Source organism: Myodes glareolus, chromosome 3, assembly GCF_982192425.1.
Source record: "Myodes glareolus chromosome 3, mMyoGla1.1, whole genome shotgun sequence".
Classification (NCBI taxonomy): Eukaryota; Metazoa; Chordata; class Mammalia; order Rodentia; family Cricetidae; genus Myodes; species Myodes glareolus.
Genome location: NC_142028.1, coordinates 9,357,541 through 9,429,629, shown reverse-complemented (window position 1 = coordinate 9,429,629; position 72,089 = coordinate 9,357,541). Strand labels below are relative to the sequence as shown.

Genomic DNA, 72,089 nt, shown 5'->3' with positions numbered 1-72,089 from the left:
ATCGCCATTTTGGACTGAGGTAGAGGTAAGAGCTGTTTTGCTTTCTGGACCATCAGGTTAAACCCCAATTTCTCTCTCTGAGTTTTTATTAATCATGCTTCGATTTTGCCCAGTGATTCAAGTAACCACAATCCAGGGGGAGTTGTTGCCATACCCCTCATCTTTTTTGGAGATGTTGGGGTCACTGCTAGGAGCTGGGAGTGTTGGACTAGAAGTCCAAACATCAGGGAGGAGTTGCTCCAGACACCACTCACATAACCACAATTGATGCAAAAGCAAGAGGATTTTTATTCTGTCATGACAGGGCCCTTCAGGTTCGGGATATGAAGGACCTCCGATAGCTGTTACAGCCCATCTTTTAAAGTAAAAAGCCACAGACATAAGGAGGGGGGACCTGAAGGTGGTTTTCCAACTCATTGGATTGGCTTATTCAAAGGTTCACTAGCAGTGATTGGTCTATTCCAGGGCAGGAGATTAGTTGTGTGGTCAGGTGAGATAAGGGAAGCATCTGTGGGCCATCCTGACCTTGTTCTAGTGATTAAATCAATATATCAGGAACTGAGTCAACATCTGTGGGTTGCCTTTGCCTCAATTCCCAGAATGAAGTTATGTTTGAAGATTATTCACAAGGACACAGGAGGATGAGCAGTCCAGCATGTGTGTGTGTGGTGGGGGGGTGACTGTCCCGTTTCCAAATACTAAGAGGTTCCAGAAAATGTCTTTAGAGCTGAGAGGTCTCAGAAATGCATTTAGAGTCTTTCAGGACTTTCTGTCATAGTTTGCTTTTCCCACTAAACATTTTAAATGCCATATTCAGCATATCTCTGGCAAGTTTGAGGACCATTAGTTTTTAAGTATGTCTGAACTAAACAAACTGTGCTTGTTTTTAGTTACTTGTTTTAGGCTTAACCCTGAAAACATATGCAGGGACTAAATAAAGCTTTTTTCTGTAACTAATTACATTTGTACCTAGCATGACTACAAGTATCGTTCTGAACATATTAAATAATTTGATAACATATGAGGTGACTGATCATTGACTTACATGTCTTAACTATTTTTGATGGCTTACAATGAAAAGTTTTTATAAGATTGGGATTTTATAGCTTTATTTCTATTAAGTTTGGGCCCTAAAAAATAACAATTTCTGAATTGAAGTTTCTTTTAGTATTAAAATAAAACTCTTAATCATGACTATAGGCCATGGGAGATTGGCAGCTTTACTTTCCTGATCTCACAAGTACAGCGTTATACAATGTCACAGTTTCTTATGTGACACAGTTTAACAAAACAGCTAAAACTTAACAGAGTTAGCAAAGACAAAGGAGGCTAGTCATACATTTTTTTATAAAATGTTTTATATTATTAGTACGCTATCTTAAATAAATAAAGAAAAGGCTAGAAACTTAGCACTACAGCTATGAGCACTAAATACTAAATACCAGACACTGAGATGTTCCTATCTTATGATATAAAATGACCTAAGCAGTTTGGCAAAGAGTTTGGAGCAGTGGTTCTCAACCTATGAGTCTAGACTCTTTGGGGGGTCAATCACTTCACAGGTGTAGCCTGGAATCATTTGAATATCAGATGTTCACATTGCAAACTCAGCAAAAGGCAAAATTGCAGCAGCAGGCAGAAAAGAGAATAATTTTATGGTTGGGGATCACCACAACATGGGGAACTGTGTGGAAAGGTCACAGTATTAGCGAGGTTAAGAATAACTGGCTTAGAGGATGTCTCTCCTTACCTAAGGTCTATTCAGGCTTAAGAATGTATGTCTAGCCTGGTGGTGGTGACATAAACATTTAATCCCAGCACTCTGGTGGCAGAGACCGTGGATCCCTGTGAGTTCAAGGCCAGTCCGGTCTACAGCGTGAATTCCAGGATAGTCTCTAAAGCTAAACAGAGAAACCCTGTCTCAGAACAACAGCAGCAACAAAATCTGTAAAATTCCACAACTTATCTCCTCTTTAAAAAAGCTTAAAGACTCTCAACTCTGTGTTCCTGCAATATCAAAAGTAAAGCGCCTTCTTTACTTCAAAGGGGACAGTAGAGGGCACAGCCACACTCTGCACAAGGCAAAGCCAGGCTCCAGTAGTGCAAACAATTCAACGCTCAATATCCGGAATTCACTCACAATCCTGCAGGGCTTGGGTCACCTCTGTCCCCATCCTCAGCAGCATATACAGTACAGTCTGCCTTCTAGGTCCCAGCAGGCTCCATTTAGTTGCAGCTGATATTTCTGATAATTGTAACATGACACCAGCATCTCCAAAACTGCCAGGGTCTCTCAATGCAATGCCAGTCCTGCCACACATGTGCAAACCTCATTACCCATAATACCACCTGGGTGACAAAGTTTGCTGGCCAGCACAAGGAATATTGAGTATGAATGCATGGAGGTACAGCTTCAATATCTTATTAAGCAAACATTGTTTATAATTCCTATCTTTCATAAACCTTGTTTTCAGGGCAGAAATTATAATATAATAATTTGGGCTGGAGAGATAGCTCAGAGGTTAAGAGCACTGGCTGCTCTTCCAGAGGACCTGAGTTCAATTCCCAGCACCCACATGGTGACTCGAAACCATTTATAGTGGGAAATGAGGCCCTCTTATGGCAGAAGTTTGTAATACAGATAGAGCACTCACATACATAACATAAATAAATAAATCTTTTTTTAAAAAAAAATCCATCATAATCCAAGGTATCTTGGAGACCTGGTATTACCTCCTTAGTTGGGTCACATCAAGGTTGGGTCACCTTTAATCAAGATATGACATCCATCTTCTCCAAGTCTAACAAAGATGGCTGCCAGTTACGTGCTTGCCTAAAGAAGGTAGCAAGCCACATGTCTCTTATATCCCAAAATAGAATCATGCCACATGGTTGGTTTAAGGTTACCTATGGATAGACTTTAAATTATCAACCCTATGTTACAAGTTTTAAGCTAACTTTTTCACAGTTCTTATAGATTTTTTTTAACCATACCCAATAAAATAAAGCATACATCTTGAGGTACAGAATGTTTATATAAATCACACCTTTTTTTTGTAGTTCTGTTTTGTTTTCTTTTCTTTGTGACTCTTCTGATACAGGGCATAGGGGAAACTTAAAATATACTTGTGTCTAGAGACGGACGAGCCATAACCTAACTCTGGAGCCAACTTTCCAATAAAGCATCTGAACTCTCACTGATCTGAATCCAGGAATCAGAGAGCTCAGAGATAAATTCTGAGGCCTGGTATGGTGATTTGAAAGAAAATGGCCCCCAAATGGAGTGACACTATTAGGAGATGTAGCCTTGTTAGAGGAAGTGTGTCACTGCAGGGATGGGCTTTCAGATGTCTTTGGCTCGCTTCCCTCAGTGTGACTTTCAATCCACTTTCTGTTGCCTACAAGATATAGGATTCTTAGCTACCTCGCCATCATGTCTGTCCACATGCCACAATGCTCCTCATCATGATGATAATGGACTTAACTTCTGAAACTGTAAACTGCCACCTCAATTGAATAGTTTTTGTTGTTGTTGTTGTTGTTTTTTTTAAAATAAGAGTTGCTGTGGTCATGGTGCCTCTTCACAATAATAGAAAACTTAAGATAGAAGTTGGTACCAGGGACTGGGGTATTGTTGTGATAGGTCTGACACATGTTTGTTTTGGAGTAATAATGGACTTGGAACAGTAGGTTAGAAAAGCAATTGGAGATTATAAATGCTGCTTAATGGGTCATCCTAGTAGGAGCATGGAAGACAGCATGGCTGACTGTGATTTGATGAACTGTGGGGGACTCACTCAGGAATCTGCTTTTGGCCAATGGCTTAACAAAGTATAGCCAGGCTGAAAAGGATATATACAGAGAGAAGGCCGAGTCAAAGAGAAGGTAGGTGTCGTCAGGAGACAGACGAACTGGAACTTTGCCAGTAAACCACAGCAATACACAGATTAGCAGAAATGGGTTAGTTTAGGATATAAGAGCTAGCTAGCAATACACTTAAGATATTGGCCAAACAGTATGGCAACTAATATAGTTTCTGTGGGATTATATCGGGGCTGAGCAGCAGGGAATGAATTAACAACCTCCTCCAACACACACACACACACACACACACACACACACACACACACAAAAGATAAAATTTTCCAACCAATCAGAACCAGGTTGGCAGGCCACATCTCACAATTTGCCCCAGATGGGAAAATATTGGGATACTATTGAACTTCCTTCCAATCCCAGATGGGGATCCTGCGAACAGACTATGACTTACCAGGAGTCTTCCATAGAGTCCAAGAACTGAAGGCAGCCTTGGCGCCTTGGACCATCCCAAAGTACGTGCCTCCTAAAGTGACCCCACAGCCCCAGAGTTCCAACTGAAGTTAAGGTTTTAGAATTTGGGTGGTCTGAATCTCGCTGGGACTCTCAGAAAGTATTAATCCCACCGGTTGAGAATAAGACCACTACAAGCAAGCTTTAATTAAAAACTGGTCAGGTTGATGAACTCTGGCCAGGTCCATCTCTAGGTTTCCAGAAATTGGCCACAAGTCATACCTTGCAAGGGCTTAAAAAACAAAACCCATAATTCACCACATTTCTCACCAGGTTTAATCAGGGGCAAGCATGCATCCTGATGTATTTTCTGCCTGTAAACCTCCTGTCCACATGTGATCAAGTGCATCGTGTCAAATAAACTTGTTTATGGGAATAAAAACATGTGGCGTGTTATCTCCCATAAACAATAGCATCTAGCATTTCAGAAAGTTTCTGTCCTTAGGCAAGGGGCTTACAGGGTAGAGGTATTTTTTTTCATGAAACTTTTGGGAAGAAAAATTAAAACATAAAATGTATCTTTGGCTCTCCTAGATCTTGCTAAGCTGCCCAGGAAGATTCCCTTTGTGTATCCTCACACACATCTCTTTGAAGACTTTTTAGCTTATTACTATTGTGGGTATATGTGATGTGTGTGAGTGTGGCACATGAGTGCCATGAGCGGAGGTCAGATGACAGCTTCTGGAGTTGGTTCCCTCCTTCTATGGTGGGTTCCAGGAGTCGAACTCACATCAGCTGCTGAGCCTGCCTTTGCAGATTTTTTTATGGAAATTTCATTGTGTGGGAATGGTCACAGCCATGGGTGAATAACTCAGTCTCCAACCCTTGTCTCCTAGAAGGCCGAGGATGGCACTGCACATTTCAAATTTCTGATTAAAGCCTGAGGTTTCCGACAACCATGCCCGTCCTGAGACTCTAGGTGCCGGGCCAGGAGGGATCTCATTAAGCACAAGAGACACTCTGAGACTCCCAAATGCTTATAGTTTTATTTTTCTGCCAGGAGCCAGGGACAGAGACAAAACGTCTCATCGGAGATGGAGAAGGGAATGTTCTGTTTTACTGTAGAACTTCAGTAAACAAGTGTAGAGGGGAGCCAAGCATGAGAGGCATGTCCTGGAAACCCCACTCAGGAGGCTGAGGTAGAAACAGTGACGAGTTTTAGGTCAAGCCTGAGCTATATAGTAAGTTTTAGGTCAAGCCTGAGCTATATAGTAAGTTTTAGGTCAAGCCTGAGCTATATAGTAAGTTTTAGGTCAAGTCTGAGCTATATAGTAAGCTTTAAGTCAGGCAAGGTTATCCAGCAAGACCTTGCGTCAAAAGTAAATAACCAAATGCATAAAACAAATGAATTGGTTTAATTAAAAATTGTGAACTCAATTAATTTTAATGGGATTTTTAATTTTAAAAAGTGGTTTTCAGAATACTACATATAACATAATATTTGTCTAACACGTATAGAATTGCAGAAGAGTATTGAACAGTGCTACAGTGTGTATCAAAAATAGGTAAACATTTATGAAAAGTACATACATGCCAAGTTTAGGGGCATGGTGTTCCTTGAGGAAGGGAGGGGTGACAAAGGAATGGGGAAGGATCACTCCCAGTGCTTCATTTCGTACGAGAGATGACCGAAGACGATTGTTTGTCTCTGAAAGAACTGGCTAACACACGTCTGCTGACTTGTATGTGGTTCTTGGTAAGCTTCCATGTGCCTTGGTTGCTCCATGCTTAAAATGTCATAGACTGGGCTGGAGAGATGTCTCGGTGGTGAAGAGTGCTGACTGCGCTAGCGAGGACCTGAGTTTGATTCCCAGCAACCACATGGGGAGGCTCACAACTCCCTGTAACTCCAACTTCAGGGGGATCTGGCACCTCTGGCCTCCGTAAGCACCTGGACAGACAGATAAACAGACAGACAGACACATAAACACAGACATATAATTTAAGATAAAATCAGAAACATCTAGAGATGTTTGCCTCGTGTGACTGAAGCTGCTGGTGACTCTTGACAACACCTCGAAGCCTTGGTTACTCACAAAGTCCCGGCTGATGTTGACCTGTGACTATAGAGATCATTAGTGTACCTAAGGGCCCCTGATATCAACATGATTGCGGTTCACTGACGTATCAAAGGGCGTCTCTGCAGAGGTTGCTTTCTCCTGGTTGCCAAGTAGAACAGTAACCGCCCAAGATTCATGGTCAATTGTCCGTGACTATTGCTAAGCTAAGAAGAGCCAAAGAAAACCAAAGGGTGCATGTGTGTGTCCTAACTGAATGTTCAGTCTAATGTTCAACCCACTGTAAATCACGGTGTTAACCCCTTCCAATGGTCTAGACAGAATGGAAATGTGCTCTGTGCTCTCAGATAAGTCCTGTTTTCATTGTGCGTACTTTAAATGTAATAACAGAGTGAAGTATGGAAACAGGGGTCTGCTAATAGGGGCACTCAGAGGCAGAGACACATCCCTGTGCAGTAAGATTTCAAGAGCAAGACAGACCAACAGAGAGACACATGCGCACACAGACACACACAGTCACAGACAGGCACACAGAGACTCACAGCCATAGACAGACATACAAGCACCTACCCCCATACAACACCCCCCAAACATCTCCCTACACACACACCCCACCCCCACACCCCACCCACACACCTCCCCCCCACACACCCCCACAGCTTACACACCCACCCACCCCACCCACATCCACACACTGACCCCCACACCCCCCCCACATACACCCACACACCCCACCCACATCCACACACCCACACACACCCCGCACACCCACACAACCCACACCACACACACCCCAACCACACACACACCTCACTCACACACACACACACACACACACACACACACACACACACACACGTGCATGTGCACTCTTGCTTTGAGTTGAGAGTACAATAGTGAGAGCTAGTGAGACAAAGGAAGTGAGTGAAGGAAGCAAAATCAAGGTTTTTGCTGTGCAGCTCTGAGGCTGCAGGGCAGACCCCACGTTGTGGGACTGTTAACTGCTTTGTCCATTTCAGCCCATTCACTTTGAAGTGAATATAACCAGACCAGCAAATTCAATGTGGGAGAAAAGTTTTTGTCTTGTTAAGGAGGACCCAAAGTGGGCCAGGGTGGGACCGTGGGTAGGGCCAGGATGTTAGGTATCAAACCCTGGGACAAATAGTTGAGGTGCCTATTTAATGTATCAAACTGGACCTGGCTGCCAGGTTCTCCCAGCATCCTCAGTTACAGTGAATGGCTGGCATAACCACCCCAACCCTAAACTTCTCCAACTTAGAAGTTGGGCTGCCCTTCCCCTCTTGCTTGGCAGTTCCTCCCTCCTCTCCCCTCCCCATCTTCTCACGGGGTCATGGCCACTTTGGACTCTCTCAGACGTCTCTGCCTCTGGCTGTGCTCTCCCGTTTTATTTAAAATAAACCTTCTTCTCCGCCATACCTAGCAACAGTCATGCCCGTTTCTTTCATTCAACGACGAAGAACAAAGTATGTCTGAAAATGTCATCATGAGGCCTACTACTTTGTATGCTGACTTAAAAGATTAATTTTAAAAAGAAGAACCAATTTAATAATTTTCCGCTCGCTATAAAAATTTTCATCGGATATTCACAGAAGTAGAGGCACTGGTATAATGGATCGCTCAGACTGTAAAAATTATTTCATCATTCTGGTCTTGTGTTATTAGCATTTTTTGGCTAAAGAGTCTAAATCTAAGACCTCTTGAGACTTCGTTTTGCATATTTATAATTGTGAGCTTTAACTGAGCTGGTGAATAACCGGTTAAGAAAGCGCAGGATGTCTCAGGAAATGCCCTGTGAGGTGCAAAGCGCAGCCATTAATATGTTTTCCTTTCTAATCAAAGAGAGCAGCGGGGTTCAAGTTGTGTCAGTTAGGCTTTGAAATGGAAAAGTTGTTGTTGTTTTTTTTTTTTAAATCAAAAAACCGTGGAGGCAATTTTGAGCCCTTCAATCCCTGACTTCTGTCGTCCTTCCTCTTGGACACCCCGTGAACAACAGGCTGCGCCTCAGTGTCCTTTGCCCTGGGTGTGACCCAGCAGAAAGCAGCTCACGTTTGCTAACTTCCCAGAGAGCTGGCAGGGCTCTGGATCTTAATTAGGAGAACTTTTCTCGTTTGCAGCAGGCTCCCATCCTGTTTCTGTCAGGAACCTCCGGCCCTTCACATGTGACCACGACCACGTCTGTTAATATGCTAGGACCGCATCTCTCAGTTTTTAAAGATAAATTTGGAGCCCAGCACGGTGGCTCAGGCCTCGAAACACAACTTCTTGAGAAGATGGGACAAGAGGATACCCTGAATGTAAGAATTCAAGGCTCTGATCCGGGTCCTCAGGAGGCCCCACAGCAATCTTCTTTGTAGCAAGAGATCTCTAAGGCACACATGCTGATCGGTGACGATCACACCCGTGATGGATGTGTACGCACTCCTGCCCCAGCTTGATCTGGTCTCTCAAAAGAAAAGAGCATCATTGGTCGGGCATGGCCGAACATGACTTTAGTTCCACACTAGGCGGGCAGAGGCAGGTGAATCTCTGTAAATTCAAGTCCAGCCTGGGCAACATAGTGAGTTTTAAAAAGTCACAGGAGTTTTGTTGCTATCATTTGTTATGTTTCTTTGAGACAGGGTCTTACTCACATAGCCCAGGCTGGCTCACAATGTAGGCAGGGGCTCACTCACGTAGCCCAGGCTGGCTCACGGTGTAGACAGGGGCTCACTCACATTTCCCAGGCTGACTCACAGTGTAGTGTAGACAGGAGCTCACTCACATAGCCCAGGCTGGCTCACAGTGTAGTGTAGACAGGGGCTCACTCACGTGGCCCAGGCTGGCTCACAGTAAAGAGGAGACAGGTTGACCATGAGACTCTGTTTCATATAAATAAATAAACACATACCTAAAAACAAAAAACTTTATCAGCTGATTCACAGCCAGAAGCCTTGAACTTGCGAAACATCTTTAAAAAGTGATTCTGTGATTGGAATTCCATTCCTGTGAAACTGTTTCTAGTTATCCATAAACACGTACATTCTCTGAAAACATCTGTTTAATGACGGTCCTGTGGCTGATGCACTGTTCTCCTAGAACTGGATTTATATTATCTCTGACTTTCTCATGTAAGACTCTATGATGAATTTATAAATATAGAATTAAAATGTTAAATTTTTAGACATCTTATACTGTCAAAGATTGTGACTTTAATGTATGGATTTATATACAACTCCCACAAGAAATCTATAAGAGACTCTTTATCTATACTTTAATCAACTGTGATCCTGGACAATCTCAGCTCTCAGGAGGATTAAGAGTTGGAGGCAAGCCTGGTCAACCTGGCAAATCCAGAGCAACCTTGATTATCTGGCCTAACCCTGTTTTAAAACAAACAAACAAAACAAAACAAGACAAAAACCAAGATGAAACAAAGCACTGACCAGGTGATGGTGGCGCACACCTTTAATCCCAGCACTCCAGAGACAGAGGCAGGCAGATCTCTGTGAGTTCGAGGCCAGCCTGGTCTACAGAGTGAGTTCCAAGACAGCCAGGGCTACACAGAGAAAAAAAAAGCACTGGGCAGCACCTTATTCCTATGCTTGTTGCTCTAGGGCTGTTAATAACTTTTGACATTTACCAGGTCACACACTGAATAAACCTTCCTAGTCTCAGGAGGAACTAGAGACCGTCAAATTAAATTGCATTTACCCATTTGAAAAAAATCTTTAATAAATTATCTCGTTCTCTCCCCCCTTCTTTCCTTCCTGCCTGCCTGCCAGCTTGGCTGGCCTGTCTTCCTGCTTCTTGGCTGGCTCCTCTCTCTGCTTTTTTTTTTATTAAAAATTGTTTCATGTTGATTTTGGAAAAAATTTTAAAGAGGAAAAAAAACAAAGTCTTCTCTTGGCAATAATAGCCCAGAGTGTGTCTCACGGTGTGAAGAGAACTCAGAGACACAAAACACGAGATCTAATCTGTCTGGAAAGCGTCACAAAGCCCACAGTGACGCTTGTCTGTGCACTCTGCACAGAGACATATGCCCGAGGGCTTCTCTGACCTGCGGGGCTTTCTCAGGACAACTATTTACTCCCAGGAGTGACCATGTTCTGTAGGTTAGCATTATACATCGTCTAGACACACACAACTGAAAATTCTTGTGCATTAGGCTGGAACTATCCCTTAAAAACAGTCACACTACTGGTTGATACTGCTCAGACCCGCCAAAGAGGGTGTTCTTAGAACACCGAAGCACAGCACGGTGTTTGGAAGTAACAGTGTTCTTGCAGTAGTGTTCAATTAGCATTAATTGTGTATTAGTGGTTAACTGATATGTTCTGGAACACTCAGACACAGTTACTGTACACACTTTCTGCTTATACTTATCCACAACATCGTCAAGAAAGTCTTTTTCTTTTCCAGTTATTTAAATGGTATTGTAAATTAATGATAGTAATGCAGAAATCTAGTGTGAACTAAATTGACTAGTTAAGTACTTTTTGGGGGATCTGTTTGGTTTTGTTCTTACAGCAGAGCCCAGACTATCTTGGAACTCACTGTGTAGCTCAGACTGTCCTCAAACTCACGGCAATTCTCCAGCCTCAGACTCCCAAGTGTTGGGATTACAAGTACAAGCCGCCATACCTGGCTACTTTTCTTGATCTTTTACTGTAAATTACAGCCACCAATTTGTTTTTTTTTTTAAAAAAAGCAGGGGGTCCGACAGGGGTGGCACACACGTTTGGTCCTAGCACTCTGGAAGCAGAGGCAGGCATAGCTCTTGAGAACCAGGTCAGCCTGGTCTACAGAACAAGTTCCAGCATAGCCAGGACTACATAGAGAAACCCTGTCTTGAAAAACAAACCAACGAAATAAAAATAAAAGAAGCAAGGGGATCTTTTTGAAAAGTCTATCACCTATAACTGAGAATCCGTTATGGAAGAAAGGGAAAGACGCCCAGGGATGGCGGACGCGCCTTTCAACTCGGAGTTCAGGGGACAGAACGAGGCAGAGCTTCGTGAGTTCAAGTTCTCCTTGGTCGGGCCAGCTAGGCAGCATTGTGACACCTGTAATTCTTTAACCGTGGTTCTTAAATTTAAGCATTATTAAATTAAATGGTAATTTTGTTTTTCTTTTCTTTTTTTTTTGCAGGATGTATTCATAAGCTAATGATCAAAAATATGCAAAGCTGAAACAAATGTTCAGATTGTTGCCAAGTGGGTACCCCCTCCTTCACCACACACACACACACACACACACACACACACACACACCTTTTGTTTCTGTTGTGGTTGTTTTCGAGACAGAATCTCCTGCAGCCTGGACTGGCCCTGAACTCTTGAGCCTCATGCCTCCACCTTCCTAAGTGCTTGAACTAGGCCATACAACTCAAACTGAGTTTTCTGTGTTAACCAATTTATGAAAATATCCCATGTTTCTTTGAAGAAATTGTGTTTAGACATCAGATACCGTATTCAAGTCAACAAATAAGTCACTGTAAGGCAACCATCACTTCAGTGCCAATGCCACTGGAGCCTGAAACACACACACACACACACACACACACACACAGGGTATAAACAAAACAGTGTTACATTTGCCTTTTAAATAGACTTTTAGAATTCAGCAGCACACCACAGTTTCCATGTGCATATTTGAGTGGGTGCCAAGTCTGAGACCTGACTCTCAAGACAAAGGTCAGCTGAAAAGCTTTTGCCCAAATTTGAAGTGGAGAGTTTGTACTCCAAGCCGAACAGTGGAGGTACCGTCTCTAAATCAGACAGATGGCTCACCAGCAGGGCGTTATCTCGTGGTCCGTGGGGGCAAAGGAGTTCCCATCTCCAAACACACTTGGGAGTCTACGGACTTCCTTCAGGAGCCTCACACACGCCCATGCAATCATGACTCCAGGAATACAAATAGTTAATGACTTACTGGAAGAAGTTAAACAGCCGTATAGAATGGCCAGCCTCCGGTCATGTTCCACAGTCCAACTCAGTGTGGCTCTGCAGGGAAGTAAAGGTCGGCTTGCAACTGCTCTCTGTGGACTCTTCAGCAATAAATGTGTCGCAGCCTGCTGCAAACAGTGAGCTGTAAAAAAGTGTTGATGCTTTCAAGTTGCAATCCCTGTGTGTGTGGAGGCAGTTTGGTGGACAGTGAAGCTGATTATTGGTTTGGTAACTCCATAACCTTACCAAAGAGCATCTCTGTCGCCCAGCACATTTTGCCGGTATCATCACAACATTAATTAGGGTGCTAGCCAAGCCTACAGCGACTTTTCAGCTTCTCTGTTAGGAGAAAGATATGATGTCTTGAATTCACAAACACCTTCATTTTCCGCTATGCATCTATTGCTGACTATATCTATATCCTCAGTATATTTATAGAATTATAGTCCTATTATATTTAAAATGTCCTACTATGGGTCAAGCATCTTGTTAAACAGGAGGATTTAAAACAAAAACAAAAAACAAAAAAACAACCGACATTCAACAAATAGACATACTTCAACATCCTTAAGTAAAACACTGTTCATTTTGGTAGGGCCTATTCTCAGATATCTCGTCTTCATATTTTTATTTGCTTACTTATCTTTTACAGCACTGAGACTTGAACCCAGGGCTTCTTACCCACTAAACCAGGGCTTGACCACTGTACTACATCAACAACCCTCTTTGCAAGGCTTCGCTAAACAGCCCTGTCTGGCCTTGAACTCACTCTGTAGCCCAGATCGGGCTTGATCTGTTCAGCCTTCCACCGTAGCCTCCCAAATAGCCAGACCACGGACCAGTGCTTCAGGCCCAGCTAGAAACCTTAGATGGTAAATAGCATCAGTGTGTAGCTATCAGACTTGTAAACTGTCAAGGAAGGAAGGAAGGAAGGAAGGAAGGAAGGAAGGAAGGAAGGAAGGAAGGAAGGAAGGAAGGATAGGGTTTAGCATATTCCTGCCAGAAAACCACACACGCATAACTGGTTCCATAAGCAGCTTTTGCTCAATGATATAGAAACAGAAAATATCTTTTCCTAACTCAAATGCTGCTCTATCTAATCCCCTGGGTCACTTTTAAGGCCATCTTGGACAAATCCCGTGGATTTCACTCATCCTGAGCTATTTAATATTCAGCCTAGTTTGACCTACATCTCTGCCCACACAAGTGCCCCTCCCCCACAGGATGTTAGCAAGTTTGTAGCCCCAGGGACTGCAAAGGAGCAGGAAAAGGGTTCTGTGCCTCCAGGTCAGAGATCTTGCCAGAAAAGTACCACAAGATCTTCACAAGCAGGAGGAGAGTGAGGTGGTGCTAACCATGGACTCCTTCTCCAGTCTCTGGGAAAGTCATTAAGATTTTATTATGTCGTTATCATCAGCCAAACTCTCAATGGCATACCTCCTGAGTGCATGCAGAATAAACATTTCGCCATGTGTAGCAAGCAGCAACCTGTTTATAACCCTATAGCTTTATTCATTAAAAAAAAACGCTTAGGGGCTGAGGGTGTGGCTCCGTGCAAACTGTGTACTTACCGTACAAAGTCCAGGAGATAATCCGATCACCTGATGCAAAATAAAAAAAAATTATAGATTACCTAGGCCGCACCAGACGCTGTGTTGTATACAGATCAAAAGGATGAGTTCTGGGTTATTAAGAGAGCCCAGAGAATAAAGGGCACTTGTCACAGCCTGGTGACCTGAGTTCAGTCTCCATCACCCACCCAACGGAAGGGAACACTACTTCCTGCACACTCTGGCATGGGCACATGCTTGCACACACACCCATTAAAGACATGTGCATGCGCACACACACCCACATTAAATAAATAAATAAACGAACACGTTTTAAATGAGTAAATAAATAAATGTACCAAAAATATAGTTTTATTTGACTCTGTTACTGTTTAAATTTTGGGGTGAGACCTCACTAGGTTGCCCCAGCTTGCCTTGGTCTTCTAAGTTCAAATGATCCCCTGCACAGTTTCAACTCCAGATAGGAGCTACATCCTGCTGACTCTGTTGTTTAAAGATAAAACATGAGGAGGTAGTACAAACAGTATTTTCTTTTTTATTGATGGAAAAGCAACCTAATAGCAAACATGTACTTAGTAGAGACTGTTTGTTATTGAGACCTTGTTAAGGGAGTTGCATGTTCTACTTCTACTACGTCGGTGCTGCTCTGGTGAAGGAGTTAGTCGTGCAAATGGTCATAGTGAGGCTCTGCTTCCTGTCCCTGCTGAAACGATTTCCAGTTCTGATTCAGAAGGCCGCTGAGTGTCCCAGCAGGAGGTTCAGAGCTGTGGTGTGCACGTACTCAGTCACGTTTGAGTTCACTAAGCGGTGAAGAGAAGCTGGGCATGATGCCAGCACCTGGGAGGCGGCTTCTGAAGTTTCAGAAACTCAAGGCTACTCAGTGGGTCCAGTAAACCCGGAGTCAAAATTTGTCATGGAAAAAGGAGTGTTGAGTGGAAAGGCTTAAGAAGTGTTCCTTTCAGTCAAAAGAACCGAACAGACATGCACAGTGTCCCGACAGTGAGAGTCCTGCTTTCTTCAGTGCGTACACAAAACATCCTCCAAGAGAGATCGAATGGTCAGTGACAAGCAAACCTCATGATTTTCAGAGGGCTGAAACTGTGTCCGGTTTCAGCAGCATGGAACTGGAGGACTCCGGAAAACTTGCAAAGGTTTGGAAACTAACTAACACGCTAAGGAGCCAACAACCATTGAAGAGCTCAAACGAGCAGTGAGACGCAGAAACACAGTCTGCTTAACTGTACGGCACAGCAGATGGATGGACGCGGACCACAGTGCCGGTGTCAATCAAACAGAGGAAGCATCTCAAACGTTAAACACTTTCCTTTCAGTGCTAAGGGTTGAAGAAGAACAAATTTAAGGTCAGAGTGAGAAGGAAGAAGTAAACAGTGATCAGACAGCTATAAATAAAATAGGCAGAGGCTGGAGGGATGGTTCAGTCATCAAGAGCACATACTGCTCTTTCAGGGGACCGGAGTTCAGTTCCCAGCACCTATATCTGACAACTCATCTCTAGCATCCACACACGTGTCTGTCTGTCTGTCTGTCTCTCATACACACACTCATGTGTGTTGTTGTTTAATGCTGGCATGTTCCCTGGCAGGCTCGCAGAGCAGCCCTAGTCCGACAAGGATGGCTGTGGGTCCCTGCAAGGTCCCCAGGGTGGCAGGTTGGTCCCGCCATGCGGCCCAGAGAGTCAGGCGGGTGGTGCGGCGTATAAAAGGCTCACAGGACATAGTAAATAAACATAAGGGTAAACATTTATTACTTAAAGAAGAAGAAGAGGAAGAAAGGCAGAAATAGAAAAGAGGACAGAGAGAGGAAAAACACGTGTGCACACACCAAGAGACGGGGATAGAAGAGAAAGAGTTAAGATGGCGACCAGGAGGTCAGAAGTGGCTGGGAGTGGGCGTGGATTGCCCTTAAAGGGAACAGAGCAAAAGAATAACTATGTGCAAAGTAAATAAAATAGAAACAAAACAGCCATCCAGTGTCTTATCTGTAAAAGCATTAGCTGCACAAACCTGATGACCCCAAGTTCAATCCCCAGAACCCACAGTAGAAGAGAGAACAGACTCCTGAAATGTGTCCTCTGACTTTGAGACAAGCATGCCATAGTACATATGCAACCACATTCACACACATATATCACACACACACACACACACACACAAACTATGCACACTAAGATTTTTTTAAAAAAGAAGAAAAATGTAAAAATAAATCAGTGTCGCAAATGGACAAATCCTTGGCCAGATTGAAGGAAAACAGACAAACTAAAGCAAGAACAGTCGGCAAAATGGCTCAGTCGCTCAGTCGATAAAGGGGACCGTCAACACGTCTAACCAACTGTGTTCAATTCTGAGAAACACATCCTGACATGAAACGCATATTTTTCTTTGTTTGACAGTACATTAGGATGCTATGTTATTTGGCTTTTCTGTCTCTCTGTATGGTTTGCTTATCTCTTGAATTTCTTTATTTTTTTCCACCTGAAGATCTAAACATTGCCCACCTTTTATGTATTGGTTTCCAATATATACGATTTTGGGTCAAGAACATGTACCGTTTCTCTGAGTCTTATTCCAAAGAGGTAGGAATGTTTGTTTGTTTGTTTTTCTCTAAAACAACTCATCCTTGTTACATACGTGATAAAAATCCCTGGGACTAGTCCTTAAATAAGGCATTTGATGTGGGTTGTCAGCAGTGGTCTGTTACATTTGGATGAAATCTACAGTCAGCCTTCTAATTAATAACACTGAATATCAGGCCATGTTGGGTTAGTGTGCCGACTCAATGAGAGAATCGTGCCTCACTGAAATCCAAAGAGATGGAATCCGATGTTTCCTCATTATGGTTAATGGCCTAGCACCATCACAAAAGTTAATGAATTAGTATAGCGGGCCTTGTGCCACTGGGATTTCCTCTCGTTATGCACTAAGCTCCCATGAGCGGTTATAATCCGAACACTTGACAGTCTGTTACGTAGTAGTTATCTGGGCAAGGTGGCAGGTCATCTTGCAAGTCTACAATTAATAGGGTGACTGCTCATCTTAATTAAAAACAGCAACCCTATGATCTCATTTAACTCTTCAGTGGTCTCCAGAGTTCCTTCCGTGTGTCTGTAGACTCTCCAAAATCCACAAAGGACCCTCCTGCATCTACCGCGGTTTCAGGTGACTTCCCAGGCATCTTGATAAGCCACCAGGCTCCTTGCCACTCCTGGTTCTTTGCTATGGGGCTCTTTTGGGTCATGTTACCAGTGGCTTTAAAGTACAATAGGAAGAAAAAAAGGGTAACACGAGCCAGTTTAATCCATTACAAAAGGCCAGAGGAAGTAGGCCCTTGGTATTGTCTTTACCCTTCTCCCTGTAACCTCTATCCCAGAGCATCTGAAAAGATGGAACTCAGATCTGGCCTTTGAGCCCCTTCCCTGAATGAAGATTCAGACATTGCAATGGTCCCCTTGGGCAGAACGAAAATATCTTTCACCATGGCTGGCCGCATAGTAGTAACAGCCCAGCAGTGCAGTGCCAAGCACTGTATACCTCTTGACTGCAGACAAAACTTACTAAGCTCTTAAAACCCCTTGGAGAGCTGGAGATGTGGAGGCTACCTTTCTAAGGACTGAATCCCTGGGTTCAACCCTTAGCACCACATAGTCCGCGTGTGGTGGCTCACTCCCGTAATTCCAGTCCTTGGGAAATAGAGGCAGAAGGATTAGAAATTCCCAAACACACAGCACCAATATCGATGTCGATGAAGCTTTGTCTAAAAACAAACAAGCAAATGTGAGATCTGGGCATTGTGGTTCATGCTTGTAATCCTGGTACTTGAGGAGAGGCTAAGGCAGACAGATGAGGGCTGTCAGGCCAGCCAGAGCCACACAGCAAGACTTTGTCTCCAAACAAACAGAACGACAAACCAAAATCAGACCAAAGCCTAACAAACACCAACTCCAAAGTTGTTATTTAGTCTAGTAATTATTCTTAAGATTTGATAATTGACCGTGTGTGTGTGTGTGTGTGTGTGTGTGTGTGTGTGTGTGTGTATGAGAGGCTGTGCGTGACTGTATGTGAATGTGCATGGCTGTATGTGAGTGTGTATGACTGTGTGTGAGAGAGTGTGTGACTGCGTGAAAGCATTGTGTTGGTGTGTAAGAGTGTGTATGTGTGTGACTACATGAGTGCGTGTGTCTGTGTGTGAGCGTATGTGTGCTTTAGTTTTGATGTTAAACAGTATCTTTCCACACAGTAACCAAGCACACATCCTACCACCTGAAAGAAGACCACCATCGCTGTCTAGACGTCCAAATCTTAAATTCACCATCTTTCCATTGCTGTGCTGACCGGACTCCTAAGGTGAACAGATGAAGTAAACTCAGTTCTAGAGCAGGACAATGACAAAGGTCCTCAACGAACCAAAGGGGGCTTCTGGGTCAAAGCAAGCAGTGTCTGGGGCTTGAGACAGCCCTATTCATATGCTCTGCATCTCGGTGGACACACAGGGAGTGGGCATTCACCCTCAGCAGCAGGTACATACAAACAAAAGTTCTCTGAAATCTTTTCTTCAAAGTATCAAAATGCTGTTGCAAGCACTCATTTCAGAGAACCAAGTAGGCATAAAAATGGAGACATTTGCCGGCAGTGGTGGCAAATGCCTTTAATTCCAGCATTTAGGGAGGCAGAGGCAGGCAGATCTGAGCTCAAGACCAGCTTGGTCTACAGAGTGAGTTCTAGGACAGTCAGGGCCACACAGAGAAACCCTGTCTTGAGGGGAAAAAAAGGGAGACATTGTTAAGTTTGAAGTGATATATTTGCTACTGTTGTATATAGAACAAAGATAAAAATTAATCCATACTTGAACTTTTAATTGTAGTGGCATTTCATTTGAATTTTAATAAATAGAGCTTGCCTGAAGATCAGAAAAGTAAAACAGTCACACTGGCCAGCCTTACAGACCAGGCAGCAATGATACACACCTTAATCCCAGCACCTATAATGACACACACTTTTAATCCCAGTAGCCACACTAGCTTGTCATAGAAACCAGGCGTTTGTGGTGCATGCCCTCAATCCCAGAACTAAAGAGGATTATAAAACAGGAAGAGACAGCTCTCAGTCTCAGTCTCATTCTGAGATTCCTGGTGGCAGAATCACCATTTTCAGACTGAGGTAGAGGGAAGAGTCAGTGGCTCTTTGCTTTTCTGGTCTTCAGGTTAAACCCCAATATCTGTTTCTGGGTTTTTATTAATTGTGCTACATTTAATCACTATTTTTGGTTATTTATTGGTTTTTGATTTTTTTTAGAATTGTTTTTTTACTGAGCCATGGTCTCCTATAAGCCTGCCTTGAACTTGCCATGCTGCTGAGAGTGAGTTTAAACTCCTGACCCCCATGTTCTGGGCTCGCAGATCTGTGTCATCATGACCAGATGACCACTGCCATTTAAATGACAACAATAAGGATTGCTAAACTAAATTCATTAAATTCTCTGAAAAACAATTTAACACATTTATTCTTGAGTAATACACACTCCTTCCCCTGATTTAAAGTGTTATCTGGACTGAGCCAAGTGTAAAGATGTCTGCTGTCCTATCAGGAGGCTGAGGCAGGAGGATCATTTGGAGGCTGGCCTGGGGACATAGACTTAGCCTCAGGTCAACCAACCAAGGCATCAAGCAACAGAAGATCGACAAAGACATTACCTTTATTACTAGTGGAATACTTACCTATACTGGGATCTTTCATTAAAGAATAAATCAAATTTGTCTTTTTTCTGAACTAGCCTTACAGTTTCTGGCTTCTAAATTTCAAAGGTTATTCCTGTAAAGATCTTTTTGGTCTGCAGTGTAGCTCAGTAGTAGAGCACTTAGCTCTTCTGTGTGGGATGGCCTGGTTACAAGAAAGGAAAGAAAAAGATAAGACAGGAAAGAATACAAGATATTTCTAAGTTGTTTTTTCTCTAGTGTTGCTTTGTATCTGGCAGTACAGCATGATCCTAGCATGTGCAGAGCATGATCCTAACATGTGCAGAGTCCCAGCTTTACTTCCTATATAAGAACCTCTGACATATGTGAAGACACAGGACAAAAGCAAGGGCTGGAGAGAGGGCTCAGCAGCCAGAGCACTTGCTGCTCTTGCGGGGGACCTGTGTGTTCTCAGCATTCACACGGCAGCTCACAACCCGCTGTAACTTCAGATCCCGGGCCCTCTTCCAACCTTCACAGATACCAGGCACACATGTGATGCACAGACATAGAGATAGGCAAAATGCTTACACTTAAATTAAAAATGAATAAATCTTACAAAACAAAACCAGAAAAGTTTACTCCATATATTGAATTTATTATTGTTATTATTATCATTATCATTATTATTTGCTACTGTTTGTTTTTTGAGTCAGGGTCTAATGCAGCCAAAGCCTCCTCCTGCTGCCACATCTCCAAGAGCTGGTGTTGAAGGCACATATCAGCATGCATAGCCCCTGCAGATTTATGTGATGTATCCGGGGACAGTTTATTCTTCTTTGTTCTGTCAGTCCACAATTATAACTTGTGATACGCAGACACTGCTTAGAGTCCAGGAGGGGATGGTAGTACATGGTAGAATCTCTCCTCTTAGAGGGCATTCTGATAGGAGAAGTAGGTTTATCCCCGATGCTGGGAATATGAGGGAGAGACAAGACAGGACCTGCTGCCCCACCCTGCCTAGTGGGGAAGCATTACTGGCTCTTAGGACTGTGCCCGCCCAGCAGTCAGTGGCAGGGACTGTCTCTAACGTGGGGTGTGCAGACAGTAGGCAGCTGGCTGCCTCAGGCAATCTTCCTGTCGCTCAGCAGAGCAGGTGCAGCCTCCCTGTTTAGCCAAGGCTTCTTCCTTCCTTTTGTTTTTGCTTCTCACTGAATGTTTGGCATTGCAGATGTTTTGAATTCCTGGATTTTCAGTTATGTTTCAATGAGGAACCCTAGTTTTCTGTTAGGTATGTGGGAGTGGTTTATATTTTAAGGAAGTTTTCTTTCTTTTGTTTTGTTTTTCTTTAAATTTTGGGGATTGATGTACAAAGAAATGGGTATCATTCCAGAATCTTCGTGCATGTGTGTTATTTCCTGGTGTTCTAATTTGTGCCTCTCCCCCACTCCCCATCCTGTGTCCCCCCCCCTGCCCCGCCCCCTCTGTCTGGTTCCCTTTCTTCCCTCAGTCCCTCTTTGGCTTTGATGTCATAAAAATCTCATTACCCTCTCTCTTTTTCCTTCCCTTATCTTTCCTTTCCCTCTCATAATCTTTTAGTTTCAACACACACACACACACACACACACGAGAAAACACAGAGAATTTGTCTCTCATTCTGGCTTATTTTGCTTAACACATGATTTTCAGTTCTATCTATTTTCCTACAAATATTACATTTCATTTTGCATTAGAGATAAGCAAAATGGGTTGTGTATGTCTACATACTTTCTTTATCTGTTTGTCTTTTTTTCTTATTTATTTATTTATGGAGACAGGGCCTATGCCACTTTGGTCATCCTGAAACTTACTATGTAGACAGGCTCTTCTCTGAGCTCCCCAAGATCTTTCATTTCTCTTTTGACAGCCCTTTAGGCTGCTCCCACCTCTTAGTATTGAGACTAGCTCAGCAATAAACACGGATGTGTGAACACCTCTGTGGTATGTTGATTCAGAATCCTCTGGGTAATAGCCAATTAAACATGTTTTCAATTGGGTAGATGATCCAGCTGTTAGGCATGCTTGCATAATTTGATTTCACCGAATATTTTCTTCAGCGGAAGCTTTATGTTGTTACTCTGAGAATGAGATCGAACTCCATCATAATTAAAGTGTTCATCACTCGAGCCTCTGGGTTTGTGCTTGGTCATCCATTTGTTCCCTCATACGGAATGCTCGTTACATAACAAGCTAGAAATATTCTTCATCTTTTATATGTGGCATAATTGTTATGACTTCACAGCACAACGTGGGTGTCACAAAGCAGATTTTTAAAGATGTTTTAACATGTGTAAAAGTAAGAAACGGGGGTCCAGAAATACAGTTCAGCAGGGAAAGGTGCTCGCTGTCAGGCTCTATGAACGGAGTTCGATCCCTAGGATTCACATGGGAGAAGGAGAGGACAGATTTCTACAAGTTGTCCCCGTTACCAGCACTCTGCCCCTCACAGAATAAATACAATGTCATAAAACAATTCAAAGCAAGAGATGCTGGAGGCCTGGATTATAGGCAACCCATTAAGTGTTTGCCTAGGGTGCACCTGAGTTTGCCCCTGACACCGCCACCACCAGCAGCAGCAACAATCGAGAAAGAAAATAAAAGGGAGAAGTAAGTTTGCCACAGAAGGACCAGAATAAGCGTCATGACAAACACTGCTGGAGCATCAGCCCTTGCACTGAGACTAAATGCGTGAGATTCCCAAGGACAGATGAGGAGGCAGTGATTCCGAGAACCGGGAGACCTGTGTGGAGCAGCATCTGGGGAGCTACTAGTGTGGGTTGGATGTTCCAAGTAACGCATGTTTGGACAACTCTCCTATAAGGTGCAACACGGTTTTACTGACACACTGGAACTAAGACCAGCCCAAAGACAAGTTGGGCTAGCCACCAAAGCATTCACTCTAATCTCCAGGGGATCTGATAATACAACCCTTGGCAGAGGCTAGTCTTACAGCAGGCTGGCAGAGTTTCAAGACCTAACTAGCTTGGCTTACAGGTCGATTAGCATCACTTATGTCATGGCTACTATTTTCAGCTGTGGAAATGTGGCAATAGATAAGATAAGCTGGACCTTTTCCCTCGTGGGGCCAACTTTCTAGTACAAAAGATGAACTGGTGAGAGGTAAACAAACTGACTCCACGATAACCCGCAATGTAGCCAGTCTGACGGGAGGCAGAGGCAGGAGGATAACTGTAAGCTGAAGATCAGCCCCATCAGCCAGGGAGAATGCCTCAAACAGATAGACCAGTGGACCCCCAAGATCTTTGCAGCAGGGAAACAACAGGAACAGCCTCTGGGAACAAATTGTGTGTAAGATCATCCCGATGAGCAGAGCAAATGCGACTAAGAAACCAGTAGGCAGAAATCACAGTGGTAAAACCAAAACCCAAAACCTGCACCAAGCTGACTAGAAAGAAAAGGCAGAGACATGAACAGTTTGCCAAGTGACAGTTTTATCTCACGGATGTAGTCCTTTCTTTCCATTCATTTCCTGAAGGACATCTTGACTGCTTTTCAACTTATGCAAAAAGGATCTATAAACACTCATAATTGGGTTATGTGGAGGTAACTTTCCAAGTCACATAGGTAAGTATCAAGGAACACAGTTAGCGGCCTCCTGTCTTTGGTGGACACATGCTGCCTGTTCCACTGGCATTTGGTCTTTGCAGTCCTTTGAATTTTAGCCCTATCTCATTGCTGTTTAAAGTTACAGTCCTTGGTGGGTAGGATGCTGTACATAGTCTCAAAAGATGCTTGCTTGCAGTCTGCACATCTTTTTGGTAAGTGTTAGCTATGCTCCTCTGCACATTCTAAAGCATAAGTTTCTCCTAGGTATGGCATTACATGTTTTAAATCCCAACACGCAGGAGCCACAGGCCAGTGGATATCTGTGCATTCCATGCTAGCTTGGTCTTCCTAATGAATTCCAGGTCAGTTAGGGCTGAATAGTGAGAATTCTTCTTGTTCAGATAGATAGATAGGGTGAGAGAGAGAGAGAGAGAGAGAGAGAGAGAGAGAGAGAGAGAGAGAGAAACGAATGGGTTTGTTTTTTCTGGAGTTTGCTGGGAATTTGAGAACTGAATCCATAACCTCTCATGTACTAGGCAAGTCCTCCTCATCACTGTAGCCTATTCCCAGCCCTCTATGGAGTTTTAAGAGTACACAGTGTATTTTGAAGACAAGTATTATTGTTAGATCTATGTTTTGCGCATATTTTCTCTGAATCTGAGACTCGCCTTTTCACTGCCCTAATGAGATTTGTAGAGTAGGTGCTTTCCATTGTAATGAAGCACAACATAACTATATTTTATGAATTATGCTTTTGAGTAACAGTTTTTTTTATGGATTCTGCTTTTGATTTTTTACATCTAAAATGTCACCGTCATTCCCAAACTCCCAAACATATCTAGATTTTCTACTCTGTCACTTTCTAAGAGTACATACAAGCATATGAATGTGCTAATGCATATGGTCACACAGATATGTACATAGACATAAACACACACAAATGCATACACACAGACATGTGCTCACACATGCACATACATAGGCATGTACATAGATGTGTACACACAGACATGCAAACACTTGTGCAAATACACTCTGTAGTGCTGGAGATCAACCCAAGACCTCACACAATCTATTATAATTCTTGTCTGTGTGTCATCTTTAGATTTCTGATTCAGTCAGTTACTCTTTGGGAAGGCTAAGTCTGTATCTAGGTTTTTTTCTACAGGGATGAGCCCAGTTGTCCAACACTAGCTACTGGAAAGATTATCCTTTCTCTGTTAAGCACCCTGGCTCTCTCTATTTTCAGGTAGCTGAACCACATGGCTCTGTTCCTCCACTCGGATTTCATTTCTCTATTCATTTAACAATACCGCACTGTCTGGATTACTATTACCTGAAGGAAACCTGATAGCTGTCTGTCTTTGAACTGTTTCAAAAAAATGTTCTTTTGGCTCTTGGTCTCTTGTCTTTGCATTTAGCTGGGAAGTTGTTTCAGCTTTAAAGAAAGAATTATTCTTAATTGTGTGTATTTGTCTATACCTGTGCATGTGACTTCATTGCCCAGGGAGGCCAGAAGAGGTTGTCAGTCCCCTGAAACGGGAGTGACAGGCAGCGTGAGCCATCTGATGTGGGCGTTGAGACCTGAACTTAGATGCTCTGTAGAGATGTCTTACAAGAGCAGCAAGGGCTCTTAACCTCTGAGTTTTCTTGCCAGCCGTGGGAATTAGTTTCTTGATACTCATGAAATAACTTGCTGAGCTTTTGAGCTTTTGACAGGAGTTGCATTGTATTTGTACATTAAGTCAGTAAGAATTGGTTTTCAACTGTGCATGGTGGTGGTGTACATTTTTAATTCGAGCACTCAGGAGGCAGAGGCAGGAAGATACCTGTGAGTTCGAGCCCAGACTACTCTCAAAAGAATTGGTATTTTTTTTTTTTTAAAATAGGTCCTCGTATAGTCTCACTATGTAGCTGAGGCTGCCTTTGAGGTCCTGATCTCTCTGGTCTCCCCAAGCACTGGGATGCCAGGTGTGGGCCACCACGCCAGAATTTTAAAATGTTTTTTTTTAAAGTTTTATTTTTAACAGTCAAATTGTTGATACTTGTTTTAATTATAACAAATTTCCATATAATTCTTAAAATGTCATCTTTAATAGAACATCTGAGACATGACTTAAACCGTGGAACTAGTAGTATGCTGTGTTGTTTTATCCCCAAAGAAATGGGACGCATAATCTAGTGTTTCCTGTAATACTTCTCCCCTTCCTTTTGTGTGTGTGTGCACACACACAGGATATTGAAAGCATGGCTTTCCACAGTGATTTTTTAAAAAAACATACCCAAGTCTGGAAAATGTTCAATAAATTTACTAAGTTGCAAAAATGCAAACGTAGACTAGCCTCTCTTTTTAGTTTAGGTAGTTTATCATTGTTTCTGACGTATTTGCTTTGTGACTTACAAAGGTGAAGTAGGCTCTTTAGGAGCAATGAGACCATGAATGTATGCTAATAGGTAATACAACATTTTGACCATTCACCAACAAATGTGTTCACTTAGGTGAAACGGATTGTCTCCGTCATAAAAGGAAAGCGGGAAGTGCAAATCCCTGTAGATGATCCTGTTTCCGACATTCCTCTAATAGGCAGAGAGTTTCTAAGGGACACCAGAGGTTTTGCGTAGCCCCGCGCGTCCCAGGACCCACACTGTGATAGGAGTCTATTTTTCTTTCCTTTCCGTCTCTCTCCCAGTCTCTACTTTGTTTGTTTAGACTTTGAGTAATTCTCTGCAAGGTCAAGCACCTTAAATGAGTGCTGTACTTAGCTGTTTTACCCGAATTGATGGTTAAGTAGCCCTGGCAGACCTGGAACTCACTATAGCTCAGGATGGCTTCGAACTCGTGGAAATCCTCCTGCCTCAGCTTCATGAGGGCTAGGATAACAGGTGTACCGTTGTCGGTTTACTCTTATTTTACCTAAAGTTGTCCCCGATACTGTGATCTCTATGCACCGCCAAAGGGAATTTGGTTGCAGAATCTAGCAAGTGTACACAGCTTCTGGACTAAGACGACCAAATTAATCCAGCTCGGACGGATTGTGGCCAAGCTCACAGTCTAAATTTAGGGTTATTTCAGGTCATGCCTTCTGTGCCCCCTAAAAACCTCGCCCCTAAGTAAGGCCAGAGTCTACGATCCTAGTAGCGCTCCACAGGGCATCAGTAGAGTTCGGCAGGGCTCGGCAAAGCTCGACAGTACTCCGGCAGGGTTCGGCAGAGTTCGGCAGGACCCCGGGAGGGCTCGGGCCAGGCTCGTTTAAGCGCCGGCAAAGCTCGGCAGAGTTCGGCCAGGCTCGTTAGAGCCTCGGCAGGGCTCGGCAACATTCGGGTCCCTTCGGGTGCAGGAGCCCAGTCTGTCCCCACGGTCGCGGAGCGCCCGGCATTGCGCGCTCCCCGAGACCCCAATCCTCCTGAGCCCCGCGGCCCGCCCATTGTGCCGCGGGGTTTGCCACCCCGCCGGCCGCCTGACGCAGCCGAGGCTCCGCCCCCGGCGTGACGCCAGCGTCAGGCCAGTCCCGGCGTGCTCCGCGGCTGCCCGCGGTCGAGAGCACTGAGGCATCTTCCCGAGAGCGGCCGATCGTCCGCTTCGCTGCACTGCGCACCCCGGCCGGCCGCCCCGTCGCCCCCCGCCGCCCGCCCGTGCGTCCGAGCGGCCGCAGCCCTCCGCCGAGGGCGCCCCGGGACGGAAGGGTCCAGCAGCCTGCCGGCGCCCGCCGCGCTCGTGGTCGCCGTCGCCGTGGTCGTCGTGGTCGTGTCCGCCGTCGCCTGGGCCATGGCCAATTACATCCACGTCCCGCCCGGCTCGCCCGAGGTGCCGAAGCTCGACGTGACGGTGCAGGACCAGGAGGAGCAGCGCTGCCGCGACGGCGCCCTGAGCCTGCTGCGGCACCTGCGGCCGCACTGGGACCCCCGCGAGGTGACCCTGCAGGTGAGGCCGGGCGGGGACCGCGACGCCTTCCCGAAGCCCTTGGCCGCGGCAGCGACGCCCGCCCGGCTCCCGGGGATGGCTGCCCCTGCCCTTGTCATGCTCGGGGGTTCCTTCCTCTTCTCCCGCAGTCCTCACGGCGCTGCCCTCCCTCCCCGCGCTTCCCTCCCATCCCTGCCTTATCCAACCTGGGATCTTCCCACATCCTCCGTGCCCAGGGAGAACTCCCTTCCAGAGCGGAATGACCGTGGACCTGCTGCCCACGCCAGGATGCTAGGGAACGCTATTCTGCGCCTTAGTGGAAGGCTTATTTGAGTTGATGCTTCAACATTTGTATGTAAAGTCTTAGTGACATTAATGCCCTGGGTTAGAGGGAGCTGCGACCTGAGGATATTTCCGTGAGTCAGTGTATTTAAAGACAGAAATTCTCAGGAAAGAAAACCCCGAAAATCTAGGATTAAAATAACAGCAAACATTTGCAAGTTAGGATTCCTCATACCCAGAATTTATTTGGCGTGATTTGGTTTTAGGTTTTGCAGTACATTTCTTTAGGAATTACCAGGATGTGCTTCCCTTTTTTCTTTGCAAACAAGAAACCAAATTATTATTATTATTATTTTAACGGCTGGGGCTTATTTTAGAGTTGAGCAATAATGGTGGGACATTTATTTGGATTATTCAAGTCATCCGCTTTATTTTAATGATAAATTGTGGGGTTTTTAATTTTTTAATATATTTATTTAAAAAAAATTTTTTTTAATATATTTAAACCATGAGCATTGTCTAGGGTTCAGAGCAGTTCCTGACACTTGGGACTTTCATGAGTTTTAGTTTCGGTTCTTGCTACAAAGGTTCTGAGCAGATTAAAGGAACCCATATGTTGTGGGGAAGAAACTTGTTAGACAAAAGACTTTGAATTTTAAAGCATGCTTGTTGACTAAGTATAGAGGAAATAGTAGATTCAAAATGATTTTTTGTTTAGCTTGGAAAATTATTACATTTCCTTCAAGGAAGTGCTTTTCAAGTGGAAACATGTTTATTTGTGTATTTTTTGCAGTCCTGGGAAGGCAGAGGCTGTTTGCGTCCTAGGCCGGTGCCCTACCACTGAGCTGCGCCTGGAGCCCCCATGTTAGACTGTTATTATGTATTAACTTCCTTGAGAAGGTTTTAAGATTTAATGAGATTTATTTCTGGAAAATATCTTACTAATTAAAAGCAGTGCTGCTTCCTGGTAAACTGCAGTGTTGGCAACCGTGGTTTTTTTTTTTTTTTTTTTTTTTGCAATGACTTTTAAAGTTTGAAACTTTGAAGCTTGGAATTTCTTTTGATTTACTTGTATGTAGACTAGTGATACTAGTTGTTGGATGGAGTGCTGTGTGCTGAATTGAGCTATATTCTTTTAAATCTTTGTTGCCTAGGAAACCATATTAAGTAGGTGCTATTTCTTAGTTCATGTGTTTAGTGAAGGAAAGCCAGGGTATATGTTTAAAAAAAAAAAAGAAGCATAAAACTATTTTGGTTGTTGTACAGGAAATCTGGTTAAATCATGGTTTATGTGTAGCAATTTTTTTTTTTTTTTTTTTTGAGACAAGATGGCCAGATTGGTCAGTCACCTGGCAATCCTGTTTCAGGTTCCCATTGTGGTGGGATTATAGGTTTTTGCCACCATTCCTGGCCTGTGCTGTGACTATTAACTTTAACCTTTGGACTCATAAATCTGAACATATGATTTGTATATTTGAAAGTGATGACATCACTTCTCCCTAGAATTGATAATTAGAAATTCATTTCCTCCTGTGCAGGCAGAACTCTTGGATCAGAAGCTGAGCCCTCGGTAAGCCAAGGTTATGGTCATTGATTTACCTCCAGTCCTCTCCTGCTCAGTGAAGTGCACTTCACACATACTAGGGCATTACAAACTAATGGTGCCTTGGGGCTTTGTCTAGTGATTCTATTTTTGTTGTTATTTTTTATTTTCTTTAGACAGGGCCTCACTGTGTAGCTCCATCTGGTCTGGAACTGGCTGTGTGGACCAGGCTGGCCTTGTCCTCCTGAGCCTTGGGCTTAAAGGTTCTTGTCACTACAGCCTGCTTGTTTAGTATTTTTTTTTTATGACTAAAATTTCTTTTGAAATTTCATCTCCCTTGAACTGTAAAGATAATATTCCTACCTCATTTCAGAAAGGGAAACATGTATCCTATAGCCAAAAAATAATATAACTTCTGGTCAGCTGGAATCAATAATAGCCCTTTTTTGGTATGTTCCTTCCTCCCCATTTAATGCATGTTTATGGGGGTGGAAGCCAGTGCTTAGTGCATACTACTTAGGCTTTCTACCCCTTGGGCTATACCCCCAAGTCCTCACCTTACTCCCCTCCCCCAAACTAACATTTTTCTTGGCTGCATGTAGTGGAGACAGGAGGATCAGGAGCTCCAAGTTGTTCCTAAGGCTTCACATTAGGAGTTCCAGGCCAGCATGAGCTCCTTGAGAGCCTGCCTTAGCACCTCATTCCCCCCCACCCCAAAAAGAAAAAGTACGTTAGAAATATTCTCTAAACAAATTTTAGAGGCTTTTTGCGATAACTCTTATCTTTTCCTGGTAGTTACTTCTATAATATCAACGTGTAGAAGATGAAAAAATGTAGAAACAGCCCAAGACCCAAAGAACTAGATGTGCTCCAAGTGATAGTTTCTGCTCAGAACTCAGTGGCACGTGAAATTGGTTGTTTTGGATAAAGCTGTCCTTAGTAGAAGTAAAAACACATTGTAAGGAGTGGTTTCATGAGGTTTTTGGAGTTAGATTTCTGTATAAGCAGAGTAGTTCTGAGACAGCACCAGCCAAACACTTTCTGTTTCATACTGTCTTGTTCTAAAAAACCCTTCCACCACGTTCTCCATCCGCCCTGTGAGGAAGACAGACAAGAGCTGCTAAGGTATTACAGTGAAACTGAGCCTGTGTGTAAGTGACAGATCCGGGAGGGACTTATCTTAGGAATTACTGCTCCTTGACCTAGAAAGGTTATGTGTACTGTCATGGTTGAGCCAGGGACGCCACTGTGCGAGATTAATTTCTTAAAACACCACCTGGCTCAGAAAAGACTGCTTTGAGCTCTCTTGAGCACATTTGCATTTCCTTCCACTTAGCTCCAGTTTTAGGAAATGGCAGAAACTCCTTTTGTTATGCAGCATCTCCCTCAGTTGAATGTGGTTTTTTGATGTATCTACTTTTGGGGCATAGTTATGTGTAAAGGATCAAAGACTTAATTGCTTTTTCCTCTCTATTGTTATTTTCTTAGATCTTCCTGCCTCAGCTTTGCAAGTTAGCCATGCCCAGCCAATTTTTTTCCCTTTGAAAAAGCTCTGTGTCTTGAATGTTCCTTCGGATCACTTTAGGGCTTCCTGAGTACAAAAGTGTTTGAGCAGCACTTTCTCAGAAGCATGCCACTCTTAAGTTCTTCTTTAGAGATCATGATAAAGCGGTAAAGGCTCCATAGGCTAGGGAGACCATTCTTGTTAAAGAGGTTGTGAAATCAACATCCCTTAGAGCGCTTGGAGGCAGAGAGAGGGGGTTCTCGGAGCCAGCAAGCTTATCCAGCTCAGGGTCCAGGGAGAGATCCTGCTCTGATATACACGGTGGAGCCATATGCACACACTTCCGTCATGCCTGCACATACATAATGATGTAGCTGTGACGGACACACCCCCAGCAACCCCTCTAACATCTGTGTGTGTAGCATCCCTAGTGGCCAGTGTTTGTAAAGATGGAGAACAGGGTTTGTGTCTGCCCTGCACTTCTTAGCTTTGCTCCACTGTTCAAGCTTTGTTCTGTTTCTTTTTGAGACAAACAGGCTAGCCTGGGACTTCCAGCAGATGGCCTCCCTTAGCCTCCCAAATGGTGCTACTACAGGTATGAGTTAGAGAACCTGCCCCCTGGACAAATTTCTTAACCTTTCTAGGCTTCATTACCCTTAGCTGTAAAAGGATCCAATAAACAATTCCTTACCCCTGAGGCTTGTGAGGGTGAAATAAATGCTAGCTCATGGTAATTATGCTTCTGAGCACTGGCTGCATAGAGCCTCAATCAAAAACATCTGCTCTTTGAAATTCACAGCCTGAGACAAACAAACCAGAATATGTAATGTGATGGCTTCTGAGTGACTGTTCACATTTCGTCACATGTAAAGGTGGCACAAGAACATTTTGGAAGCCTCCGATGCCTGTGACACAGGGTTGTGCCTTCCCCCAGTGCTGGTGAGTTCAGTGTGTTCACTAGGCACCCCAGCTTCATCGATATTTCTCTTTGCTTTTGAAATCTCTGATTTTTAAGCATAAGCCAGGTTTATAATTCCAACATACAAAGTTATGGTTTTATTGCGGGTTTTTTTTTCCTTGCTCATTTTCTGCCTTTACCCAAATTCAGTGGTCTGTTTCCTATTCTGTTCACCCAACCCCACCCACCCACCTCTGGTTTTTCAAGATAGGGTTTCTCTGTGTAACAGTCCTAGCTGTTCTGGAATTCAGCGTTGTCGACCAGGCTGGCCTTGAACTCAAAATGATCTGCCTGCCTTTGCTTCCCAAGTGCTCTGGTTAAAGGCATCTACCACCACTACCCAGCTTCCTGTTCTGTTTCTGTTGTCTTAGAAAGATAAATGTACAAGGGTGGAAGAGATAATGTACAATTGATTTTTTTTTTTAAAAAAACTATCCTTGCACTTTTGATATAATTATGGTTAGGAGATTTAATTGCTAGTTACTTTCTAGATATTAACACCTGTGATTTGGTTCAAGCAAACCATTTCCTTTCCTTGGGTCATCATTATTGTGGTGGAAAGAGAGGATGGCTTTGTAATCTTTGGCAAGCATTTAACTCTGTACAGAAATGAATGTCTTGGAGAGTGGGCACATACCTGAGATACCAGCATGTAGGAGCTCTGGGTGGTAGGGTTTTGACTTCCATGTCAGTTTAGATTTCAGGGTAAGACCTGGCCCCCAAAACCTAAAAGAAACCCCAATGAAAACACCAAAACACAATATAGGCAGTATGCGTATCTTAGAAAGCACTCAGGAAAACAAATACAAAATTCTAAAAATAGTAAAGTGTGTTTCAGTGTGGTATTTCCTATCATCCACTACTGTCATTGCTAAATGGGAGATTGAACAGAAGGAATCATGAAGTTTCAGAGCTCAAAATGTAGCTCAGTAGTAGAGTATTTGCCTAGTGTGTGCTGCCTAGGGCTCAATCCCAGTTTTAAAGACGAAGTTCCTAAAGTTCAGTAATTGTTAATGTACTTTTAAAGTAGTGATAATGTTAATTTTTAGGTGGGTTCCTTTGTGCTGTGAGCTGGAGCACAAGGCAGGCCCAGGAGAATTGGGAAGAATCTTCATAGAGGTGGGGGAGTCTGATCTCAGCCTTTGTGGGGGAGGTGTTTGTGGGGTGCCAGGTGGTGGCAGTTGAACCCATGGTCTTGTGCATACCAGGCAAACACCGTGCTTTGAGCTACCCCCAACCCCTGAGCTGAGCTTTGAGGGAAGATGTGATTCTAGGCAAGGAAGAAGTATCTCACAAAGACAGTTACATTAGACCTAAGGAGTTTGGGCAGAGTAGAGGGAGTAGGGGTTTCCTGGATTTGGGGGAGGGCACCAAGAACCTGTGCCTCACTATCTGGGAAAGCATGGGATGTTCTCCAGCAGGTGAGTTCTACCTTCTTCCTTTGTTTTAAGAGACGTGTCACATTACAATGCAGAGAAACATTGGTTGAGAAAATTTTGTATGGTTTTAGAGTAAAGTACGAGAGGAGGGTGTGCTGGATTACCCACGTCCCTAGTAGCATGCACACGTGTGTGCCATGTGAAGTATTATCTATTTATCACCAGACTAGGAAGTTACTCTGCCAAACACTTAGTTTAGCAGAAAACTATTCATGAGCCGGTAGGTTTTCCTCTGTCTCCATCCTGGCAGAGGTGCCTCTCCTTGGATCCCATGCTTCCCGGTTCTTTAATCCCGAAGTCTTCCACTTACCACACGTGATCATGATGGATTGTATCTAAGAGTTGTCAAACTTCAGGAGTTGTTTGACCCCGAGTAGTTTATTTTAGGCCTATTTAAGTAAAGCACAATTTGGTGAAAACTTTCCTGGTGATAATTAACTGAATCCCATGTGCACAATAAAGCACAGAGTAAACCAAACAAAGATCAGACGTGCTGGGTGGTGGTGGTGGTGCACACCTTTAATTCCAGTGCTCAGGAGGTAGAGGCAGGCAGATCTCTGTGAGTTCGAGGCCTGTGGAACAAGTTCCAGGGCATGCTCCAAAGCTACAGAGAAACCCTTTCTCAAAAAACCAAAGAAAAAGAAATCAGACATGGCTTCATCAAGACTCTCTGTAGAGTACATGTGACACCACCAATAGAGGTGGGTTCTATAGATTGACCACACGTGACACCTTTCATAAACATACGTAGTATGGATTAACTGAGCAAAACAAGTTTACAGTAAGAGTCTGGGGGAGGATCCAGTGTGGTCTGTGGCTGTATAAATAGTACCAAGGTCACTAGGCTGTTAAGCACGACTGGTCAGCCTTCTGGGCTATGTACCCCTTCCTTTGAAGGAGGAATCCCGTCTGTGTAACATTCCAGGTTCCCCCAGTGCTGAGCTGTGGGCATGAGGGCATTCCATGCCTCCCACAGTGGGACTCCGGCATAAATGTGACTTGGGGAATAAATGATAACCTTGGATGAATTTAGAAGAACCTGACTACCACACACTATTAGAATGTCGGGTAGATACTGTGGGCTGAGACAAGTTTAATTTTCCTTGTGCATATTTCTGTGTGTGTATGCATGTGTGTACAGGTACCTGTGAAGGGCACAAGATAACATTGCATCCCTGGACCAAAACTCTTGTCAGTAGAAGAGCAGCTGTTAACTGCTGCTGTCTCCAGCCCTGACAGAACAGTTTACAAATTGAGTTAAGGGCTGGCTAGATTACTCAGTTGGCGAGGAAGGCGCTTACTTGCTACTAAGCCTCATGAACTGAGTTCGAGTCCTAGAATCCATGTGTCTGGAAGGAGAGGATTAACTCCTGCAGACTGGTTTATGACCTTTATGTGTGTGTGCGTGTGCACAGATAATTTTAAAAATAGTTTTTGAAAAAAAAAAGAGTTGCATTAAGATAGACTAAGAGGGACTGGATAGATGGCTCAGCTGTTAGGAGCACTTGTTTGTTTGTTTTCCCAGCACCCACATTCCACCTCACAGCTGTCTATAACTCTAATCTCAGAGGATCTGAAACTCGCCTTTTGGCCTCCTGTGGGCACAAGGCACACACATGTGCACAGACATGCACTGCAGGCAAAACACCTATACACAAGTCAATCAATTTTTTAAAAAAATAAGAAAAGATAGTATAAGATCAGGGCTAGAAGATGTCTCAGCCGATAAAGCTCTTAACTAAAATGCATGCTGTGTTAAGTATGGCTTGGAGTTTTGACCCACAGTACCTGTAGAAGTGTTGAGTACACATGTAGACCTGCTTGTGATCCTAACAATCAGAAGGTTGAGATGGCTTTGTGCGGCAAGGTCGCCAGCCAGACTACCTGCAGTTGATCTTATCACTGCTGGGTTCTGCTCACCTTTAATCCTGTTAGCAGTTGTCAGTGTTGTGACAGGACAGCCCTCAGTGCTGAGGATCAGCACTCTGTCCCAGTTCTTTCCTCAGGTAGTGACTGGGCTTGTGTTGCTGACCTAGACATTTGAGTCATAGACAGCATCAGGGTTACGTGGGTTCCATTACTCTGGGTTTAGATAAACAGGACAGCTTTACCAACGGCATGGTTTTCTCTTCCTACAAATTGATGATTTCCACGTTTGAGTTCAGAACCATAAACCATTGAAAAGTGAACAATTTCCGCCCCTCAGAGATGAGGCTCTGTTCCTTTTTGCTACATGCTCTCCGATTTCAGTGGGCATGTCCTGGGGTTCCTCGTAGATGTAACTGATCTGTGTGTGGCCTTCTCTTCTCTCCTACTTTTAACTGTGCTGATGCCCTGCACAGTCTCTATTGAGTGCCCGTGTGCTTTCTTTTCTTCAGATATTTTTGATCCAAGATTGTTTGAGTTCACAGATACACAGCTCTTTCTCTGTGTATAAATTTTATACAACTACATGTTTGTGTACACATGTATTTTCTTTCAGATAATAAGATGTGGCTGGAGAGATGGCTTAGTGGTTGAAAGCTCTTGCTGCTTTTCCAGAGGAATGAGGTTCAGTTTCTAGCACCCACATGGCAGATCACAACCATCTGTACTCCAGTTCTAGGGGACCTCATGTCCTCTTCTCATCCTGTACAGGCACTAGACACATGCATGGTGCAGAGACATATATGCACATAGAACACTCATATAACATAACTAAAAATAAGAAAACCAGAGACAGATGGGCATGATGGCCTGTCTGTAATCTCAGCAGTGAGGAAATAGAGGTGGAGTTCAAGGCCATCCTCGGCCACATAGTGCAAGGCCAACCTGGGCTACATTAGAACACAGACAAACTTAATATTTTCAGCGTATTCTTATTTTGTTATTGAGGTATATGCATTAATTTTGAGAATTCGAACATGAAACCACCTTTGCATTCCTGAAGTAAATCAGACTTAGTTGAGATGCCACATTGTTTTTATATGTCTTTGTACTGGTTATTAGTTTAAGAGTTTTGATCTTTTTTCTTTTGAGACAAAGTCAGCACAGGTTGGCCTCCGACTCATGGTGGTCTGGCATTGCAGTCCTATGCTGTTGAGCACGACTGCTCAGAAGACACTTGTGTTGTTTCCCTCTGTAGTGTCTGGCTGAGCTTTAGGATCAGCTTGGGAGATTTGTTTTTTATTTAAAAGTGTTGTTCCTAATGATATATGTGTAAAAATCTGTTGTATGTGTTGTGTAGACGTTATCTTAATTCCCTTTATTTTTTTTTTCCTCTTCCATCCCCTCCCCTCCCTCCTTCCTTCCTTTTTTAGCTTCCTGGTTTCTCTCTTTCTTTCAGTCTGTCTTTTTTTTATTCACCAGTAGCCTGGGCTATTCTTGAACTTGGGGTCCCTCCAAGTGCTGAAATTTAGAGGTATGCACCGCAACTGCCATGCTCAGTTTACTCCTAGCTTGTTGAGCCATAAGGCTAGATCCCTTTGTGTGTGCGTGTGCGTGTGTGCGTGTGTGTGTGTGTGTGTGTGTGTGTGTGTGTGTAATGCCTGGAGGGTCGAATCTAGGCTATATCTGCATGTTAGATGTATAGTATACCGCTAATTTATACCCTTCACTTGTAGTTACTTGTCCTTTTCTAATACATTAAGCTTAGCTATTATATCTTACTTTGCTTATATGCCCTTTGCTGTGTATAGACTAAGGCAGTCTCTCATGCAGTCTTCTCTACTTTTCTCATCTTGTAGAATTGGCCATGGGCCAAGTATGGCCATGGGTCATACTTTCTTACACAGGCCACACGACCTGTGCTGAACCTGTCACTGTCTGTGGTGATCTTTCCGTTCAGACTCAGCCTGTGCGTCTGTGTGCTGTTTAAGCATGTAAGTCATTGATAACACCTTGCCAACTTCTAGGAGGACAGAAACAACCTAGTAAGTCTGCCTTTTGTTGGTTGGTGACAGTTCTTTCTGCTGAGCACAGGAATATGTGCAGGTATCTAGTGGTAGGAGGTATCTGTTCTGTGTAGGGGCTGGAAGCTTGCATGGCTCGTCTCCTTTCCCAACTGTCACGTTCTGTTCAGCGCCTGACTGCTCATTTTGCTCGCTGTGGTGACACCAATACCAGGATGCAGTGGACTGACACTCACACTTCTGCTGCTGATACATGACACTAGCTTGACAAAGTGTTCATTGCTGTCAGTCTGACATGTTTCTTAGTTGCCACCCAGCTAATGTCTACTTCTCAGATGATTTGAATGTGCATTTGATTCATTTCTAAAACAGGTAAACATTGGGATAAATAACAAAATTAACTTTAACTGTTTCCTACTTGGAGGTCTGTGTGCATATTTTGTTTCTGTCTAGCTCGCTTCCAACTATTTGAGAAACTGCTCTTGAATGTTAAGCTTTTGGCCTTACTGAGGCCCTTTTTATAATCCAGCCAGTCATTTGGTCAGATCATACAGCTTTTGAGAGGAGGTTGCCCAGTTGGATGTGGTATGTGTTCTATGGGTGTCCTTGATCAATTGCATCAAAGCATTTTTCTCTCTTTTGAAAATCAGCACTTGAGTGGCATGTTCATTGTCAACAATTATTATTTATCTATCTGGTTTTGCCATATACACATTTGAAAGTATTGGTACCTCCAGATATAGATGCCAAAGCTTGATGAACTGAGGTCTTTATGACCAGTCTTAGTTATATTTCACAAGGATGTACTCTTTGTCTGGGTGACTGCACCAGCTTTCTATTAGCACAGCAAGTACTAACTAGTTTGATGTGGGTGGGATATTCTGCTGTATATGTGTTGCTCTTATTGGTTAGTGAATAAAGCTACTTTGGCCTATGGTAGGGCAGAATATAGCCAGGCTGGAAGAGATATATAGAGTGAGTAGGCAGAGTTAAGGAAACACCATGTAGCTGTCAGAGGAGAAGGACCTGAAACCTCTCTGTTAAGCCATAGCTTTGTGGCAATACATAGACTAATAGAAATGGATTAATTTAAGATGTAAGAGTTAGTATAACTAAGAAACCTGAGCTAATAGGCCAAGCAGTGTTGTGAATTACTGTGTTCTTATGCATTTGGTATAATTACATGCATTTTTTTCTTTCCTCTTCTCAAAACTATCTTTTTTTTTTTTTTTTTTTTTTTGTGCAGGGGGATTATAGGATAGGTGGGAGAATGTGAGTCGGTTTCACTCTGGCTTGGAGCTTGCTATGTAACCCAGGCTAGCCTTGAACTCAGGATCCTCCTGAGTGCTGATATTGCAATGTTGAGTCATCACACCTGGCCTTTCTTAGATATCTGAGACAATACTCCTTATTATATTTTGTGTGTATATGTGGGTAAAGACATGCTGTAACCTATGAGCAGAGGTCAGGGACAGCTGTCAGTTACGCTCTCCTTTCCCTACTAGCTTCTGGAATTCAACTCTTGTGTCAGGTTGTGCTGTTAAATGCTCTCATCCTCTGAGCCATTTTGCTGACTAGAAATACAATTTTTTTTATCAATTTTTTAAGCTTCTAAGCACTGAGTCTTCCCTCCTCTTTTGTCATACTGTTACCCATGCATATCAAGAGTGTCCATCTTCTCAAGTGGACTAACTCAGTGGTGCTTGTCAGGTCCTTCCTCAGTACAGCTGGGGATCACAGAGCTTGCCTGATAAGGAAGCACTTTATTTTTGAGCTGTGGTCCCACATTCTCCAAAATGATTTTTGATGTTAAAAAGCAGGTATTTTTCTTCTGTTTTTCCTGGGTTTTGGAGATTGAGCCCAGGAATTGGTGTATGCCATCCCCGCTAAGCTGTTTCCAAACCTTTGGTGTTTGCAGTTACCCTTTTATCACCTACCGAGTTATCTGTAGTCCCATCCTTAAACTGCATTGTCGAATTTCTCTGTCTTTTCTGCTTTCCCTGGCAGCTCTTCACAGATGGGATCACAAATAAGCTCATTGCCTGCTACGTGGGTGACACCATGGAAGATGTAGTTCTGGTGAGAATTTATGGCAACAAGACTGAGCTGCTAGTGGACCGTGATGAAGAAGTGAAGAGTTTCCGTGTGCTGCAGGCTCATGGCTGTGCACCTCAGCTCTACTGTACCTTTAATAACGGACTGTGCTATGAGTTTATACAAGGTGAAGCTTTGGACCCACAGCATGTCTGCAACCCAGCTATTTTCAGGTAGTTGCCTTTTCTAAATTTTTCCCTTAGAAAAATATTATTATATGCACTAAGGAAATATATTAAACTTTTTAAGGTCACGCTTCTATGTGTGTGTGGTGCGGAGAGAGGTGTGTGTGGATACGAGGTTGAGTGTTTTTGTGCTGCAGCACATCTTTAGTGTCAGGACAACTTGCCGGGGTGGATTCTCTCCCTTCACTGTGTCTTTTTGGAGTCAGATTCAGGCCACTTGTAAGTTCTTAGGCGTTTTTAACATCTGGGCGTGGTAGTCCACATAGGTAATCCCAGGAAGATCCTCAGCCACCTAGAGAGTTTGATGTCAGCCTGGGCTACATGAGACCTTGTGCCCTTACCCCCAAGAAACTTAGTTTTTGAACACCCAGCAGACTTCTGTTTTATTGTCTGATCCATGTTTACCCGTATCTTACTGTGTTAGAAGTTGAAACACATTAGAACATAAAGAATATCAAGTGGACATCTTATTTTAGCTGCCAATACGGTGATTGCAGGTAGATTCAGCTACACTCGCGAGAACAAGAGTGGGCACGGTAAATGATGTCTTGTTAAAAAGCCTTACACGGACCCTTCCTGAATGGAGTTCCTGGGTTTTATTTTAAAAAATTTCAAATGAAAACTGATTAGAAATGAAGTGTGCCAAATCATTTGCCTGTGCTGAAACTGCCTGAAATTCTGTTAAACAGTATACATTTTTATTCTTTTTTGTGGAGGGAGGTTGTTGTTGTTTGTTTTCTTTATTGTTTTTTTGAGACAGCATTTCTCTATGTAAATGCCCTGACTACTCTAGAACTTGCTCTGTAGACTAGGTTTGCCTTGAACTCAGAGGTCCGCCAGTCTCTGCCTCCCAAGTGGTATGTCCCACCACTCCCAACAATGTTTTTGTTTTTTAATTTATACTATTAATTTACATATATTTAAATTTTATTTTGTTACACTGTAAAACTTTGTAGCAGGTATAATTCTAAAAGTATCAGAGTTCTTTACTAAAGTTGGAGACTAACACTGGACTACTTAGGAACTTTGTAGTGTCCATTTTAATAAAATTGATGTAAAATAATCCTAGGAGATAAGATATTGATAAGCCTGCTTAAGTAAATGAGAAACTAAGGCATAAAAACATTTCAGTCGTTAACTTTTGATCCACCTGTAGGTGCTGAAGAAATGCCATTGATGGGTGAGTAAGTCCTTATACATTAGAATAGAATGTAAAGGAAAGCAGGCTTAGTTGTGCTGCATAGAAAACTTGACATTGTTAGACTTGAAGGGGGCAGGTAGAGTGAGTGCAGACCAACAGACTGTTCTGTTACCATTTTAGCAGTCACAATTACATAGTAATTCAGCAGCTACAGGGTTTCTTTACCAAGGAAACTGTAATCTTTTTGAGCAACTTCAAGTGGAAAGAGTAGATTGTTTACAAATTTCTTTCTTAATGTCATTGAGTGACTGATTTTAAACTTCCTCCTCTGCACTGACCAAGTTTGGGTGATCAGTTGAGCCCCTTGTATGAGATGATAGGCATCTAGAACATGTGTGCCTTCCACCTCCAGTTGTCTGTGTTACTTATTTCCACACACAGTGTGAACATCTCCAAAGCTGTTAGGCTGTACTCTTAAGCATCTGAGTACATGTTCAGTACCGTTGCCATTGTGGATAAGTCTGGTCCACAGCATGTGATAGTGCGTGGAGGACAGAGAGAGAACAGGCAGCTGGGGCGGGGAAGGCTGCATCAAGGTACTTCTGTGTAGTAGTATTTGTGTGGAGATTGTGTAGGACTTGGTGTGTAGCAAGGTGTAACTTGGTGAGATTATTTTTTTTCTCACTCATTTTGTTTTTGCTTGGTTGAGTTCATGGATATGGGACCTACAGAGATGGAAGGCTGACTACAGTTCTTAGTCTTTACGTAAAGGTTTGCCAAAGCTGATTTTAGTACTTACATAATTTATAATTATGTTTGATTAAAATGGTTTTACTTAAGATCTACTCCTTTAGAACTTACGTGAGTGATGCAATCGAGGTCATATACTCAGCACGCAGGTAGAGTAGTGTGTACTGGTAGAAACCATCAGCTGGGCGCTGGTGGCACCACCTGTAATCCCAGCACTCGGGAGGCAGAGACAGGCTGATCCCTTTGAGTTCCAGGCCAGCCTGGTCTACAGAGCGAGTTCCAGCATAGCTAGGGCTTTTACACAGAGAAATTCTGTCTCGGCAAGAAACCCAACTTGAGTCGACCCAACTCAAGTATATTGTGTTACAACTGGCTTACATTAAGTGATGTGTTGAATTGATCGGTTTTTGAAAAGGAAGCTGAAAAAGCAAAACAAGAAATTGATAGGAATTGAGTTAGTTGGTGTTTCAAGGAGTATATTTGCTATTTGCTTTCTTATTCAGTTTATTTCAGATTGTGTTGTAACTCTTTTATGACATTTTAAAATGCTTAGCAGGTTTTATTAACCACTAGAGAAAAGAAACTACAAAAATCAGGAAAGACAAGTGTGAATCACTAATATGTATGAATCATAAATTATTTTAAAAGGGATTATGGAAGTTCTCATCTTTACTGAACTTGGAAGAAATGAAGGATAAGCCAAATTCCCACACTCAGCAAAGCAGAACAGATAACAGGGGGTGAGGCCAACCCAGACGCCTTACCCAATAAGAGAAGAAATAGGAATGATCCTTTCCTGGTATGGAGTATACCTGTGCTTGGTATGTGGAACCAGGAGATCAGGAGTTCAGGGTCATCATCCTCAACTCATAGGAAGTTTCAGACTTGTGTGTACTTCTTCCTTCTCAAATGCTCACATGTACACATGTGACATGCACAGGAACATCAACAACGAAATAAATAATTTTCTTTAAAAGCTGATTGATGCTGGAGTTGACGACTCATTGGTTAAAAATACATGCCTCTTGTAGGGGACCTGAGTTTGGTTCCTATGTCAGGCAACTCACAAAACTGCCTTTAACTCCAGCTCCAGGGGATACAACGCCTTTAGCTTCTGGGCACTTATATGTCCATAGCCACACATTCACATATCCATATACATAAAATTAAAAACAAAATAATTCTTGTCTTGCCTTAGTGGTGCATGCACTAAGGAGGCACTCAGACCTCAGGAGGCAGAGGTAGGCAAACCTGAGTTTGAGGCCAGTCTGGTCTACAGAACTAGTTCCAGGACAGCTAGGGCTATTACACAGAAATCCTGTCTTGAAAAAGAAAAAAAAAAAGAAATCTTAAAAAAAAAATCCAAAAACTGAGCAAGGTGATTCATGCTTGTTTTGCCAGCCCTCTGGAGACAGAGACAGGAGGATTGCAACATGTTCAAGGCCAACCTGGGTTACAATTGAGTTCTAAGTCAACTTGTATAATAGTGTGGTCTGTCTCAAAAACAAAAACAAAAACAAAAAACAGGAAGGGTTGGTGGTATTGGAATATTTGATTGGGTTTGATCACTAGCACAGAGAATAAGTTAAAAAAAAACAGCAAAAGAGGTTATGGTTTATTGCTTTAAAAGCATACTATGATATACTTGTATTCTGTTTCTCCATACACCCTGGGCAAGTATTATATCCCTGTGTTGGCGGAGACTACTTGTTTGTTTTTTTGACTGCCCAGACCTGAAATAATCAGACAAACTATACTAGTTACAATACTGTTTGGCCAGTGACTCTAGCATATCTTTAGCTAGTTTGTACATCTTGAATTAACCCATTTCTGTTAATCTGTGTATTGCCACTAGGCTGTGGCTTACTGTTGCTGGCATATTACTCTTTTGACAGCTACATGGTGTCTTCCTGACTCCGCCTTCTTTTCCTCCTCTGTCTCTGTCTAAGCAGAGTTCCTGTCTTGCTCTATTGTGCCCTGCCATAGGCCCAAAGCAGCTTCTTTTTTAGCCAATGGCAATAAAACACCTTCACAGCATACAGAGGGAACTCCCATATCATCCTGAGCTTTGCTCCTTTCACAGGCTTAAGTCAGTCTGTGTACTCCTAAATTTAGTGATGCAGTGGGTTACAGTTTTAGGATTAAGATCAGTATTATATAAGCCATATGAATAAAACTCAAGAATATTCATGACTGAGACTGGGAATGTAGCTCGGTTGGTAAAGTGTACACCTGACATGTGTGAAGTCCTGGATTGGTTCCCTAGCACTGCTAAGCTGGGGGTGCTGACTCTCAGCTGTAACCCCAGTAGTGTTCTGATACATAAAAGTATCAGAAGTTCAGGGACATCCTTTGGTGCCTAGTCCATAGTCCGAGGCCTGCCTATGGTGCAAGTCAGACAAGAGGAATAAATGTGGGAGAAACTGCTAGCATAGGTATTTGTTTAATTACAGGCTTATGACATTTGATGCTCTGTGTATTAGTTTGAGTTCTCAAATATTTTTATATGTTAAGTTATCAGGGAAGCTTTTAAATGCTCTCATTCATTGACTAGATCCCAGCCAAACCCATTAAACCAGATATTTGGGTATAATAATTTGTTTTTCAGCAATACCATTGAGGATTGCTTCTACTGGGTTTACTCACTGCAATAGTTCTTACGTATTAAGTGTCTTGACTGTGGCGATGTTATTTTCAGAGGGAGAAGAGACACTGGCCTTAACGTGAGTAGAGGCGTGCCAGTAGGAATTTGTAGCCAAGGAGCAGGATGTGAAGTTAATAGGTCAGACGTTTAATAGATCAAAAAATAGGGTGGTGTCAGGTGTCAGGGATGTTAGCATACAGCCTGGTAGGAGATGCACTGCAGCAGGGTGCAGGCCCAGCAGTCCGGCCAGGTATGGCCAGGCATGGCCAGGCATGTGGTAAGCAGCCCTGACCTGACAGGTAGAATCACTGTTACAATGGGAGCATAGAAGGGAAGACCACAGAGATGGGGAAGACAGTTGGGACACCTGACAAAGGTGACAGTGAGGACCAGCTTTATTGTACTGAACGCTTTTGTGCTGTTTTGTTTTTAAACAGGCTAATAGCTCGTCAGCTTGCTAAAATCCATGCTATCCATGCACACAATGGCTGGATCCCCAAATCTAACCTATGGCTTAAGATGGGAAAATACTTCTCCCTCATTCCCACAGGATTTGCTGATGAAGATATTAATAAAAGGTAAATTTACTAAGGTATTTGTATTTCTTAAGGACTGAAGGATAACAAAGCCTGTATAAAATTTGGTTTGCTCCTCTCTCTACTACAGTGGCTCTCAGATGGCTCTACAGAAATAGCCTCGCTGTCCTTTGAAGGCTCCCATCCCTGAAAAAAATGGCCCGAAAATATTAAAGGGATGATGAAGATGAGACAAATAGAGAATACCTAGGAATAATTCTAAAGAGTATTGCGAAAGGGCACAGTGGTACCAATTATGATTGGCCATAGAGATTGTGTGCACTGGGCCTGTGAAAACTTAGGCTGTCTTAGTTTGCTGTGTCTACTTAAATAACAGATTGTCGGGTTGTAAATTTACTTTCTGCGATCTTAACTTTTCCGGCTTGGCTCCCAAGTTCAAACTACCTATGGTATTTCATTATTTTTTATATGAGATTTTTATAGATTAATCTTTAGAATCTATATCATGAATACTGCGATGACAAATAAAATAAAAGTTGAAAATATTACGTCTTATCTAAAAGTATTAAGGCTGCATCTTTGTGTAGCAAGTCTGTTTCTAGAATGACAGAGGCAAGCAGGATCTTTAAGTTCACAGTGCACTTATCTGCATACATGTATATGCACACACTGGATATTTAAGTTCACAGTGCACTTATCTGCATACATGTATATGCACACATAGGATCTTTAAGTTCACAGTGCACCTAGCTGCATACATGTATTGCACACACAGGATCTTTAAGTTCACAGTACACTTATCTGCATACATGTATTGCACACACAGGATCTTTAAGTTCACAGTGCATTTTTCTGCATACATGTATTGCACACACAGGATCTTTAAGTTCACAGTGTGCCACAGGCCTTTGCACACATACGAAGAATAAATGTAAATGGAGCAGGGAGGAGCAGACTTTGGGTCCAGACTGGCCCAGTTGCCAGTTACTGTCTCTCTCATGTCCCCTTGGCAAGTGCTCAGCTCCATGTTGTCATCTGTAAAGAGAATACTGTAGGTTATTAGCTGGGTGTGCTGGTAGTCTCCCATGTAGATAACTGAGGAGTAAGGAGTAATTGATAGACATGGGATGAAGAAACAAGGGAGCAGGCAGCTCTCTGGCAGGGAGTACTTGAATAGCAGTTTGAGCCTTGGTGGTGTTCTTGGCAAGCTGGGCCAGGTCCCTTATTTTGTATCCGTTTTTTTTTTTTAACCTAATTTATACAAATATATCACACCTTACTTTTGGGTTCTTATTTTTTTCCCAGTTACATTTCTATTAACCCCTGTAAAATCTATTTTAAAGATCTTTCAAAAACTTCTGGGCACTGGTACCTCACACCTTTAATCCCAGCACTCTGGGAGGCAGAAGCAGGCGGATCTCTGAGTTCAAGGCCAGCCTCTCCAGTGTGAGATCCAGGACAGAGCTGCTCTACAGAGAAACCCTGTCTCAAAAAAACAGAACCAGACCAAACCAAACCGAAACAAAAAACCATCCAAACAAAACTTTATCCCAGCTGCACTGAGCAAACTAGAGCTTTGCTATTAAGGTAGCTAGGCAATGTGAGTGTGCCGTCTCCATTTCAGACTCTGGTCTAGCATTTTCTGAAAATTGAACTTTTGTTGCATTCACCTTTTTTTGCTTACAATAAATATTTTCAGTCTGTAATTTAAATAATACAGTTAGACCTCTTAATGAATTCATTGTGTCTCAGTCCCTTGTCTGTGTAAAGTGGTGGCAAATGTACGGTGTTTAGAATGTCAGGTTACGGCTGGTAACTGCTCATACTGTCCCTCCCTCAGCTGTGTAGTGTCAGAGGTTTTGTCTTTTGTTCTGTATTTTTGGTTTTTTGAGACAGGGTTCTCTGTAATCCTTACTGTCCTTCAACTTGCTCTGTAGACCAGGTTGGCTTTGAACTCAGAGGTCCACCTGCCTCTGTTTTAATCCCAGCAGGGATTAAAGGGTGATTGTCTTATATTTAAATGGATTATAAAGGTTTCCTTTATTCAGGTGTTGGAACACATGAATCTATTGTTGAAATCAGGAGTATATGCTTGTTCAGTGGGAACATTTGAAGTAGATTTCTAACTTTAAACTCGAAAGAAGTGTCAACTGGATAAACAAGCTCTAACTCTTCTTTTACAACGGAAAGGTTCCTAAGTGATATCCCGAGCCCTCAACTTCTTCAAGCAGAAATGACCTGGATGAAGGAGATTCTGTCCAACCTGGGCTCACCTGTGGTGCTTTGCCACAATGACCTGCTGTGTAAGAATATAATCTACAACGAGAAACAAGGTAGGTGCTTGACCTTAGCAGTAAGTAAGTTGATTGCTCGTATGCTCTTAATGGTTCCCTGTCTTTGTATCAATAAACAAGAGTTAAAAGCATACACAAAGATTTTCTCTTGAAGTTATAGAAATTATTGTAATTGCTATTAGGGATATATATGTATGGATAAAATGTCTTTAAATGTTGGCTTATTAGAAATAGTTGGTGGTTCCTGTTGGCTTTTTAAGTGTAAAATGATGAAATGATTGTGCGTGTGTATATACGTATATATTTATAAATATATACATATAACTATATATTTCTAAAAGCTGTTTGGCTATTTGAGATTTGAAAGCATGTCTGCTGTAATGGGGAGTGCGGGAAATGAACAGATTCCTATGCGCTGCTGGGTTTCTGTGGGAACCCTCTCAGGGCTGTGAGTTGAGCAGCATTTAATATCTCCAGGCCTTTTAATTCCTGTGTATATGCTGACATCAGTGAGAGACTCAGGAGTAGAGAATACTGATTTTGTTCTTATTTATAGCAAATGAAGTGGTAAAGACAATAGCCTTGGTAAATAGAGTTAAAATATTATGAGGTAAAAGTTGATACTTTTGGTGTAACTTTTTGTGTGGCTGTTCATACCTTGATTCTCTGTGTTTGTATAAGAGTCACTGGTTGCATTATTAGAGCACTGGGTAAAGTGGTTTGAGGTTTGGTTACTAAACAATAAACACCTTGAAATACTAATTTAAAATTTAAAAGTATAATTCATGTTAAGAAATTAGTATTTGAAAAGTGTTCTTGAAACTGTGAAGCTGCTGCCTTTTACAAGAAACCCATTTAGAAAGTAGTCGTATTTGGAAGAGCATATCTTAATTTAAAAATACTTTTGTGAATATACTGTTGCCAAAGAATTACTTTTGATTAGTCATAGTGTGTTAGATTGACTGTTAGTGACTTCATGGCCAGAGCTGCTGTCGTGAAAGAGCTGTCAGTCTTCATGGCTAAACCTGAAACGCAGCTGCACGGACACTGTCAAGGACGGTGGCCTGAAGCTATATTTTCAAAAACATTTATCTTTTATACTTGAAATTTTAATGGATGAGAGATTATTTTAAAAATGCTGAGCTAGTCTTTGTTTTGAATCATGCTAATTCTTGTGTGGAATCACCTTATTTAAATCTTAGGTGTACCTTAAAGCGTGACTTCTTTGGCAGTTTCTTTTAACACGTCATTGTCCTGATTATCGCGTTGTTACGGTAAATGAGTGGTGACCAGATCTCAACGCCATGTGAGACAGGAGCCTTAGCTTTGCTAAAGAGTGTGCTAGCCCAGGTTGAGTGCAAGGCTTGATAACACATGTACGTAATGCAGTTTCAAGTAAGGGACTTCATCTTACATTTGAAGTGGACACTCAGCTTTATTTTTAACTGCAAGTTAAAGGGAATTTGTTACTTCTTTGGAATATAATTTTAACTTGTCATATTTTTATTTTTATGTTTCTTTTACATATTCATTTCATAAAACAAACTTGTTTATAAAACTAAAAAAATAAGGGACCAAAAAAATCAGATTACTCTGTCATAGGTACTTTTCATTTAAACAGTTATCAACCCCAGCTGCTGATAATTTACATGTAAAGTGCTTCTATTTCACAGAGAGCAATTAGACTGTAATTTGGCGTTAGAGGTCTTCCATGTCTCTCTGTCCCTCTCCTTCCAGTAGGAGTCCATGTCGTATTGCTTGCTCCTCGTCTTTGTGGGTGTTTGAGTGTTAGTAATGGAAGGCTGTGTGTACATTTTCCCTTTATCAGTGAGTTGTTTTATGTCTTTTAGAAGGCTAATTGGATCTTGTAGCATCCCCTTGTAAGATTTCTGTTAGTATTTAATGCACACTGTGATTAGACTGTTCAATTAATGAACATCTGACCAGAAGTTACACTGTTACTATCCTTTGATGGTGTTTCAGGTGAGGAGCTGGTAGTTTTGAGATAATGAAACCATAATGAATTGTTTGAATTTATAGTTAAAATAGAAGAAACCATGCTTTATTCCAACAATTTGGTAAGCTTAAGGCATAAGAAATGATGCATTTGTCTCTGGAGCATTCCTTTGACACTCCAGAGGTGATCTTAGAAAGTCTAGTGTGGGAGCCAGGCATACGTTTTTAATCATAACACTTGGGAGGCAGAGGCAGGTAGGTCTCTGTGAGTTTGAGGTCACCCTGGTCTACTTAGTGAGTTCTAGGACAGCCAGGACTACATAGTGAGGCTCTGTCTCTGGAAAAGGTGCACGTGTGCGTGTGTGTGTGCACACATACAAAAACACACACAAGACAGATACACAACAGACACATGGGAGTGGGAGCAGAGAGATTGCTCAGCCATTAAAGGCTAGGTGCACAAGCAAAAAAGGAAGGCAAGACAAAAGAGAAAGGGCAATGTAGACTACACATCTTAGCTGTCTGCTTCCTTTACTGCAGCATATGAAGGAAAGATATATGAAGGGAAGATAGCTTACACATACAATGATGGATTAAGTTTTGTGTTATACGCACATACACATTTGATCTTTTGCTCCAAGGCCATTCATGTAACTTGGGTTCAGGGCCTCACTGTTTTCTGCTTGTCTTATGAGACACAAATAGATAAAAGCAATGGATGAAGTCAGATAGATGAAAGCACTGCCTTGATATCATCAAGCTGCCTTGGCTGTATGTTTTAACTTTTAATTTTTCAGAAGTGTAAATTTGAAACTAACAGTAAATTCTTACAGTATCATTTTGAGGTGCCTACATACATTTAAAAATAATAATGTGATGAGCTGGTTTTGGCATTAATATACGTACATAGTTTGCCAGCCCTTATATATGTTGCTAGCATGCATTTTATACAATGTATCTGATGAAAAGAATGAAGGGTAGCTTTTAAGCACTGTGACCTGTGTGTGTGACACTCAGTTTTTAAGTGTTTATTTGGCATTCTCCTGAGTAGATGTTACAGAAATGCATAGTTACAGAAAAAAAAATGTACACTTAACACCCTTAAGTGTAGAACATTTATTTCTACCATCTTGGAGAGGGGCTCATGTTCTCATGAAGAGTAGTACTGACTCCTAACCCTGTAGTGATGCTCAAACTGTCAGATGACAGCACTTAGGGGACACAAGACAAGGTAGGTGTCCTTCTGTAATGAATTAATATTGAGGTTTTAAGAAAGCCCCAGAGTTTAGGTGTTCATTAAGCAATGGTCCGCCCATCTCTGGCTGTCACTGAAGTGACACCCTTCCCCAAAGTGTGAGCAGTGTGTAATGATGAGATCGACTTTGGAATAATAAAATGGAAAGCAGTTATTCCCCCTTCAGAGCAGCAGAGCAGCGTTATGTAGTTTTCTGTTAATTGTGACTTCCATAGGCTTGGCGTGAAGAACCTGGAATGTCGTTTATTGACTGACTTCCAGTGTAGTATTTTGATCATAGCTAACTCTTTAGTTGCTGACATGTCAGCAGCCATTGATGAAGCTGTGAGATTGCTTTCATGTCTACTTCTGCCAGAATGTTCTTTGGTTTGAGGATGCCTTCTGATGGTTAATTCTTTCCCCACCCCATTCCTTCCTAAGAGCCTACATGTGGGGATGACTGTGTCTTTGTTAATCATTGTCCATTTTCTCTTCAGTACAGTACAGGAAGTTGGTTGGTAAGCATTTAGGCAATTCAGAGGAGTAGAAGAAAATGAAGACCTTTTCTTGGGATTTCTTTAGTTTTGCGCGCTGCAGGTAGGAAAGTCACCACTACTCTGAGTCACCTGATTGACTCCCGGCTAGATCCATTCTGTTCTTACTACTGCCGAGCTTTGTTGTTTCAATGACTTAGAAGATATTTTTATATTAAAAAGTAAGAGATCTGACATGTTAGGAGATTTGTAGAGTTTTTTTTTTTGTTTTTTTTTTTCTTTAGCACCTTCTTGTTAGACTGAGGCAGGTCTCCACCGAAGCTGTCCCTGTGGTACTTGGTTGGCATATTGCTGGCTTAGTATACTCAAAGCTTTAGGTGCCACACACCCTCAGTATTGCACATATGGGTATGACAGTTTGGAGGGTAGAGAAAAGGGGATGAGAAATTCAAGGCCATCCTGAGGACCACTTGAGATTCTTTTCAAAAAACTAAAATAACAGAAACAAAACAATGCTGTCTTCATTTGAAAGATAATTCATATATAGACGAATGTAAACATTTATTGATGAAGCAACTAGAAATAAGTATATAATTATACAAACATGTTTGCTTATAAAAGCCAATATATCATACATATACACCTTTGCTTACCTGCTTGGAATACCATTGTACTTGTTCAAATAAAAGCTGTATATATATTGTTTGATCTAAATATCTACAAATATAGATATAAAAATAAAAACTTTTAATAAATAAATAGCACGTGACTGATGTATAGTCATTACCCATGTACCTGCCACCTAGTCTGGATTTGACAAGTTTGTGCTTTATCACCCCACGTCACTTATCCATCCATCAGTCCATCTTGCTTTATTTTTGTGTATTTTACCATGAGTGGCCTCCATGCTCAAGCTCTTTAGCAGCATAGCCTCTCTAGAGCTTAGTGTTTCCCTAGAGTGTTCTGTCAGGCTTAGCTCATTGAGCCCAGGGTGGTGATGTGTACTCCGGAATTGCACCCATTTGCAAAACTGAGCTGTAGGATATCTGGAGCCTGAGAAGCTCAGGATCAACCTGGGCAGCATAGTGGAACCTGCCTCTAAAAACAAAAGGGAGTTGTAAGCTGCTGCTGAGTGAATTTGGCAGGTGTCTGCAAACCTGTAACTGGAACGCCCTTAGGTGTAGAACATTTTTACCATCTTGGAGAGAGCCTCATGTCCTGTGAAGAGTAGTACTAACCCTGTAGTGATTTGTTCTAGACTACTGCATAGGAAAAAAAAATACCCCAAAGTTAGGCAGGCAGTTGTAAAACTGAACCCCAGTCAGGCACGTAGCTCTCAGGAGGCTGAGGCATAAAGCTTGCCTTGTGTTGAGACCTGTGTTGTCTACATAGTGAATACCAGGCTAGCCAGGGCTGCATAGCAAAACTATGTCTTAAAAACCAGCCAAACCATTTCTGAACTATTAAGGAACAATGACTAAGATATTATAGATCTTTGTTTTCAATGTTCATTTTTGCTCTTAGTGTCATACATGTTTATAATGTTCTTTGGTCATCCCCCCTCCATTATTCTCTCAGTCTCTTGTCACTCCTGCTGAACCCTATCTTCTTTAGCCCTCCCCTCTTTGTGTGTGCACCACTGAGTTTAATTAGGGTTGTTTGAATGGGCACAGGCTGAGGTGTAGAGCTTTTTTTACAATCCATGTGTTCAGGTCCACTATATTTGAGTCATACTTGAATGAGAATGTTACAAATACCGCATTTTTCTTTTTTGAATTTTCTTTTGAAACCCCTCCTCATATGTAACTGTGTCTCTGTAGACCTCAATTTTTCTCCCGGCATTTGACTACTTCTCGTGTGCCAGGAGGGTCCTTCTGTCCCTTCCTCCAGGCTATATGTCACATAGCAATTGCCAATCCCTAACCCCAAGATTTAGAGTGATTTATGCTCTGATGGAGGTGATACAGAGCAGAACTGGATATTTCCCAGCGTAGATCCTCTTGCCTGTTTCTGTGTAAGACAAACAATGTTTTTGCAGAATTCCCGTGCAGGTTGGTACTCTCCCTTATCAATGTTTTTGTGTATCTAACAGCAGAGCAGGTAGAGTGAGCTGCAAGGGTGTTCATGTTCTCGTTTTGTTAACTTTCTTTTTTTATTTTTAAATAAAGTTGAGACATTTATTGTCTTGTTACAAATAATTAGCCTTGGGTAGTTATTCATTTATGGCTTTAAGGCACTTTCATAATTGGAAGATTTTTTCTTGTATTGAGATTTGAACAACATAACTATAGATTTTTTCTTACTGTGGTGAAGGGCTTCAAATGAGTAAAACCCAAAAATATAGTTTTGAAAATTCAAATTCATTATTTGCATCATGCTTTGTATGTGTGTTGTTGATGTAATTATCTAAGATAATGAAAATCAATGCTACCCCTTAGGCTAGTCATTGTTTTTAAAGGTTAAGAGTATCTAGAAGCCCTCCATGGAACTGAGTGAGTGCACATACAGTTCTAGGGCGTGTTCTCTCTCTCTGTCTACCTCTTAAATTCTCATCTTAAGAATTATTTATTAATAGTGATATGAACATTCTTAATATGGGGAGTATTAGAAATAAAAAATAAACTTACTGGATAAAGAGTAGCATATTTCTGTTGCTAGGAAAGCAATTTCCAATACTGTAATTTGATTTTTCTGGCACCCTAAAATAGGCCTCTATAATTTTACATTATTGCAGAATTTTAAATTTAAGGTTGAGTTCCACTTTGTAATAACTTGAAAAGAATAGTTAATGCAGATTTTTAAAAATTTCTTTCCTTTAAAGCTTTGTGTCTTGTACAATGTGAGTTTGCCAAATTCTCTTCATCTGCTACAGATTAGGTATGCCATTGCTGCTGCCATGTGGCGGCACACCCGTGCTTCTTAAACGCACTGACTGGAGCTTTGTCGCCTCACTTGTTCACATGCACGGAGCCTGGTAACAGCCCCATCTGTATTTTGTTAGCTTCATTTTCTTATCTTTAGATTTCATTATAAACTCAACATAGCATTTTAAACATAAAGGCCAGTGTTAATGAGTTAACGCTACTACAAAAGTCACTGCTAAAACTTTTCATGCTGAAGCAGATTTTAACTTTTCTTAAAATGATTTATGTTTTAATTAAATTATGTGTATAAGCAGGTCTGTTTTTACCTGCCATTTTAACTGTATTTGCCAAATTCTAAATGTAATTTTGAAAATTGAAGCTGTTATTTATGTGGAGAGTAAGCTTCAGGACTGGCTGTGTATTTTATCGGCATTTAACTAACATGAGCTCTACAGGGAGTTGTGCTAAAGAACCAGAGTCATCAACAGCAGCATTTAAAGTTCTGTGTGCTAGGCATGCTTGCTTGGTTCAGCTGTGGACCTCCGTAAATGTCGTGTTCTGTGCTTTGAAGGCTGGTGGAGGGATGAACGTGTTCTGGACCATTCTATTTAGTTTACTTGTTGACGGTTTTGTATAGAATATACATAGTATTCTAAGAATAACATTTTTCCCTCAGAAATACTCATTGTAAAGAAGTTAAAAAAAAAAAGTAAAGGGAAAGTCTCTTGTTATCACCTGTAGTAAAAGGAGCTGAGCATTTTGTTAGGGTTTGTTTCACTTCATCTCTGCTCTGTATTCAGTATGCTCTCTTTTCTTAGACATATTTTAATAAATTGCATCACAATGTATTGATTGATTCAGCATCCATATTCACAACTCATATTTTAACTATTAATTTTGAAAGCTTTGTGTGAGTCAAGGACTTGCCCTGCATGGTGCTTATCTGCAACTTCTCATTGCCAGCCTTGCTCCGGTCCCTTCTGTTGCTCAGTGAGGTCCTTTAGTTATGGGTATGCTTGTCCAGTAGTCCTGGGCTTGCAGCAGGTCACACTTGTGGCTGAACTGCAGTGTGGTTTGTTCTCAGGAACACTTAGAAACCTTACATTTATTGTAACAATATTGTGTCCAGTTTTGCAAACTTAAATATACTTTGATCCCCCCCCCCCCCCCCCCCGTTGAGGATCAACCCCAAGCCTGGTGCCTGCTAGGCAAGCAAGCACCCCACCACCAAGCTACTCCCCAGCCTCTTGCTATTCTTAGAGTTTTAGAACTTTATTAAATATAATTGTTTTCTGAAAAAATTTACATTTACCACACAATCTTTTGGTCATTATGTTTTTCTTTTTCCTGGTGATTGAATATGCTCAATATACTTTTTGGATCAGCTATACAAATGTCTATTAAGACATTAAAATTCTGATGCTGTTTTATTTGGGAAATGCCACTGTATAGACCAGGAGTCTGTTTTGTCACCTGTGGTCACTGGTTAAAAGTTGGAGTGACACATGTTTTCTCAGCCTGGGCATCCTGGAAATGACTCTCAGTCATTCTTGTGTCCACCTTACCTGTAGCTCCATGGTGTGCACATTGCTCCAATGTAGACAGTAACGTACATTAGCTTTTTTCTTTTCTCAAAATTAATAGCGTCTAATTTTATTTATTTTGTGCATATACAACTTGTAGATTTACATGTAATCCCCCCATAATGAGTACTTAAATATTAAAAATTCCTAAGTAGTAATATTCACTTATAAAAGGCTAACAGGGGGCTGGGGAGATGGCTCAGTGGTTAAGAGCACTGACTGTTCTTCCAGAGGACCCGGGTTCAATTCCCAGCACCCACATGGCAGCTCACAACTGTCTGTAATTCTAGTTCCAGGAGACCCAACACTCATGGCAAAACACTAATGTGCATAAAATATAAATAAATAATTTTTTTAAAAAAAGGCTAACAGGATTGGCTTCTCTCTCTCTCTCTCTCTCTCTCTCTCTCTCTTTCTCTCTTTCTCTCTCACTCTCACACACACAACACACACACGAAATCTTAATTTTAATTCATGTAAAAATTAATAAAACTTAAAAATGTTAGAAACTGTAGCATTGTTCACTTTAAAAGGTGAAAGTGCTGCTGCATAGCCCTGAGACATGGAAAGCTCAGTTATGTAATTATGCCTGACATACCTACTCATTTCTTAAACTGGTGATAACGTCAGATTGCTCAGTGAGTGTTAGCACTGTCAGTCACAGGATTCACGTTTTCAGAGTTTATGTTTGATTTTCATATGTAGATAAGCTTGCTATACAGTGTGTTATAGGTGATGTTTTGTTAAGATAGGCTGTTAACAATTTCCAAAGAGAGTTATTTCTCATTAAACATGAATTTTTAAATTACTGATGCCCCCATGTGGTAAGAAACATCTTCTGTTATAACTCAGAAATGACTATATTTTCATTTAAACAAAAATATGTTCTCAAAATGCTGTTGATCAAGAGATATAATTTGAATTTTGTAAAGCTCATTGCCATAAAATTCACAGCCTCACCCTGTGTTGTCTCAGAAGTGCATGTAACCAAGCACACGCATTGAGACAAGTATGAAAGGATTGAATTACAGGTAGCATAGGGATCTTTTGATCATGTATGTGATTTCTTATCTGCTTTGTTTTTGTGTCTTATATAGGTGACGTACAGTTTATTGATTATGAGTATTCTGGATACAACTACCTGGCATATGATATTGGAAATCATTTCAATGAATTTGCAGGTGAGACCCACACATCACTGTTGGGGTTCCTACTAACAGTGTCATTCCCAGGGCTGTTTTAAGGATGAGACCCTGAGTGGGAGTGGCACACCTGCCCTCTGACTTGACGGCTGGCTGTGTTTACTTGGAGAAAAGAGCTTTTTTGTTATTTGCCATCAGAAATACTGCACAAAAGGGATGGTCATAGCCTGTGTGAGAAGAACTCACTAGTACTGCAGGGAGGAGCCCAGGTGTTGGTCGTGTGGTGGCCATTGTTGGGGCTGGGGTTTTAGCTCTGCGCCTCTATGACATGTGCAGAGATTCTGCCTTCTATCCCTAGCACAGCAGAGCAGCATGGCACTTGAAATGCTTTTTAACAAAATGCTTAAATTTTGGATTTTTTTTTCTTTTTGATTATAGCTATTAAAAGATTGAACATTTTTTACTCCTGAATTTTCTATAATTGCATATAAAACAAGGTATTTTTATTTAGATGAAATTAATTACAATTAATATACAATTAAAATGTAATTATCATGGCTATATGTTTCTGAAAATAAAGATTAGAAAATGCTTTGAGTGTTTTTTTTCTTTCCTAGCGAGGATATCTTATTACTGAACTTGCTCTTGCAATAGACTCCTGTCTTTTTGTATATTTCAGATTAGCAGGCTAGGTGAAAGTTCTGTTTCTAGTTACTTAGTCCTGCCAGATGTACCATACATAAGCTGCAGCCTGTATCTATGCTGCTGCACATATGTGCACGCGTTGTCCCGTAGACAGGAATAGGTTTATGTACAATAAGAATTCATCTTTTCAAGCCAGCCCGTGGGAGGCAGAGGCAGGTGGATCTCTGAGTTCAAGGCCAGCCAGGCTGTAAAGAGAAACCCTGTCTTGAACTCCCCTACTCCACTTACAAAAAAGAGATCACCCTTTCATGACATGCATACTGTTGTAGCTATGAAGGAAGAAGCCACAATTGTCTTAGAACTTCTGTGGGGAAAAGCTGAATTAAAACTCAAATGTTAGGTAGTATTCGGATACGCAAGTAGAAGAAAAGGGAGGGAGGCAGCATTAAGATGAGTGCCTTAGTTAGAGTTTCTGCTGCTGTGAAGAGACACCATGGCCATAGCAACTCCCACAAAGGAATAGCATTTCATTGAAGTGGTAGCTTAGTTTCAGAGGTGTAGTCCATTATCATCGGGGTGCCACATGATGACATGCAGGTAGACATGATACTGAAGTAGTGAGAGTCCTACATCTTTCAGGCAACAGGAAGTGGTCTGAGACACTAGGCAGTATCTTGAACATACGTGAGATCTTAAAGCCCACCTCCACAGTAACTCAAGACCACACCCTCTTCAACAAGGCCATATACCCTAATGGTGCCACTCCCTTTGGGTGCCGGTTTTCCTTTATGTTTTGTTTTTTTTTTAAACTACCACAATGAGATTGCTGTCACTAGGATACAAAGCTCTCGACGGAAGAGCAAAGGTTACATTAGAGAGGTGGGTTTAGAATATTTATGAAGAATCCCAAATGCCAGGCAAGAATAGTAGAAACTTTAGGGTGGGTCATAGGACTGTGGCAATGGCCCACCTACTTTTCTTTGTTCCCTTCTTCATCTTTTCCCCTCCTTCTACTTCTCCTTTCAAAAGAAATGAAAAAAGCAGAAATAGAAAATACCAGAGTTGGATGATAAATGGGAGCAAATATATTTTCTGAAACTTTTTAACAGTTTAACCTAGGGATAAAGTTTTCAAGAAAGAGTATGTTTACCCTGAGTGGGATCAGAAATTGTGTAGCGGCTGGGCTTGCTCATCTCCTCACCCTGTAGTGCTTAAAACCACCCAGGGCGCATGCAGATGTAGAGTGTGCCTTCCGTAGGGAAGGGCATCAGTGTCCTAAGATGACGAGCAGCTGTGTGTCTGATGTTAGCTGGGATTCTGAACGACTGGCCTGTTGTTTAATAGTAAGGTTGTGCTAGCAGAAGTGGAAGGTTTCTTTACTTTTTCAGTTAAAAAGTTGGTCGTAGTACTTTGGCATGCTGAAGGGAGTTTCTCATAGTCTGTTTCTCCTCAGGTGTCAGTGACGTAGATTATAGTCTCTATCCAGATAGAGAACTCCAGGGCCAGTGGCTGCGGGCTTACCTGGAAGCCTACAAGGAGTATAAAGGCTTTGGCAGTGAAGTCACTGAAAAGGAAGTAGAGACACTCTTCATTCAAGTCAATCAATTTGCATTGGTAAGTTTAAATAGAATCAATGAAAATTTTCTAATGCAACTAACTAAATTTTCATCATCTCATAAAAGTTTTTAGTTTTGTGGATTTTGTTATTTAGAATAATGAAAACCCATGATTGCTTACAGTTTGGCAATTAATTTATTTCCTTGCTTTAAGGTCATATTTGTTTTTGTTTTATCTACTTGTTTATCTTTACCTGCATTTAGTTTGAAAATACTGTTATCTTCTGAGACGGTTGTAGTTCATTAGCATAACTTGCAGCTGATTATGTTAAGACATTACTGAGTAGCTAGATCAATCCTTCAGCTACTTTATAGATTTTAATATGACTTTGCAAAATTGGCTTTGGAAGCATTGACCTGAAGGCAGAAGTCACAAAATAATCCCACGCCACTTTAGAATTATGAATAATAAAAGGAAACTTACAGATCACTGTTCTAGATAACAGTCCTCTGTGCTAACAGGAACAGAGTCTAGGAGCCCCAAGTAGGAGAGCACATGCTTTACAGCTGAATTTACAGTATGAGACCACGCCCAAGTGGGCTGGTATCTTAAATGCTATTGGCTGAAGGAGTGGAATGTGCTCCCACAGCATTGACTGTACTGTTTTTTCAGATAGACTGCAGTGCTGGCCCTCACCTAGACTGTTGATAGTCTTTTGTAGCACGGATTCCCCAGAGACACTCAGCACACCTCAAATGAGAGGAGGTGTTCAGACGTGATAGCTGCTGTCTGAAGCCCATGTAGTAGAGTTGCTGGGCAGCTAATGAGGCTGCCGAATGTGTAACGAGACTCACCCACAGACATCCTGCAATGTTCACATGCTATTTTTGATTCTGGGATTGCATCTGTACATGGTTCATTAATCAGATGCTGAGCATTTAAAATCCTTCAAAATGCTTATAACTTTGAATGAAAAGGTAGAATTTTTTGGTAAAACTTAACAAAATATCTATTTAAAATTCTTAGCAAAGTGCAGTTAGAAATAAACTTACACATGATTTAAGGGGGAAACGCCTACAATTCCAGCTCTTAGGAAGCAGATGCAGTGGGATTTAGAGTTTATCATCTGATTGGCCATACAGCAAGGAAGACCAGTCTGAACTATATTATCTTAAATAAACTAAACGAAACCAAAATAAACAAAAATCTTATTGTATTTTAAATATATTTATGTGACCCCATGTGTCCTCTAGCCTTGTTGTCTAGGCTCCCTGGTATTGTGGTTACAGGTGCAGTTGGCCATGCTGGCTGCAGCAAACAGTCACAGAATGTCATTTATACAAGGACTGCAGAGATGACTCAGTGAGCGATCCCCAGCACCGTTGTGAAAGTAGGCATGACATAAACCTGTAACTCAAGTGCTAGTGAGAGGGGTGGGCAGGTGACTGCCTGGACCTGCTGGCTGGGCAGTCAGCCAGTCTAGTTGGTTGGCTCTAGTCTCAAGAAATGCCTCAGTGAGTAAAGTATTCTCTGTGCAAGCATTAGGATCAGAGATTGGTCCCACGGCACCCAGTGAAAAAGCTGGGTAGGTGTGGCAGCCTTTCTGTGACCCAGTGCCTGTGATTCCTGGAACCATCTAACTAGCTGGACTAGCTCAGTTGGTGAGCTCTGGGTTCAAGTGATAGATCCTCCCTCAGTGTAGAAGGTGGAGAGAGATGATAGGAAGACACTCTAGACAGTGACCTCTGCACATATGCACATACACATGTGTGTATGTGCCCACACACCTGTATTTACAGATATATACATGCAAAGAAACAAGGTGAAGAATGTTATTGTCTCCATGTGCCCATTGTTCCCACATCATTTATTACATTCTGATAGAAAAAAGATAAGGGACAAATAATAGACATCAAATTTCAAAATTATTTTTGAAAATATTTTGTTACGTTTTGTTGTGTGAGAATGTGTGTGTGTGAATGTGTGTATGTGTGCATGTGTGGAGAACAGAGGACAATTTGCAGGTATGAGTTCTTTCACCACCACATTGGACCAGACATTGAACTCATGTTCTCCAGCTTGATGGCGAACACCTTTTTTCACTGAGCCATCTCATTGTCTAATTGTTCTAATCATATTACTCATTTAGCAGTTTCTCTGAACTTGTGTATGGTTTTCCAAAAGGAAGAGTATATAGTAAGTTCATATATTGTGAAGTCTAATGCCAACTTCTGGTTGTTCATGAATAATACTAGTTAGCTTTTGTCTAAAGCCCTCTTTTTTTTTTTTTTAAACCAAAATTCTGCTGGCCTCTGTTATGTGAATGCTCTCTTCCCTTTTGTGCTCTCTGCAGAATAGAAAGACTGGTCGGGCCTGTGTAGAGGTGTGCACAGACCTTCCCTTTGAGACTTGTGCTTGCTAGCTTCCTTTCTTTTTGTCCTTATTTGCTTGTTTTTTTGTTTTGTTTTCTTTTCTTTTTATTTTTTGTTTTGTTGTTGTGGTTTTAGACCAGGCTGGTCTTAAACTTACAGAGGTCCACATGCCTCTGCCTCCTAGGTGCTGGAATTACTGCTTTTATCATATTTTACATGTTTGAGTGGATAGTAAATACCCACCGTTATTCCTGCCTTCAAGTTTAAGGTCTTTCTCCAGCTGCTCTTTTCATCATTGCTGTGGAGCAAGAATCATGGGGAGGGTTCCTGGTGTCATGGTTGACAGTTTCAGTTTCATCTGTCCTCAGCCCTGTCTCGCAGGATCCCTGTGTCTTGTCATTGAGATCTCCATGGTGGAAATAATGTTATTTGAGGCTTATTTCATAAATCACAATATAATCCCCCATTTGGAATTACAACACTTAGCAAGTGGGGGAAATGAGATCACATAGGGAATGTGCCTTATAGTTGAGCTATGGATCAACATGGTGAGTGAGTTTTAATGTGATTAATCTAGTAGTTCAGTTAGGATTAAAGCGTAAGTGGGAATTAGTGGAAAGCCGTGACTTCTCATTAGATTCCCGATGGTTCCCTTTATGCCAGTGGCGTCTTTGGGAAAACTGGCTTGCTGCTGAGATCTATGCCTTAGTGCTGGTGGCAGTGTGAGGCCCAGGGCCATTGCGAGGCTTTAGTCCATGGCCTCTCACAGCCTGAGGAAGGCCTGACAGAAATGACTTAAGGAAGGTTAGTTTGGTGGTGCATCATTCTGTCCTCCCTGGAGAGACACTCACTGTTTGCACGGCTAAACACAAGGGATCTGACTGACCTTGAGAGGCAGGCCAGAAACAGCAGTAGTTCTTAGGCCTAACGGGGTCATGAAAATTGAATGCTAGAAGTCCCTAAAGCAAACAAAGTCCACCTCAGCTGGACCTGGTCTAGCCACTGAGATCAAACTCTTGGCGCAGACCTGCGACTTCCACAAGAGTCCGATAATCTACAAAAGTTAAGTGTGAATGGGTCTTTCCAAAATCCTATAGCATAGACAACTAAAAGGGACTCATCAAGACGCCGCCACTGTAGCCTGGGAGCTGGTTTTAGCATGGTGTGGAGAGCTCAGATTGTGGACTGGGGGCTTTCCTTAGGCCACGCGGAAAGGCCGCCCTACCTGGTGGGACCTCCAAGATGTTAGGAATTTTCCTAATGTGAGCTTTCAGCCTACACAAAAATCCCAATCAAGCCAAATCACAACAAACCAAATTGAAAAATATCCAGGTTTAATGGGATTCCCGTGCTCTCAGGGGAACCGGGAGTGGGGTGGGGTGGGGGGAGAGACCACTAGGGAACTTTCTGGGGAAACAGTTTAAAAAGACTGGGGGAGTGGTCAAGATTTTGGTCCTCCGGGGAGAGGTCAAGGCTTGACGGGCATAGGGACGGGGCCTCCAAAGATGGAGGCCAGAGACCGGTACTTAGACTTGGAGCTTTACATGTGTGTACTTGGAGCATGCTACATCTCTCTTCCCTTCATCCTTCTATTAGTCCTTTTGTTTGTAAGCAGTGTTGCTTCTATTTATGTCATCAATACATACATGATCACATAATTTTACGTACGTGTAAATTGTAGGACCTACAAATGAGAAAGCATGCAGTATTGGTCTTTGTGAGACTGGATAACACACGTAACGTGATGATCTCAACTGAGTCAGTTCTGCAGCTGATGTCACTTCATCCATTATGATTTCAGACATGCCATCGATACCTTCTTTGTCCAGCCCTCTTTTGGACACCTAGATTGGTTCCATAATTTGGCTACTGTGAGTCTCTGTTGTATGGAAGATGGGACCTCGCGGTGAATACCCAGAAGTGTACATAGCTGGGTCATACAGCAGTAGAACTGCACTCTGACTTAGTGAGAATCTCTGTTGTGCTGATTTGCATTTCTCCGTGGCTGTTGATACTGACAGGCACTGAAGTCTCAGGCTGACACTGCACACCGAAACAATCGTTTCATGTATTTATTTACTTTGTGTGGGCACGGGCATGCTCATGCCATATTTCTCTCCTGCCGTATGGTTCCTGGATATTAAACTCAGATTGTCCGGCATGGTTGGTAGCAAGCCGCTTGGCTCTAAGCCAGTGGTCCTCAACATTCCCAGTGCTGTGACCCTTAAATACAGTTCCTCATGTTGTGATGACCCCCACCCATAAAATGTTTTTCATTGCTACTTCATAACTGCAATTTTACTACTTTTGTGAACCTGTGTTTTCTGATGGTCTTAGGTGATTTCTGTGGAAGGGTCACTCAACCCCCAAAGTGTTTCAACCACAGGTTCAGAGCTGCTGCACTGAGTGATCTCACTGGCCGCTTTTGGTGCTTTGGCTATAGATGAGATACCAGAAATAAAATCGGGTTTTTAACATTATTATGTTTTTTAGAGCATCTTTAGTAAAAGTAAAGTATTTCTGGGAAAGTAAAATTCATTTTTGTTATTAAAAAATGTGTATGAGTGTTTGCCTGTGTGTATGTCTTTGTACCACTTGTATGCCTGGTGCCCACATACAGATAACTGGGAGCTGCTGTGGGTAGGTGGTAGAAGCTAGGAAGAACACCCCCATGGTACCAGAATTAGAAAAAAAATTAAAAATTTTAGTTTGTCATTTGTGTGTGCATGTGCGTACGCGTGTCCATATGTGCGTCCGTGCACACATTGGAAGTCGGGACAGCATTTGGGAGGAGATTTTTCTTTCTGTCATGGTTCCTGGGATTAGATTCAGAGCTCTTTTCCTTATTGAACTATCTTGCTGCTGACTGGTATTAACAGAATTTTAAAATATCATATCTAAATGGAAATTATTTGTGAGCTAGTGAACTCATATGATGGAAGGAAAAAACAGTTCTACAATTTGTCATCATTCTTTCACATCCATGTACATGCACACTGCTTGTGTGAGACGTGCACACACACACACACACACACACACACAATATAATTAAAAAAGAAAATGGGGCTGGACAGATGGCCCATAGGTTAAGAGCACAGGCTGCTTTTCAAGAGGGAATTGACATTTGGTCCTAGCACCTACATGGTGGCACACAGCAGTCTGTAGCTCCAATTCCAGGAGTTTTAAAATGCTCTTCTGGACTCTGGGCACCAGGTATGCACGTGGTGTACATAGATACTGGAGCCACTCAAACAAACATGTAAAATCACAATGCTAATCATTTACAAAATTTTTGTAAGGCATATACACAATTATGTTAAAATTTTTAATCCATTAGTTTTAAGTTCTAGGATACAGGTTTCACAGATAGACTCGCTAATCAGTATTGTAATTTATGTGTATAATGGAGCCAATAAAATAGATGGTGGAAGAGTGTGAACTACTACTTGTGTCTGTATATTATGTGGAATGCTAAATTCTGCACTGGGCAAAGACTATTGGAACTACCAGACTTCAGTTTACAAGTCATTCTGTCTTTGTTGCTTTCTGTGTAGACAGAGTCATCAGTGATGACCAAGTAACTACCTTGCTTCAGTACGTTCTGTTCTGGCTCTGTTGTGTGAAAATTAACAGAAGGGAGGAGATACTTTGGGGGCTAGAGAGTATAGGTAACTCTGTAGATCTAGGTTCAGTGTTTACCAAAAAAGTAGAAAGAAGGAAAGTACTGTGCATGCAATTGATGAAAAGCATAGAATTAACAATTTTGTATTGTGTACAAAAATTTGTTTTTATAATTCTTCATTTTTCTTCTCTTTAAGGCTTCTCATTTCTTCTGGGGACTCTGGGCTTTGATCCAAGCCAAGTACTCCACAATTGAGTTTGATTTCCTTGGGTAAGACGATGTGAGCTGTGAGGTGCTGTGTGTCTGGACTGGGTCGTTCTAGTAGAGGTGGCAGGCAGCACTCTGAAGGCCACGTGCACTTAAGCCATGAGAAGCTTCCAGGCTGGCAAGTGCTCAGCATAGGGGTGTCCAGTAGGGGTGCAGCAGGCTAAGCTGAAGGGCTGAGGTCAGCTCTGAGCTTTCCTTGTTCTTTCTTCACTAGGTATGCTGTTGTTCGCTTTAACCAGTACTTTAAAATGAAGCCCGAGGTCACAGCGCTGAAGATGCCCGAGTAAAGAAGAGACCTCATTGTTCTCCAGGAGCTGAGCAGTGCTTGTGGATGTTTCCTAAGAAATCCCGAAAGCCAATATTTGTTAACACTCATTGAATTTGGTTATCTTGCTTTACAAATTATGCCTCTAAACAACCAATCTATTTTTAAATAGAGTGATGTTAAAAATATGGTTACTGTTGTCAGTATGTGACGGGCTAGAGATTTGTCCATCAGTGGAAAGAGTTGAGTTGGCTTTAGCCTTTGGCAGCACAGTCCGTGTTACATGTGATTACTTGTTACAGATTTGACATGACTGACTACTTTTCATCTTTCATTTGTTGGTTCAGAGTATGAAATGAGATGTTGTAGAGATCTTTTAAAAGTTTTGTTAATAGGGTTAATTTTAGAAGAACATTCTTGTTTGGTGTGACCTTTGTAAAATGAACCATTTACTGTTGACATGGCAGTCACTGCCTTCATAGTAACTTAGGGTGTTCTAGACTTTTCTAGAGAAGTGCCCACTTAAGAGGGAGCAAGACAGTTACTGTCTCTAGGGGTCTACGTTCTTGAATTGGAAATTGGAAATAATTTCTCTGAAGAATACAACTTAGAGTTAAATTGTCTCTTTATATAGCCTGACAATATAAAATATATTTACTGTATAATCCTGGAATACAACTATAACAATTTAATGTTAAAATGTGTATTAAGTCATGTTTTAAAATACTAGATATGGTCATTTAAGGTAATAGTCCCAGTTTTTAGAATTTACCTATCAAATTGTTTCTAACCAAAAATTTTGTTTAACTTGATTCTTTTTTTTTTGTTTAGTAGTAGCTGATATTGTTCCTATTTGAAACAAACATACAGAGTTCATCATACTTGGAAGCAAGGAATATCATTTAGATTCTTTCTATTCAGATTCATTCCTTAGGTTTGTTTTGTGTCTGTAGAGTCAGCAAATGATTGCTTATACATGTAATTTCAGAGTAATATTGTTAAAGCAGTTAGAAGAACCAGTAAGGAACATTTAGGTAGGTCATTGAGCTTGAATACTTAAAATCTTAACAAATAAGGAAATGTGAATTAAATAAGTAGTCGTGGTAGGAGGACTTGTTTTATCTTGTTTTTGTTAGTCTAGTTTTTATTTTTGTATAGGTGTGAGAGGGAAGCAATTATTATATGGAAGGAAGTTCGGTCTTTGAGGTAGACCAGAAGGCTTTAATCTTTGAAGACTGTGGACTTGAACAGTCACAGCTAACTTAACTTAGCTTAGTCAGACAGGCTTTGCACTTTGGTCACATAAGTGCTTTTGTACTAAGTTGGCTCCATGGATCTGCATATTTAAAGTCTGCAGCACAGATCTATCCTAAGACATTGTCTGGTATATTGTTCCACATGACTTCTGTTCTCAGACAAGTGCTTTAAAATACTTGGATTGTCTCAACGTGTTCAAAGCTAATAAAGTAAGTAGAAACACTTACAGCCATGGCCATTTGAGATGGTAAATTCTAGCCACGTAAATAGACTCCTAAGTATGTGTCTCTAACAGTGTTAGACCTGGATTTGGTTTCTACCTCCCTAATGTTGTAAAGTTCACTTTTGTTTTTATGAATCACATTACTGTAAGATCATTACAATTCTGCCGACTTCTTTGAATGAAAACAAATAATGACTAGCTCTTTTCAATGTTAAAGGAAACCTACAAAAACTGGCTTAGTGGAATTTTTATTTGTGATTGGAACATTGTCATAGAATGGTAAAAATGTGAGCCTCCTGATTCTTTGCTTTCCTCCTCTTAAAATCCAAAAGTATGTGTCACGTGGAAACACTGGAGAAGACAGTGTTGGCTAGTTTGTTCCTGTTCTTACTTGAGAGTGCTTTGAGTGGAGGCTTACCATGCTGCTGCTGCTGCTGGTGGACTGCATAGCAGCCAGCTGAGACAGCTGCCCCAGAGACGCCGGTGGCGGTGCACGCACCCACAGTGAGGCGTCCTTGTTCACCCTGCTAGCATGGAGGAGATCTTGGAAGAAGACGAGCACATGTAAACTGTTGTCCCCATTCCTTGGCCAGATTTGGGTGCTCTGATGCGCCTGCTTCCCATACAGCTTTTGGGGATCATGGTGTAGATTATCAACAGGATTCAAAATGTCTTTCCTTTGTATTGACCATGTAAGGGATTCTAAAGAGGGTACAGCGGGACAGCTTGGAAGAGCATCCCTCTAAAATGTGTCCTGAGGCTTGCTAGGATGTAAGTTGCCTTCTTTTGTTAAGCTAAGGAACTTGAATGCCTTACCTAATCACTCAACTGGTGGTAAGCTCATTTTGTAAATATGAAAGTGGATGTTAGAAGTGGCATTCATGGATGTTCAATGTTAATCAATAGACCGTAGTGGCCTGGATGCTGTAACAAGCAAAATTCCACATTTCTGCCCTCTACCCTGATCCTGTCTCCCTGGCACACCCGTATGATCTTGAACCTGACCAATGATATTTGATTTCCCTTCTCCTAATCCTGTGCTACCACCATTTTTTGGAAATGAGATGTGGTGGACACGTCTCACTGTTGACATGATCTGCCTGAGATCAACATGAGCACAAACCTCATCAACTAGGTCTGCCTGGAGTGTAAATAGGACAGTGTAAATAAGCAGCTGTAATTAGTGTGAGTTGTGTCCTGCATACAAGAGTGTGTAGTTTTGCATTCTCCTTTGTAGAAGTTTTTCTGTCACTAAGTGATCCAGTCTGTTGGTGTTTGGCTGGGAGCTGTGCACACCTCCAGCTGTGCAGTGAGAAAGCAAGAACTGGAAGTGAGCTTTATTGGGTTTGGTTAATGTTGTGTTTATTTATTCAGCCTCTCAGTGCCTAATAAGACTTTTCTCCAGTTTTTACTCAGCTGTTGATTTTTTTTGTGTGTTAGATTCTGGGAAGCAGTGAATTTATAATGCTCACTCTGTGAGTCACAATTTGAGGGTAGAGAAAGCTAAAAATGTAATTTGATGTTTATAAACTGAAGTGTGGCCCCCTTTTCTATTTTCAGAGTTTGATGACACTTTCAACAAAATCTTGATATTCACTGTGACTGTAAATCACACCCATACAAGACAAAGGGCAAAGGGCATCTCTTAGTTTTGTCAGGTGGCTTCTCTGGAGTAAGTTCAGTGTGGGGCTGTGAGAATAATGGTGGCTTTTATGACAACTATCCCGTGTTTATTTTAACTTGATGAGTTTAGACTTAAAGGAAGAATTCCCCCAAGCACTCTAGAGGAAAAGTCCTCAGGCTTCTGAGTTACCCAGAAACCGCCTGTACCTCCTGATGCTCTCACTACCAGGTGGAAAGGGAGTAGTGTCGGGGTTTTGGTTTTTCCTGACTTGCTTTTAAGCATTTTATACTGCATTCCTGAGTACTGTAGACTTAAATAGTTCCTTGTTAATCTGTCATCCTGTTGACAAAGTCAACAGTGCTTTGTCCTGGGGTTTTCCTAGTAGCAGCATCATGTGCTACCTCACACAGAAGGTGAGCGCAGGTGGAGACTAGCCTCTGAGTGTCTCACTTCAGGGCCAGGTGCTGTGGTCTGTCTTCTCTGTCAGATGTCATGATGGCCTTTACTGTGAAGCTGAGCTGCATCTTCAGTCATGTTTCTGTTGTGAAAGGCAAGATGAGGCATGGCGAGCTGCCTTTCCCTGGAGTGACGGCAGTGTTAAATCTTGGGTTTGACAAGTGCTACTAGCTACTCCAGATAAAACATCCCTGTTTTTGGAACTTCAGCCCGTATTTCTGTAAAAGAAAATACTTGAGGTTTTTGTATTACCTTGAATTCTTGAAGACTAAATTCAGTGATATGTTAAATGAGTTAGATTTATTTGAGTAGTTTTTATGCTGAAATTTTTTCAATTTTGGCACAATTTGATATGGGAAGAGACCCCAAAGTGTTTGGATTAGAAACAAATACTGATGCTTCACTCATAAGCACTTTAAAGTTGTGTGTTGGAGGCTACTCTCCTGGACTGTGCGCTGTGGTACCACCAACACCACCTTTGTCCATTGTGCATTGTATGGCGTGTGTACTTGCAAAAATACTTCTTCAAATAGTTACAGTTTTACCTTTTAGTTATCTTGCCCACTGTGATAATTTTGAGCCGATTAATACGTTAATAAAACACTAGATGCTTACAGAACTGAAACATCACCTTGTCTTTTGATTGGTGTGTGAAAGTAGAGCAGGAAAACCTAGTGGATTGGAATTACAGGCTTCCTAGCCAGGATCTTAGAGAGCTGGGTTGAAACCCACTGACACCTGCAGAGCAGTGGAGGGAACAGAGTACCTGCTCGCCATGCCTGCACTGTGGCATGCTGCTGCTTGTTTGTAGGTAGTGACAAACTGAGTGTTCATTGTCAATAATCTAAAGTTGTCCTCTGTATTTACCTGTACTAAAGTAACTGTAAACTAATGGAACCCACAAGAACGTTTCTGTATTTAGGAGCTTTTGTACAGCAAGGTCAAACATCCTAATTGAAGGAAGAAGACATGGTGTTACCTATATGCAAGGGGAAAAACTGAAATGAGAACTGTCATTGCGTTAGCTGTCTGTTGAATTGGGAAGCTGTGGCATAGATCTGAAATTTGTGTTTCTCAAATGTGAATTGTAGTCTAATGCTGCTTTGTATGGACTGTAAGTGCTACGGATAGTCTCAGCACTGAACATGCATCGATACCTCGCAGATGAATGCAGCCTTTGTCCTAGGTTTCCCTACGCCTCAGCCAGTGTCTGAGTGCCGGAGAACTTGCTCATCTGTTTGCTAGCGGAGATACTTCCTGCTTTTTCCTTTGTTGTTACATATTTTTATGTTTGAAATTTAAGTTTTACTACTGTTAATTTAAGTAAGATTTGTTTCGTGGCTAAAATGGCATCGCCAGTGAAATCAACAGCCTCATTCATGTAGCTGCTGAAGTGACATTTGTGTTCTGTGTTCATGGACTTGCAACGAAGCCGTGTTTCTGTTAAGATACAAGTGCGGCTTAGGCTTTATTTCTGTTTAATAAGGCTTTCTACCATTGATTAAATGAAGGAATGTATCTTTTTGAAGAGATTTATATTCTGTAAATAAGCATTGGTTGTAACAATAAAGTTGAGTTCTAACTATAATGTGTCCGTGTTATTCATACTCAATTTGGTGATTGTCTCTTGTAGAATATATGGAAATACAAGACTTTAAAGGATTGCAGTTTAGTGATGAGTGTTTGCCTAGCAAGTACACTCACTGTCTTAGTTTCACTCCCTAAAACCAGAGAAGAAACAAGGGCTTTCCAGAGTTACCATAAGGCCCGAAGAGCCGGGAGCCGTCTGCTTCGGAGAGCAGTTAATTACTGAGCAATCATCAGGCTTGGAGTTTGGATCCCAGGACACCAGCAATCCAGGTGCTCCACACACACCTGGACCCCAGCTCCCAGGGCATGGACACATGGTCATTAGGGCTTGCTGACTCCCAGCCTAGCCAAGGATATGTGAGCCTAGGTTCAAGGAAAGACTGTCTCAAAGGAACAGGTGAAACATGACAGGACTCCTGGCTTCCTCCTTCAGACCCATGCACCCACGTTTGTGCGTAATTTTGTTTTCCTTTAAAAAGGTATGTAAGCCTATGTTTGGGGCAATTTAAGTTTCTGATTGTGCTGCTGTTCTGTTGCTATGATAATATGCCGTGGCCAGAAGCAACCTAAGAATTTATTTTGTCTTACAGTTCCTGAGGGATAAGTCATACAGGAAGGCGTGGTGGTAGAAGCAGGAAGCTTGTGTGGTCCTTCTCCCCTCCCTTACTTGTTTGTTTTTTAAACAGTCTTTCTCTGTAGCCCTAGCTGTCCTGGAACTCGCTCCTACCAGACTGACTTTGAATTCAAGAGATCCACTTGCCTCTGCCTCCTGAGTACTGGGATTAAAGGTGTGGGACACCACCACCCAGCAGACTGATCGTACTTCAACCACATAGCAAAAAAGCATTGGAAGTGGTGTGAGGCTGTACACTCTGAAAGTTCACTGACATGCTTCTTCCTGTAAGCCTCTAAGTTCTGTAACCTCTCTAGATAGCCTCCTCTGGACCAAGTGTTCACATACATAAGCATGTGCGGGGAAATGGCTCATTCAAACCACCACCCGCATACTCTGGTTTGCAGTATACTGTGAGAACATTTTGAAAATCTACTTTTGGAAGTCCAGTTGCAGAGGTGTGCCTCCATTATGTTTACATGATACTGGGTGTTGAACCAAGAGCCTAGTGTCCTGCAGAAGCACTCTGCCAATTGAGCCACACCACTAGTCTAGATACCTGCTTCTCATGGTTCCCACCTGTGGTAGTTTGAATGTAATTGGATCTCATAATCCCAGGAAGTGTCACTATTGGGAGGTGTGGGTATGGCCTTGTTGGAGGAAGTGTGTCACTGTGGGCTGACTTTGAGGTTTCATATACTCAGGTTACCACCTGAGTTATATGTGTGTCAGTTAACTTGCTGTTGCCTGCAAAATGTAGCACCCTCAGCTCCAGCACCTGTACCCCATCATGATAATGGACTGAACCTCAGAAACTAGGCGAGCCACTTCAATTAGATGTTTTCATTGTAAGAGTTGCTGTGGTCATGGTGTCTTCACAGCAATAGAACACTGACTAAGACACCAACAGACTTCATTCTTAAAAGTTGTACCCAAACTACTTTGGAAATTTCACTTTCAGAAAACCATCTTTCTACTTAGCAAGTTGTGCTTTCTGTCATCTTTGCTGCCTTACTGCAGTACCCCATGGCACCTCTTGGGGTACTTACTTGTTCTAGTTCTCTGCTTTGGGGATCTTGTTCTCATGCTCTATAGCAATATGAAGGTTACTTCACTACTCACACATTAGAGCACTGTGAGGTTCACGATGAACTCTTGCTTCCCACATGAAGAAAAGTATGGAAAGTAGAGAAACATTTTAAAGCAAGGCCATGGTAGGAAGGTATTGTAGGGAGGCTAGCCTCTGGGCACAGTTGTCCAGGCTAACTTACCTAAGCCAGTGTGATGCCCACAAGAGAACCTTCTCTGCTGTCTGGAAAGTGAAAATGAATACTATATTCTTCCTCCCCCACTGCTCTTTCCTGTCCTTGGTTTGGTTTGCTATTTGCTACTTCAATTGAGGGAGGTATGTTTTATATGTAAATTTTATTTATATATTATTAACTGTAGCTAATTTTTTCAGAGGTGACCAGAATTCAGTGTTCTTAGATTTTGGTATCCTAAAAGCTTTTGAAGCCCCCGAGAGTATATTTAAAATTTTCAATATAGTGCTTGTGTGATGTGTGCACGTCGGTGCAGGTTCTACTGCACCTGTCTGAAGATCAAAGGACGATTTTGAGTCAGTCCTTTCCTCCACCTTTACATAGTGTGGGTTTAAATGAGAGCGCCACCCCTCACTCTGTATGGAGGCTCAGACTTTGCAATACACATTCCTTACTTGGTGACTGTTGGGGTATGTTTAGGAGCGTGTGGCCTTGCTGGAGGAAGTATGCCACTCACAGTGGGCTTTGATGCTTTAAAAAACCAACACTTCAATGCTTGCTCTCTGCTTTTTGCTCACGGTTGAAGGTGTGAGCTCCTCCGTTTGCTGCTTAGAAGCCATGCCTGTCTCCCCACCACGATGGACTGACTCATGCCTAAGCACCATAAGCCTAAATAAACTTTCATAGGTAGTCTGGTCATGGTGTTTCATCCCAGCAGTGAACGTGGTTTACAGAGCTCAAGCT

General features: G+C 42.0%; 1 protein-coding gene and 1 long non-coding RNA gene across 2 annotated transcripts; one reads left to right on the top strand and one right to left on the bottom strand.

Moving 5' to 3' along the window:
• Window positions 1–5,706: 5,706 nt before the first annotated feature.
• Window positions 5,707–12,424, bottom strand: LOC146895352 (uncharacterized). Its single transcript, XR_015000791.2, has 2 exons — window positions 12,137–12,424; window positions 5,707–6,220 (listed from the first exon to the last, which is right to left on the bottom strand). It is a non-coding gene; the product is annotated as an uncharacterized LOC146895352 (long non-coding RNA).
• A 14,393-nt stretch (window positions 12,425–26,817) lies between these two features.
• Etnk1 (ethanolamine kinase 1) lies at window positions 26,818–69,468 on the top strand. The gene is made up of 8 exons (XM_048432625.3): window positions 26,818–27,080; window positions 38,683–38,942; window positions 43,927–44,067; window positions 46,216–46,358; window positions 55,548–55,631; window positions 57,691–57,851; window positions 63,985–64,058; window positions 64,270–69,468. The coding sequence occupies exons 1-8, from the start codon at window positions 26,925–26,927 to the stop codon at window positions 64,340–64,342; spliced, it is 1,092 nt and encodes a 363-aa protein (XP_048288582.2). The 5' UTR covers window positions 26,818–26,924; the 3' UTR covers window positions 64,343–69,468.
• Window positions 69,469–72,089: the final 2,621 nt, after the last annotated feature.

Coding starts and splice junctions, on each gene's coding strand:
- Etnk1 (XM_048432625.3), top strand. CDS start 26,925: ATGGCCAATTACATCCACGTCCCGCCCGGCTCGCCCGAGGTGCCGAAG. Junction 27,081..38,682: donor CCCGCGAGGTGACCCTGCAG/GTGAGGCCGGGC, acceptor TTTCCCTGGCAG/CTCTTCACAGATGGGATCAC. Junction 44,068..46,215: donor GATGAAGATATTAATAAAAG/GTAAATTTACTA, acceptor TACAACGGAAAG/GTTCCTAAGTGATATCCCGA.